We start from the raw sequence: 72,089 nt of genomic DNA, 5'->3' as shown, positions 1-72,089 counted from the left end.
CTTGTATTCTTGTCGTACGGAGTTGTTGATTCTGGTAACTAAACTTCTGTTATTTTATTCTCTCACAAATGGTGAGGACAAGCACTACAGGGCAGGATGGACAGCCACCACTACTACCAGCTAGGGCCGTGAGAGGTCGAGGTCGCGGTAGAGGCTGCAATAGGGGCAGGGGTGCAGTGAAGTACAACAGCTAGGGCAGCACCTGCAGACCCACCAGTCGCTCCAACTCAGGAGCAGGTATTCGATACAGTTGAGCTAGTGGGGCTAGCTCAGGCACCAGCTATACCCATCGTGATTCCAGGCCTTCATGAGGCTTTGGCCCAGATATTTAAAATTTGCACTGGCCTTGCTCAGGTGGTTTCGGCTCAGGCCGCACCTGCCACTTCTCAGGCCGGGGAAGGTACTCATACCCCTGTTGCCCGTACTCCAGAGCAGGTAGTGCCGGGACTTCAGATAACGGGGGCACTACCAGTCCAGCCGGTTGCAGCTGCTCAGGCCCCGGCAGTCTCCGTTATGGCTGATGATGAGCAGAGGAGGCTTGAGAGATTTGGCAGGCTTCGACCTCCATCATTTAGCGTTGCTGAGTCAGAGGATGCTCAGGGTTTTCTGGATAGGTGCGAGTGGATGCTTCGGACAGCGGGTATTCTGGAGACCAGTGGGGTCTCGTTCACTACTTTTTAGTTTTCTGGGGCTACCTTCAGATGGTGGGAGGCTTATGAGAGGCACAGGCCGGTCGGTGCAGCACCACTTACATGGTAGGAGTTCTCCGTTCTCTTCTTGGAGAAGTTCGTGCCGCAGTCTCGCATAGAGGAGCTGCGCAGACAGTTTGAGCAGCTTCGTCAGGATGGCATGTATGTGATACAGTACGAGATAAGATTTTTGGAGCTGGCTCATCACGCAGTTTGGCTGGCTCCCACTGATAGGGAGAGGATTCGGAGGTTCATCGATGGCCTCACATATTAGTTGTGGTTGCTTATGACTAGGGAAAGGGTATCTGGTGCTACTTTTGATGAGGTTGTCGACATTGCTCGGTAGATAGAGGTGGTCCGCAGTCAGGAGAGGGTTGAGATGGAGGCCAAGAGGCCTCGTGGGTCAGGAGGTTTTAGTGGTGTTCTTTCTGGAGGTCAGTTCTACCACGGCAAGGGTCGTCCTTATAGGCATGCTCAGATGGCTCATCCAGTTTACCGTGGTACATCATCCGGTCATGGTTCATACAGTATACATTAGGTCCAGTCATCTCTCAGTGCCCTTCCAGCTCAGAGTTCATCACATGCACCTTTAGTTCAGGGCTCATCGGCACCGGATTCTTCTAGTGGGTATTCTGGTGCTCGGGGCTCCCTCCAGTCCCCACCGCCATTCGCAGGGAGGGGTTGTTTCGAGTGTGGAGATATGGGTCACATCAAGATGTATTATCCCCACCTTACGGGAGGTGCAGCTCAGTAGAGGAGTCAGCCTATGACTTCAGCACCCGTAACTTCACCAACCGCCCAGCGTGCTCGGGGTGGAGCTTAGTCAGCTAGGGGTCTCCCTGTAGGGGGAGGCTGATCAGGTGGTGGTCAGACCCGATTCTATGCTATTCTTGCCAGACCAGATGTTGTTGCTTCAGACGCAGTGATCACAAGTATTGTCTCAGTTTGCCACGGGTTGGCCTCTGTACTATTTGACCCTGGTTCAACTTATTCGTATGTCTCATCATATTTTTCTCATTATCTGGATATGCCATGTGAGTCCTTAGTTTCATCTGTTCATGTCTCTATGCCGGTGGGTGATACTACTATTGTGAACCGTGTATATCGGTCGTGTGTAGTGACCATTGGGAGTCTGGAGACTAGATTTGATCTCTTGTTGCTTAGTATGGTTGATTTTGATGTGATCTTGGGTATGGATTGGTTGTCTCCGTGTCATGTTGTTCTAGATTGTCATGCTAAGACTGTGATGTTGGCGATGCCGGGGTTGCCGAGGATTGAGTGGCGGGGTTCTCCAGATTATGTTCCCAGTAGAGTGATTTCATATTTGAAGGCCCAGTAGATGGTTGGGAAGGGTTGTTTATCTTATTTGGCCTTTGTGAGGGATGTTAGTATTGATGCTCCCACTATTGTTTTTGTTCTGGTGGTGCAGGAGTTTCCGGACGTATTTCCTACAGACTTGCCGGGCATGTCGCCCGATAGGGATATTGACTTCAGTATTGACTTGGTGCCGGGCACTCAGCCTATTTCTATTTCACCATATCTCATGGCACCAGCTGAGTTGAAGGAATTGAAGGAGCAGCTTCAGAAACTCCTTGATAAAGGGTTTATTAGGCCTAGTGTGTCACCTTGGGGTGCACCTGTATTGTTTGTGAAGAAGAAGGATGGTACTATGAGGATGTGCATTAATTATAGGCAGTTGAACAAAGTCACAATCAAGAACAAGTATACTTTTCCGCGTATTGATGATCTGTTTGAACAGCTTCAGGGAGCGAGGGTATTCTCCAAGATTGATTTGAGGTCTAGGTATCACCAGTTGAAGATTCGGGACTCGGATATTCTAAAGACAGCCTTCAGGACCCGTTATGATCATTATGAGTTCCTTGTGATGTCTTTTGGGCTGACCAGCACTCCAGCAGCGTTCATGCATCTGATGAACAATGTGTTTCAGCCTTATCTCTACTCGTTTGTTATAGTGTTCATTGATGATATCCTGGTGTACTCTCATTTCCAGGAGGAGCATGCTCATCATTTGAGGATTGTGTTGCAGCGGTTGAGGGAGGAGAAGCTTTATGCCAAGTTCTCCAAGTGTGAGTTTTGGCTCAGCTCAGTAGCATTCTTGGGACACGTGGTGTCCAGTGAGGGTATTCAGGTGGATCCGAAGAAGATGGAGGCGGTTCTGAGTTAGCCCAGGCCGTCCTCAGCTACAGAGATTCGGATCTTTCTTCGCTTGGCCGGTTATTATTGTCTCTTCATGGAGGGTTTCTCGTCTATTGCATCGCTCTTGACCAAATTGACCCAAAAGGGTGCTCCTTTCAGGTGGTCGGATGAGTGTAAGGAGAGCTTTCAGAAGCTTAAGACTGCCTTGACCACAGCTCCAGTTGTAGTTTTGCCATCAGCTTCAGGCTCTAATACAGTGTATTGTGATGCTTCTCGCATTGGCATTGGGTGTGTGTTGATGCAGGAGGGTAGAATGATCGCTTATGCTTCACGTCAGTTGAAGCCTCACAAGAGAAACTACCATGTTCATGATTTGGAGTTAGCTGTCATCGTTCATGCATTAAAGATTTGGAGGCATTATCTCTACGATGTGTCTTGTGAGGTGTTTACGGATCATCGGAGTCTTCAGCACTTATTCAAACAAAAGGATCTAAATTTGAGGTAGCGGAGATGGTTGGAGCTGCTAAAGGACTGATATCACCATTCTGTATCATCCCGGAAAGGCCAATGTGGTGGTCGATGCCTTGAGTAGAAAGGCGGTGAGTATGGGTAGTCTTGCATTCATTCCCGTTGGGGAGAGACCTCTTGCAGTTGATGTTCAGGCTTTGGCCAACCAGTTTGTGAGATTGGATATTTCCGAGCCCAGTCGGGTTCTAGCTTGTGTGGTTTCTCGGTCTTCCTTATATGATCGCATCAGAGAGCTCCAGTATGATGATCCCCATTTGCTTGTCCTTAAGGACATGGTTTAGCACGGTGATGCCAGAGATGTGACGATTGGGGGTGATGGGGTATTGAGGATGCAGGGTCGGATTTGTTTTAGGAATGTGGGTGGGCTACGTGAGTTAATTCTTGAGGAGGCCCACAGTTCGCGGTATTCCATTCATCCGGGTGCCGCGAAGATGTATCAAGACTTGAGGCAGCACTATTTGTAGAGGATAATGAAGAAGGAAGTAGTGGGGTTTGTAGCTCGGTTCCTTAACTGTCAGCAGGTGAAGTATGAGCATCAGAGATCGGGTGGATTGCTTCAAAGGTTAGAGATTCCAAAGTGGAAGTGGGAGCGAATCACCATGGATTTCGTAGTTAGGCTCCCACGGACATCGAGGAAGTTCGATGCTATTTGGGTGATTGTAGATCGGCTGACCAAGTCCGCGCACTTCATTCCAGTTGGTACTACTTATTCTTCAGAGCGGTTGGCTGAGATTTACATCCGAGAGATCGTCCGCATTCACGGTGTGCTACTGTCCATCATTTCAAATCGAGGCACGCAATTTACATCACAGTCCTGAAGAGTAGTACAGCGAGAGTTAGGCATCCAGGTTGAGTTGAGCACAACATTTCACCCTCAGACAGACAGACAGTCCGAGCGCACTATTCAGATATTGGAGGACATGCTACGTGCTTGCGTCATTGATTTTGGGGGTTCTTGGGATCAGTTTCTGCCACTCCCGGAGTTTGCCTACAACATTAGCTACCAGTTGAGAATTCAAATGGCTCCGTATAAGACTTTGTATGGGAAACGGTGTAGATCTCTAGTGGGTTGGTTCGAGCCGGGGGAGGCTAGGCTATTGGGTACTAACTTGGTTCAGGATGCATTGGACAAGGTTAAATTGATTCAGGAGCGGCTTCGCACGGCGCAGTCAAGACAGAAGAGTTATGCCGACAGGAAGGTCCGTGATGTTGCTTACATAGTTGGGGAGAAAGTTCTGCTGAAGGTTTCACCCATGAAGGGTGTTATGAGATTCGGAAAGAAGGGCAAATTGAGTCCTCGGTTCATTGGGCCTTTTGAGGTACTTCAGAGGATTGGAGAGGTGGCTTATAAGCTTGCCTTGCCACCTAGTTTGTCGAGTGTGCATCTAGTATTTCATGTTTCTATGCTTCGAAAGTATGTTGGCGATCCGTCTCATGTTTTGGATTTTAGCACAGTTCAGTTGGATGGTGATTTGACTTATAATGTGGAGCCGGTGGCCATTTTGGATCGGCAAGTTCGAAAGTTGAGGTCAAAAGATATAGCTTCAGTGAAGTTACAGTGGAGAGGTTAGCCCGTGGAGGACGCTACTTGGGAGACCGAGCGGGAGATGCGGAGCAGATATCCACACCTATTTGAGACTCCAGGTATGTTTCTAGACCCGTTCGAGGACGAACGTTTGTTTAAGAGGGGGAGGATGTAATGACTCGGCCGGTCGTTTTGAGAGTTGTAGCCCTGTTCCCCCATTTACTGCTCCATTTGTGCTATATAGCTGTTATATGACTTATCGAGTTAGTTGGTTCGGGTCCGGAGAGATTTCAGAATGAATTGAAACACTTAATCTCATAATGGAAAGCTTAAGTTGGAAAAGTTGACTGGATGTTGACTTATGTGTAAACGACCTCAGATTTGAATTTTGATGGTTCTGTTAGCTCCGTTAGGTGATTTTGGACTTAGGGGCGCGTCTGGATTGTGATTTGGAGGTCCGAGGTAGAATTAGGCTTGAAATGGCGAAAGTTAGAATTTTGGAAAGTATGACCAGGAGTGGACTTTTTGATATCGGGGTAGGATTCCTATTCTGGAAGGTGGAGTAGGTCCACGGTGTCATTTGTGACTTGTGTGCAAAGTTTGAGGTCAATCGGACGTGGTTTGATAAGTTTTGGCGTCGTTTGTAGAATTTGGAAATTTTAAAGTTCATTAGGCTTGAATTGAGGTGTGATTCGTGTTTTTGATGTTGTTTGAGGTAATTTATAGGCCCGACTAAGTTCGTATGATGTTTTAAGACTTGTTGGTATGTTTGGTTGAGGTCCGGGGGGGCCTCGGATTGATTTCGGGTGGTTAACAGACCAAGGTTTGATGTTGAAGAATTGCTGAAGATTTGCAACTGCTGGTGTAATCGCACCTATGGATTTGGGAACCGCAGATGCGAGCTCGCAGAAGCGAGGAAGGGGCCGCAGAAGCGGTCGAGAAGGAGGTTGGCAGAGGTCGCAGGTGCGAGGTCCTTTCCGCACCAACGTGTCCGCAGATGCGTGTGTTGGATCGCAGAAGAGCATGGGCGCTTGGTGAGGCATCTTCGCAGAAGCGGATGGCCCTTCGCAGGAGCGTGTCCGCAGAAGCGGACTGGGCGTTGCAGAAGCGAAGGCACGCTGGGTAAGTTAATTCCGAAAATGCGGAGATTTCACCGCAAGAACAGGACCGCAGAAGCGGATTTTGGGACCGCATGTGCGGTTTGACTGGGCAGAGCATATAAACATAAGGGTCTGCAATTTTCTTCATTTTCTAACATTTTGTGCTCGGATTTTGGAGATTTTTGAGAGAATTTTCAAGGGGATTCTTGAGGTAAGTTCCTTATGTTCATTGTTCTTCAATAATTATATTTCCCCACTGATTTTCCACCTAGATGGTGTGTTTTTGAGGTGTAATTTAGGGGTTTTAGGTTATGGGTTTGGAGAGTTGATTTTGGGGATTTGAATGACCAATTGGTGTCGGATTTTGATAAATTTGGTATGACTAGACTCGTGAGTGAATGGGCTTTCGGGTTTTGTGACTTTTGTTGGATTTCGAGACATGGGCTCGGGGGGGCGGGTTTGAGCCGATTTCGGATTTTTGAGTTATAACCTCGTAATTCCTTGTAGAATTGATTCCTTTAGCCCGTATTGATTGTATTGTACTGCCTGTGGCTAGATTCGGGTCATTTGGAGGCCGATTTTCGAGGCAAAGGTGTGTTGGAGTAGAGTTTTGCTCGGATTGAGGTAAGTAACACTTCTAAACTTGGTTCTGAGGGTTCGAAACCCCGAACTTATGTGCTATGTGATTGGTATTAAGGTGACGCACATGCCAAGTGGCGGGCGTGCGGACGTGCACCATGAGAATTTTGACCTAGTCGATTTCATGGCACTGTCTAGTGGTTTTATCTTGTAGATATCCATGTTTTCATCATGTGATAAAGTAATTGAGTTGTCATTCATGCTAGATATCATATTTAGGTTTTATGCTGGTACTATTGGGACCCATAGTGGTCGTTTTTTGTTGTTGTCTTATTGATTTTATTGATATTTCGTACCCAATCATATTCATTCATTTTATATCACATCTCAGTCTCTGTTGTTATTTATTGATACATCATATCATTATTTTCGGGCTAGTATCATGACATTGTGAGCCCGTGAGAGAGAGAGACTGAAGAGATTGATGACTGAGTGAGGCCGATGGCCTGATTATGAGTGGCATTTATGGGATCGGACTGCACGCCGCATCGGTTATACTGATTTATGATAGCGATTGGGCTGAAGGAGCCCCTCCGAAGTCTGCACACACCCCCAGTGAGCGCGGTTGATTATAGTGAGGGATGGATCTTCCCTGGACATGGATCTTAGCCGAAGCATTATATACCTGGAGATGGATCTTCTCCACGGGCTGGATTGGCCCTACTCGGTACCGGATGACGGATGGTCAGTGATGTATATATTTTGAGATGGATCTTCCCTGGGTCGTATGGGCCATATATAGTACCGAGTGATTGAGCATTTGAGAGTGTGAGCACATGAGGCTGTCAGCATGGTACATCACATACAGCATGTGCATTGGCATGTAGAAGTAGAGGAGTTATATTCTTCATATCATTGATTTGATCCATTTTTACTGTTTTGAGATATCTATCGAACTTGAAAGCATGTCTACATTTCTGCACTGTTATTTTCTGTATTGAACTGTGCTGGTTGAGTTCGTCACTACTTTCAGTCCACAGTTTGGATTTGTTACTTATTAAGTTTGTTGTACTAACGCTACATCCTGCACCTCGTGTGCAGATCCAGGTGTTTCCGATTATGGTGGCTGCTGATTGAGGAGTCGAGATCTCGGAGACTATCGAGGTAGCTGCATGGTGTTCGTAGGCCTTGACCCTCCTTCATTATCTTTATTTGTATTTCAGTTCTTATTCCTCAGACATTGTAGTAGGCTGTATCGTGGTATAGATGCTCATGTACTCAGTGACACCCCGATTTTTGGGAGAAATTGTATTGCGTTGTGGTTTTATTTCGGTTTTTAAAGGGTTTTCCTTAAGTATTATCTGCTTCCGTTTAATTTTCAAAGCTTTTATTTGGTTGACCTGGTTGAGTAGTTGGCTTGCCTAGTTTCACGATAGGCGCCATCATGACAGTTGGTTTTGGGTCGTGACACTTTTGGTACATCTGGAATGAAAGGAACCATAGATGTTTTGATGGGATCTCAACTTCGATCCATGTAGTCAAAGAAAAATACTTATTGAATTTATTTAGTTGGCTAAATCACGCACATGTAATTAGTTCTGTTCAATTTTTGATTGTGTCTGCTCCCTAGTGATATAATAGTTTTTTGTGTATATGAGCAGATGCCATCTCTCTTAATTGTAATCTTTTGCCTGCATCTGTTGGATGCTTTTAATGAATTCTCCTTACTTCATCAAAAAAAAAAGGGTTCACATTAGGGAGAAGTAGTCCTTCTGTTTCCCATTTATTTTTTTGCAGACGACTCATTTATCTTTTGTAGAGTTGATATGAATAGTGTTGCTACGATTAATAAAATTTTGGACATATATGCAAGATGCTCAGGACAGATAATTAATTTTGAGAAATCTGCATTCTTCTTTAGTAAGAATACTATGGAGGAGGAAAAAGTTACAATATGTTCTTCATTGAATAATATAAGAATGTGTGAAAGGGTGATGTATTTAGGATTGCCTGCTATTGTGGGAAGATCTAAAGAAGAAATGTTGGACTTCCTAACGAATAGAATTTTATCAAAAATAAAGGGTTGGAAAGGAGAGTTTTTAAGTCAAGCAGGGAATGAGGTTTTATTATAATCTGTTTTAGCTGCTATTCCCTTATATGGTATGTCTTGTTTTCAGATACCTGATGCACCATGTAAGGAAATTACTAGTTTATTTTCAAACTTTTGGTGGGGTACGATCGATGAGAAAGATGCATTTTGAAAAGTGGGAAAAACTATGTGAACCAAAATTGAAAGGGGGGTTAGGCTTTTAAGATTTAAAGGCTTTTAATATGGCTCTTTTAGCCAAACTAGCATGGCGAATTCTGACTGAACCGGATTTGTTAGTTTCTCAAGTCCTTAAAGGTAAATATTTTCCTCAGGAATCTTTCTTACGGGCACCGACCAATAGATCTACATATTGGGTATGGAAAAGTATTTTATGGGGGCGAGATCTATTAAGCAGAGGTGTTAGATGGAATGTTTCAAAGGGTAAATCTGTAAGAATATGGAGAGATCCATGGCTACCATGAGATAGCTCCTTTTACCCCTTAAGTATGATGAGTGGTACTGCTGCAAATCTGAAAGTATTAGAACTAATTGATAACAGTACTAACACATGGAATATTCATATTTTGAATACTTTATTGAGCGAAGATGATGTCGAATCTATTTTAACTATTCCAGTTTCTTCCGTTGGGGCAATGATCGACTGATTTGGTATTTTACTAATTCGGGTAAATACGAAGTGAAGTCTGGTTATTATCTTGCGAAATTGCTCCTCACAAATGATAGAAGTTTGGCTAATCGTGCGGAAAGTAGTTCTCGTGTGTTCCCGAAATCCTTTTGGAACCATTTATGGTCTTTAAATATTAAAAGCAAGCTCAAACATTTCTTAAGGAAGTGTGTCTTAAATACATTGCCTGTTAAGAATGTTATTACAAAAAGAATTCACTCTATGGATGACATCTGTCCTATTTGTGGCATGGAATCTGAAACTTTAGAGCACATGTTCTTTAAATGTCCTAGATCAATTAACGTGTGGAAAATGAGTCTGATTCGTTGGCCAAATTTGCATCTGGTCTCTGATTTTGCTACATGGTGGTATAAATTAGTGTTAGACACCAAAAGATTCTCGGAAGTTAATACCTTATTGCAACTGGCAGTGTCTATTTTATGGATGATTTGGAAGGCTAGGAATGATTTTATTTTTAATTCGGTGATATGGAGTGAAAATGATATTTTATCTAAAGCATTATTTGATTTTAATGAATTTACAGTTGCAAAGGAACATGTTAACACTATGAGAGATGCTTCTACTACCACACCTTTACTAACTCTTTCTTCAGAAAAAATATTGCTTTATGTAGATGCAGGTTTGGATCCAAAGACTCGCAAAGCGAGTATTGGAATGGTAGCCTTAAAGGCTAATGGCGACGTGCTTTATGCATATGGTAGTCCAATCTGTTTTGTTGGAAAAGCCATAATAGTTGAAGTGTTGGCAATAAGGAAAGCAATTTAACTGGCGGTGAAGTATGGATGGAAGAATATACATATCTTGTCTAATTCCTTAACAATAGTTCAAATGCTTAATGGAAGCAGAGGTCCTTCATGGGAGGCTAATACTGTTTGCGAAGATATTTCGGCACTTCAGCAACATCTGATTGATGTATATTTTAAGTATCTAGTAGAGGGTTTAATACTTGTAGCCATAAGTTAGCTAAATTTTCTTTCTCACTACTTAGTGAAGTCTCTTGGTTTGACAACTTTCCTGTTTGGATTGTCAACGAGGCTTCATTTGGTTTTGTACCATTGATTGTTGGGTTTGATTAATGCATACTTTGTTTCCCCGGAAAAAAAAAACAATTCAAAAAGATTCCTACCGGTGCAACGTTTGCTGTTTTGATTTCTTCAAGACAATAACTGATAATTATATTATCATCACCTACTCTTAAATGTGAATAGAGACAAAATCGATTAGCTATAATGTACAAATAAAAAAGAGATTTTTGTATATAACGCTACTCGTGAGGCTACAAGCCAACTAAGATTCCACGACAATTTGAAACATAAATCAGAGTGTAGTTGAAGCCCTATAGATGCATCTTCTGCCTATAAAATTTAATGCACATGTAAGCTCTTACATCCCAACCTTAGCAAATACTACTAACACTACTACTTATATAAAACCACCTTCCATTTTTCTTGATTTGCATCTAAATCATCTAACACTAGCTTTCAGTTCTTACCAAAAAAAAAATGGCTTCAAATAATCCAGCATTAGCAGAGCTAAACTTTGTTTTGATACCTTTACTCTCTGCAAGTCGCATAATACCCATGGTTGACATTGCCAAATTTTTAGCACGTCGAGGTGTGACACTTTAGTGTTGACACCTCTTAATGCTGCCCCATTTACTGCAGTAATTGATCGCGCCATGGGTTATGGACTCCTCATTCGGGTACTTGAGCTCCAGTTTCCAGACAAGGAAGCAGGACTTCCAGAGGGATGTGAAAGCCTGAATCTTCTGCCCTCTATGGCTTTTGTAAGAAATTTCTATAATGCAACTGATATGCTACAAAATGAAGCTGAAAATTTACTTGAAGAGATGAAGCCTAAGCCAAGTTGCATTATTTCCGATACGCTTATTGCTTGGACAGCTGATACAAGTGATAAGTTTCAGATTCCAAGAATCCTTTTTGATGGAATTCGTTGCTTCAGTGAAGTGTGTTTGCATAACTTGTACATCATGAAGGATCAAAACAAAATCCCAGACTCGGGTTCTTTTGTTATTCCTGATTTACCAGATAGAATTGAGGTCACTAAAGCTCAGCTGCCAGCAGCATTCCATCCAGGAACCATTTCCATACAAGATATTCGTGACAAAATACGAGCAGCTGAAACAAGATCCTATGGGGTTGTCATCAATACTTTCGAGGAGTTGGAACAAAGGTATGTTGACAATTTCCAAAAACGTAAAGATGGTAGAGTTTGGTGTATTGGACCTTTGTCTCTTTGTAATAATGACAATCTAGAAAAATCTCAGAGAGGGAACAAGGCCTCATTTTACATGAAAAAATAGCTAGATTCTTGGCAGCCTGAATCTGTTGTGTATACATGTCTTGGAAGCCTTGGTCGTATTACAGTTGTACAATTTGTGGAGCTAGCTTTAGTCCTGGAAGCCTCAGGTTATCCATTCATTTTAGTCATAAAAGAAGGGGAAGGACAAGAACTGATAGAGGACTGGATATTGGAAAATGGATTTGAAAAAAGAACAAAAGAAAGAGGGCTTTTGATCCGTGGCTGGGCAGCACAAGTACTAATTCTATAACACCCTGCAATTGATGGGTTCTTGACTCATTGTGGTTGGAATTCGACCCTTGAGGGGATTGCTTCTGGTGTACCTATGATCACATGGCCTTTATTATCAGAGCAATTTTTGAATGAGAAATTCATAGTACATGTCTTGAAGACGGGTGTGAGTGTTGGATGTCAGGAAGTGATTCATTTTGGCGAGGAAGGGAAGTTTGAGGCCCAAGTGAGCAAGGAAGAAATAATCAAAGCCATTAAAATAGTGAAGGACAAGGAGGAAGAAGGAAAAGAGAGCAGAAAAAGAGCCAGAGAACTTGGAGAAATGGCAAAAAGGGCTGTAGAAAGTGCTGGATCTTCTTATCTCAGTTTGGAACTTTTAATCAAAGAAATACAAGAATTCCAACTTAACAGATCATCTTTAAATGAGAATGCACAAGTATGCAATGTACTTCTTTGATTAGAAAATTTTATCTGCAGTGTACTTCTTTGATTAGAAAATCTTGGATGCAATGTACTTCTTTGACTCGAATAGCATTGATAGGTGTCACGACTAAAGTGACTTTCGTGCCTCGCTGCGTTAACAATTTGGCCATGTTCCGAGGCGGACTCAGAATTTGAGAGCACAACGGCAACACCATAATTTTATATATGCAAATTACTAGCAACAGAAGACAACTCTTTGAAAACTTAAATGATTACGGTAATATATCAACACAATACAATTTTAATATTGTCGAATATCATTAATTTGGTACTAATATAATAAAAGTACATCATGCGCTCATACTTGTCTCTAAGCATTTTCATACGCAAAGGGCAAAGGTTTAAACTTTAATGTGTAAAATTTTATATCGAATGTCCTGATGTAATAAGATATGAGTTAAATGTTTAGGTATCACTAATTAGAATTGAGAAAATATATATCTTGCTAATGCATAGAAAATCACAAGCCACTTGTGAATGTCCATATGGAAGGGAAGAATCACATAGGAAATTGTCCAAGTTGTTTTTATTTTACAATCTTCAAAAGGTAAAATTTATTAGTCATTACGTGGATCCGACTGCCCTCCCATTCTTGTAAAGACAATATGTTCTACTTCCCCATCATTTTTAGTTCTTTATACTTCCCCATCATTCTTAGTTCTTTAAGTTACATGTTTAGATTTTTTCTCAGATAAAGCTTTCAAAAAAGAGAAAGTTCTAAGCAGAGGGAGGGAGGGATTTGGAAAAGAATAAAATATAATTGATTATTATGTACTAATAATAAACTAATTTTGAAAAGATAAAAGAAAACAATTAACTAATTTCTAGTAAGGGAGTAGTAGAAAGTCCAAAAAAAAAAAGGAGTGAGGAAAGGACTGGAAAAGGAATAAAATAAATTGACAATTACGTAACAAAAATAAACTAATTCAAAAAAGATTATAGAAACAAAAGTAAACCAATTGACTAGTAAGGGAGTAATAATCATCATATCATATACTATATTATAAGTGGAACCTTCAAAATTAAGGTTGAATTACCAAATTATCCATTAGAAACTGAGTGACCGTTTTGTCCTTCACCCAATAAAAATATTATATTAAATGAATAATGTCAGCTGTATTTTTTAATTATTATTTACATATCAAACTTTTCACATTTCATCTTCTGTAACTCTTGTAACTTATTCCCTCATTAACCAGTGCATTAACCAAACTAATTCAGCCAACCTATTCGTTACTACAAAAATTTGTAGAATGAGGAGTTACACGTAAGTAAATTAATGGAGGTTAATTCTATTAATAAATATATACAAGGGAAAGCTAAAGAACACCAACCAAGAAAAAAATATAAAGGCAACGAAATGATTTTCATTTCTCACAAGCACGCTTTTGGAGGAGCAAATTTTCTTTGATCTTACATTTTCGTTTTCTTTCTTTTTTTCGTTTCCTTTTCTTTCTTTTTCATCCATAAAAATTTGTAGGAAATAAAAGATATTGAGAGCTGGAGAAGTATGTAGATATGATGGATGCTAGAATAGAATAGTTTCAACTCTTACTACTTTCAAACTTCACGGATGATGAAAACCACATGTGATACTAGCAGAGCGAGCTCGTGAGATATATGGGATCTTCTCTGAAAGGTTGATTTTAGGATTGACATTAATTGATGGATTCTTTTTAGTGTGTAAGATTATAATATTTTGAGATGAGAAGACAATATATACTATATTCATATATAACTATTTACGACCAAAAAAATGGTGTTGTTTATGTATTTAGAGGGTGTATCAAATAATATCTTGACCACTTCAATTATTTTCGTCTAACTATTTTTAAAATTTTGTTCCTTGTCATTTCTCTTAAGGTTTAAATATTTACTTTTTATGAGTTTTATCATGACTGTGAATATTACAAATTAGAACGTTGATATTTTTTTTACCAGTCAATGAAAGAAAATAAAAATAATTGAATTTGTTGCAAAAATAAACATGAAAATTTCAAGCGAGAAGTTTCAAAAGCTTCCATAACAAGGAGAACTGAATCTTTCTTTCCTTTTTTCATAGTGTTTACAAATAAATTAAAGCGATTAATATAACTTTTAATTACGTGCATCACTCAGAAAGAAAGTTAAGAAGTTAAAAATATTAAATGATATACAATAATTAACTTTTTGTATGCTATAAAATTTGTTTGAAACTCAAGCACTTTAGAATATACATGCAATATAGGTGATAATTTTTTTTTTTTTACTACAATTAAGTAATGATGGGTGCTGGGTGTACACGTGCGGAGTACGTGTCCGGAAACTAGTAAGTAAAATAAGGGAGTAATAGTAAGTAAAAAAGGATGTGACTTTATTTACTAGTAAGAAAAAGTTGCCAAAAAAACAAATTAGAACAAAAGGTTAAGTTATAGAGTGGGTTTCGAACCCAGGTCGGGTAAGGAACTTGCAGCAGTCCAGTAAAAGCTAAGGGGTCCTCAGTGTACATACAGACATATATAACATATATATACATGATTTTTGTTGAGGCTAACGAGGGTCCGTGACCCCCACAATACCCTATGTAGGTCCGCCCCTAGCCATGTCCAAGATGCAGGTACGATGTAATTTGCAGTAAGTAAAGGTATGAAGAAAAAGTTAAACTCTTCTAATCCTGACTCTAAAACCATTTATGGTAAGCACTGAAAGTTGTATAGTATTAGATGATTCAGTTGTAAATCAAGAAAGATGTCATAAGTAGTGGTAGTATTTGTTATGCTAGTGAAGTAAGAGCTTACAAGGGTAGGGTTTCATCTTCAATTCCATGAATGCTTAAGTCCTTGTAATGTAGCATCACATGTGTAGTTGTTCATTATGACACGTCGGGCCAAGATGCAAGTAATTCAAACGTTGCAACCATGATGACAGCTATACATTTCATTTCATAAGTTGTCTATATCAAGAGTATTTAAGAAAATTTATCTTAGTGTTTTTTGATGATATACTGGTTTTAGGATCATATGGATCACTTAAAGGAGACCTTTAGGTTGTTGATGAAGCACCATCTCTTTGCCAGGAAATCTAAATGTCATTTTGCTACAACAAGTGTGGAGTACCTGGACATTATATCTCTGCCAAGGGGGTCTCTACTGATCCTAAGAAGATCCAGTCAGTACAAGAGTGGCCAACCCCTTCCACTCTCAAGCAATTAAGAGGCTTCTTGGGGTTGGCTAGATATTACAGAAGATTCATCATCAGGGGGCTATGGGCAGATTAGCAAGCCCCTGACTGATCTATTGAGAGAGATAGTTTCAAGTGTGCTAGGAAGGCAACTGCAACTTTTCAGTCATTGAAAAATGCTCTAACCACTGCATCAGTGTTAGCTCTGCCAGATTTCAGTTTGATATTTACAGTCGAAACTGATGCATGTGATGTGGGAATTGGAGTTGTGATAATGAAGAAGTGCCATCCTATTGCATATCTAAGTAAAGGGTTATCTCAACAACACCAAGTTATGTCTGAGAGTTGCTAGCATTGGTAATGGTTGTCACAAGGTGGGGGTAGTATTTAACAGGTAGACATTTCATTTTTAAAACTTACGAGAAAGCCTTAAAATTCCTACTTAAGCAAAAGTTGCACACAGGAGCACAATTGAAGTGGGTGACTAAATTTATGCAGTATGACTTTGAAATTGAATCTAAGAAAGGCAGGGAGAATAAAGTTGCAGATGCTCTGTCCAGGATTCCTGCGGTGGAAATTACTGTTCTCTCACTATCCACTGTGAGAATTGACCTACTACAGGCCATCATGAATAGCTGGAGTACAGATCCAGAGTTACAAGAGTTAATGCATCGATTGGATAATCTCAAAGAAGAAGTGAACGGGTATTCTTTCATTAATCAGCAATTGCGAAAGAATGAGAGACTAGTAGTTGGGTCTGATGCAATGCTTAGGAAGGAGATACTTCAACTTTGGCATGACTCAGTTACTGGTGGTCATTCTGGAATTGACCATACTTACAGGAAGGTTGCTGCTCTGTATTACTGGAGGGGGATAAAGGAAGATATAGAGAACTATGTTAAAAAATGCGATGTGTGCCAAAAAAGCAAGTATGACCACTCTGCATCTCTAGGCCTGTTGCAGCCACTACAAATCCCAGCATTGGCATGGAGTAGCATTAGCATGGATTTCATCGAGGGGTTGCCTAAGGCTAATGGGAAAGAAGCCATTAGTGTGGTGGTGGATAGATTAACAAAGTATGCTCATTTTGTAGCAGCTAAACATCATTATTCTCCAATAGACATTGCCAAGCTATTCATGAAAAATATCTTTAAGCTTCATGGAATGCCTGAAGATATTGCGATGCTATTGCTCTGACTCACCTGCAGATTGGGACATTATTTGATCTTTGCAGAATGGTGGTATAACAACACCTTTCACACATCCACTCAGACCACACCATATGAAAGCCTTTTATGGCCAGCCTCCACCTTTATACTTGCCTTATATGTAAGGAGATTCAGGGGGTACCAGAAGTGGATAGAAGCTTGACGGCAAGGGAGCTCAACGGAGGATGGTCGACCCAGCCAACAAGAAAAGACCAGACAGACAGTTTAATGTTGGAGAGTGGGTATATCTTAAGATTCAACCAGTGTTTTAAAAGGCATGGGCGTAAGGCAAGACGTTTTACATATGCCTCAGCGAGGCGTAAGCCCTATAGGTATTTAATTTTTAATATTTTATAAAATAATATAATGACAGTAAATATTTATAAACATGTAAAATTGCATAAAAATTGAAGAAAACTATAAATATGTGAAATATATATATATACATGCCCCATCCCTACAAAAAACTAGTCAAATAATCTATTATACGCTACTTAGAAGCAATGTTTTAAAAGGCGGGGGCGTGAGGCGGGGCGTTTTACTTGATATGGGGCGAGGCGTAAGCCTGGAGGCGGGGGGGGCGTAAGCCCATGGATCTTTAAAAATTTTAATTTATAAATTAATAAAATAACATAATAACACAAAAATATAAAATATAAATTAAAAGTTAAAAATTAAAAGAAAATTAAAGGAACTCGTAGAAAAAAATATCTAGCATGATTCTTAAGTATAACTAATGCATACAAATCACGTATAACGTCTTTAACTTTCAAATAATTAAAAACTTACAATTTCTTTAAAAAAAATGATCAAACTCCACATTTTACCTTCCTAAAGTAAAAAATTAATAAAATCTTGTTAGTATAAATACAAATTAGTTTAACATATCAAATTAATAAAAGTGTATAACAAGGAGGGACAAATGAACTAAGACACGACCAATAATAAGTGAAGATATAAATTTGCAAGTTAACGGATTATATCATAATTGTAATTTTTTGCTCCTGTTGTTGCCTTTGACGTTATCCATTGCAGTTCAATGGTGATGATGAATGTTTGTATGCCCTCAAATTTAAGCATTATTTTGTTGACCCGTAGGTTCATCACTAATTATGGATCTTTTCATGGAAGAGAGATTAGTGTTTGGAATTGCCACCTTTGATGAAGGAAGAAATGGTTTAACAGAAACTGATGGGCTACCATTATCAAAGAAAGAAGTAGAAACGGTTTGTCAAATATTAATCGGTGGTTTTTCTACAAGTTTTTTTGGTTAATTAATTACGTAAATGGAAAAAATATAGGAGAAAACCCCAAAAATTGGAAGAAAAAAGAAAAGAAAAAGGCATTTGCTAGTCAGTGAGGCACGCCATGTCACTAGACTAATGCCCCTAGATTATATAATTATATAGATTGTTCAAAATACAAAAAGTAAACACACCAAGAGCTTTTGAATTGTGTCAAACGGATTCAACATTTACTGTATAAAAATTATTTTGACTTTTTATATACATTTTAATTTTTCAGCAAAGGAGATTCAGACGAATCACTGTACTGCCCTAGCTCTGTCCCTAAATTGGAATTTCATCGTCTTTATTGTATTATTATTGCACACTATTTATTCTCATTGGTCCATGATCAACAGGGCCTTTTGAAGTTAAGTTGGTCTCTGTAACTCTTTAATCAAACATCACTACACTGGTTTTCAAATAAGGGGTTGCATTTACTTTTAAGTGAATGCCAATATAAAGTCTATAGGGGTAGATTTGGCACTCGACAGGATGTGCAGGGGTACTCATTGTTTCTGGACTTTTCAATTAATAATTTTCATATCTCACGATCAAAAAAAAAAACTCACAATATAGATGTTTCAATGCATCAAATGTCTATCAATTTGTTCGATTGTTACTAAACATAGATTATAGCATATGAAAAGTTTTCTCTCTATCTCTATGAATTTGAATTTAGTGTGACAAGAAAAATAAATCAAACCAAAAAATAAATTTTACTTGTTTTTATATATTTAGCAAACCAACCAGTTCTAAGTAGAAATTTAATCAATTCTAACTGTGAACACCCCTAACATTGGGATTTGCCTTGGAATTGGGACATTTGACCCTTTTCTTTGTCTTTACCGTAGATCTAGGCCCAAATAAATAGTTCACACTACTACCATCGTAAAAGCTTAAGGGATCTTTATACAAATAGCCGATTGATTTTATTGTTAACTTTTTCTAACCGATATACACAAATTACATATTGTTTATACATAGTTATACATGTATTATATGTAGATTATACATATATTATACATTCTCCGGCTAGTTTTAATTTAAATAATTGAGTGAACTGTTATTTAGGTTAATTGTTCAAAGCTTAATGGGGCAGCCTATTTGGATACTCCTATTTAACCTGTCGCGAGTATTTCCAAAAAATATAATTGGAAGGCAGTGTAAGTAACTTCAGACAAAACTGCCTGAATTTTAATTTTTTTGTGTTTTTTTATTTTATTTAAAATAAGTGGTTCTTGAATTTTGATTATGAAAATAAATCAAGCGAGTGTTGTAGAAAAATTGGTAGTTTAAACTTCAGAAAACCCGATAATGAAGGCCAAAATTCGGGTGTCAGTATCAGACGTTTGGCTGTGGCATGCCAAACTTCAGGCGTGATTGTCGAAAAATTGGCCTCAGTAAATCATACTTCATGTGCATATGTTTGAAATTTATGCGCATATGCCAGAAATTTACTTGCACAAGTAATATGTCAAACATCAAGTAAAACTTCGAATATGAATTTTTGCAAACACGGTTGCACATGTCGAAATTTTTTTTTTAAGTGACTAAACTTGCAAAGATTAATAAATCTCGGCTAAATAGGCCTCAAGATGGATGGTCTTGAATTATTGTACGCGCTAGCCCCATGGGCAGAATTTTAAGTTTGACAAGTATTTCCCCTCACTTGCCTCATAGAAATACTTTTAACTTTTGACTTTGAGATTCTGCCCATGGAGTAAGTGGGGGTAAAAAAAATTAAAGGACACCCAAAAAAGTGTCATATTTATGTAATGTTTTGTTAAATGATAAATCGGCTATTTGTGCACTTATCCTAGTAGCATCCTCACATTTGAACCGGAAGAATTAACCTAAATAGCAGCCGACCCAACTGATTAAATAACAAAATATCAGGATAATGTATAATATATGTATAATATGTGTATAACCGTGTATAATCAATGTACAATCTATGTATACTAGTTAGAAAGTAAACTGTGAATCCAGCCGGCTATTTGTGTAAAGATCCTTTTGAACTGCCCACTATCCTCCAGTACTAATTGGGCCCAGAGATGACAATTCCAGTTTCAGCCCAATGAAACACAACCCGTCCAAAACACTAGGGTTTTTGAAGGTTTCGCCCTTTGTATAAAGTGCCAGAGTATCACTATCTTCAAAGCTAGCAACTGGTAGCGACTAACTCGTTCTGCTCGGTGTCCTCGTCGTCGTTGTCGTGGTAAGTCTCAACCCCTGTGTTTAGATCTAAACCCCTTTATCGGTATCAATCATTTGCTAACTTAGGTTCTGCGATATTATGCTTTTGCATATGCAATTTGCTGAATCTTTGAATGATCTCTAATTTTCTCTTTAAGATATACATTTTGACGTAAATGGTTGACTGATTTCTCGTATTCTCTCTAAGATTTTTCTGTGCTTTTGAATACGCACGTTATATGACTTGTGTTGGGCAATGTAGTTTAAGTCATGAAGCATAACAATGTTATTCCGAATGGACACTTCAAGAAGCACTGGCAGAACTATGTGAAGACATGGTTCAATCAGCCAGCACGCAAGACCAGGAGAAGAATTGGTAAATATTTGATAAATTATACTCTACTAATATTGTTTTAACTCAAATAGTTTGCTGACCATCTTCCAATTGCAGCAAGACAAAAGAAGGCTGTCAAGATTTTCCCCAGACCAACTGCTGGAACTCTTCGCCCTATTGTCCATGGTCAGACACTCAAATACAACATGAAAGTTAGGTCTGGTAGAGGATTCTCCCTTGAGGAACTCAAGGTTTGTTAATCGACTTTTTATTGCTTCGTCTTCCTTAAAATTAACTGTGAGATGAGCCTATTCTTTCTGCACATTCAGTGTCAGTTGTTTGATTAATAGCTTTAATCATGCTCTAATAAGAAAGCAATTTGCCTGGGATGGAGTCTATATTTTTTTTGGGGGGGGGGGGGGGACCAATTTATGTCCACCCACTATTAAATTATTTTATTTAAGATTACAAGGGGTATATCAATTGCTTGCTACTAACTAGAATTTTAGCAGTCTGATACACCCCTTTGGTGGTGTCAAGATTGTAGGATTTTCATACTTTCTTCTTTGTGAGCTCATTTACAGTGTATTTTAAAAAGCAAATGAAAACTTAATTATTGGTGAAGCAGTTGGCAAGTTTTTTCGGTGGGCAAGTTTTTTCGGTGCTGATTATTTTTGTCATTCTAATGTTATTTGGGGGTTACACTGACAATTGAGAACGTAATACAGAATTATTTTACTTTGCTGATTCATTCAATTCATGTTTGTCTGATTGTTATGTGAATTGCTTCCAGGCTGCAGGTATCCCTAAGAAACTGGCTCCAACAATTGGTATTGCGGTTGATCATCGTCGCAGGAATCGGTCACTTGAGGGGCTTCAAACTAATGTTCAAAGGTTGAAGACCTACAAGGCCAAATTAGTCGTCTTCCCAAGACGTGCTCGCCAGGTCAAGGTAAGATATGTGGTTTCTGCTAACTGGAAACATAAATGTGTGTATTGCTTCTTCTGAGAGGTGCTTTCTCTCTGTTTGTTTCCTAATTGCTGCAACTCCCTTCAGGCTGGTGATTCTGCCCCCGAGGAATTGGCTACGGCAACTCAAGTCCATGGTGCTTACATGCCTATTGCACGTGAGAAGCCATCAGTTGATCTTGTCAAGGTTACTGAAGAGATGAAGTCGTTCAATGCCTATGGCAAGCTACGTGTGGAGCGGACGAACGAGCGTCACATTGGTGCTAGGATGAAGAGGGCTGCAGAGGCTGAGAAGGAGGAAAAGAAGTAGTGAGGTTTATCTTGGTTGATTTACTTGTCCCATCTTTTTGATTCCTACTTAGTTAATTACAGAATTTGCTTTGAACTTTTTAAATATAGCATTCAATGTCAGCTGAGTGTATCAATTTCAACACTTGTTACTTTGTTGTTGAGATTTTAAGAATGTTTAAAATTATTTTCTTGGTGCTGACCTAATTTGAACAGCAGCATCCTTTGAAAATTTTGGAGTGCAAGGAAGAGTTACCCCTGCCCCCACTGGGTTTATTTAATGGTGAGTGGGAGGAGTGGCGGTAGGTGGTTTGTGTTGATGGCTATATTTTGCTGAATAATGTCCTCGGGCTTGACAGTGAGGTTATCATTTGTAATTTGACCTGATTAATTCGTGAAAGATATGTGATTATTCTGTGAATGTGTAAAGACCGATTACTAGAATGAAGAAACACTGGAAGGTACAAGAGACGATGTTCAAGACCATTAACACCCCAACATTTAAAAGTGCCAAGCTAGTAATAACAAGGACAAAATCTTGATTGATGGGCAAGTTACTTGGTATTTATGCTTGTGGAGTTTAGAAAGGCCAATAGCTGTGGTGCGATATTTTGGTATATAAAATGAGTTTTTGAAGTTATGCGGAAAAATAATTTTTGGAAGTAAAGGTTATGTTTGGACATGCATTTTACCTAGAAAAAAAGTTAAAGCTCTGTGAGTGGAAGAAAAGATTTTCACCCAAAAGTTTGTCCAAACTTAACTTGAAAATCTATTGGGAAAATAACACTATTACATTGCATATTTGCTCTCAAAATAATAATCAATATATATATATATATATATATATATATATATATATGTTATAAATAAAAAATATACAAATTTATACCCTTTTGCGATTATTGAATGTAAATAGTTTTTGTCGCGGGCTTGAAGTGATCTTTGCCTGATATTTTTTTTTTTCTTCAAAAACTGATGACTTTAATGAATAAACAATGTTTTCAAACAACTTTTTTTTTTTTTAAAAGAAAAAAAAATCTATATCCAAATGGAAAATGGAAACTTAATTTGCTGTTGTTTCGTTTCTGCCAGGAGAATAACATTGTTTTTAGAGCCGTAGATTTTGATCCAATATGAACTCGACAATATGGACTTGGATACTGAGTTAACCATAATGCATTTGCTGTTGGGGGCGTCTCGCGTCTGTAGAGTTAAGCCTAGGTTCATTCGAACCCAATAATTAACTCAAATCTTAGCTAGGGTTTAGTTATAGATTCTCAAATTTGTTTTAAAAAAATTAATTTCGGTAAAATTTGATTTGAAGATGAAAATCTGTTTGGATATTGTTTTTCAAACATGTTTCACTTTATTTTTTTGAAAAACATGAAATGTAACTTATACCCATAAGTTCTAAAACTATCAAAAATACCTAATAGTACTAAATAAACAAACTTGTTAATCCTCGATGCCATTCATTATCATTAGCACAAACTATCGTTCCGAACATAGATAAGTTTGGCACAAAATTATTATTTTTATAATAAACTATATAATACACTATCCTAAAACCATAACCTGATATTTTAATATCAACTGCTAATAACACAATTACTAGCCACTATAATTTGTTAAATTGCAATAATATTACAAGATCCACCGGTCCAAAAAAAATTGATAGTAATTAACTGATGGATTAGTTGGGTCATAATAGATGGTGGGTTTTTCTTTATAAAATATAAAAAGTTTGAGTTAATTTTTAAAATTGTTAAAAAATCCAACGGTAATATTTTGGGCCAAAAACAGGTCTAGAACTAGTTTTGGAATTTTGAAATTTTATTTTCAAAATCTGCCAAAACATGAATAAAATCTATAAATAAATATCTTGGCAAAATCTACGGCCAAACAGAGGCTTATATGTGTTCATTAAACAAGTAGAAAAAACTTAAGTTTGAACTCAATAAATCAAATGAGTTACGGTAGAATTTTGAAGTTGAACTCCTAAAGTTAAAATTTTGAAAGTAGCGTGAGAGAAGACAATTAGCGTGGAATGTCATTTACGAAACTTGATTTCCCTATTCTCACAAGAAAAGTCATTTTCTTGATTTCTTTTAAAACACTTGTGTTTTTAGAGAAAACCAACCAAACATGAAAATTATAGAAAATTTCCTCCATACTGAACACACACTCTCAGTGTGAAGAGTTTCATTCATGATAATATGCTATCCAATCAAGATTTTCTTATATTCCTATTAATTCTGTTTTAAAAAAATAAAGAATAACTAACATTTGGAATTGTTCAGTCCTATTATCACTAATTACCAAAAATAAAAAAAGAAGTTCTATTTTGTCTTAGAACATATATTAGCTTATTTGGGTTGTATAAAGTTGTTTTCCTATTTCTTTTATGGCGTATATAAAATTGCAATTCTGTGGAACAGTATTAATTTTGGGTATCGAAATTGCAATTTCTTTTGTCGTTCGAAAACATTTACTCAAGTCCTTAAAGCGTATATTATATTTACGTTACAATGTTTTATTCTATACTTATATATAAGCCACAGTTTGAGGAGCTTGAGGTAAACATGTGTGCTTCAGCTGCTAGCTTAAAAGCAAACCTGCTTAGAAATAGAGGGGGTTTCCGGTATTTCATAAATTATGTGCTTTAAATAATTTGTACCTGATTCTCTTATTGGTGTACGTTCTTTTTGTGGACAAAGCAACCACACTTCGTTGCATACACCATGAACATGTGTAAACAATTTGCTGAACCAGTGGGTCCGCTTTAATTCCCTGTATCATACGTCCAGCTATGTTTTTAAGGCTATTTTGTCCATGTGGGGCCCGTTTTTTAATTTATCATTATACTTCACCATTTTGACACATTCATCTGAGCAATTTCTGTTTAGAGTAAAATGAGCTACTTAGGCTCTTCCTTAAAAGAAACTAAATTAGTCATGATTACTCCATAAAATGTGTAAATTCTAATGGATGGAAAAAGAAATCAAATTCTTTGAGAAGTCTTAATAACTAAGATTAACATTTCAGCAAATAAAATTTATTTCGTCAGCCTCATTATGCAGAAATTTATTGATTAACACCCAAAAAAATTAGTGCAACATCACAACTCCGACGCCAATCTTTTTAGCAGTATTATTATTAAGGGGCCGTCCGTTTAAAATGATTAGGAGAAATCTTTTCAGAATAAAGTTATTCTTAAAATAAGAAAAAATTTGATTGGAAAGATTAGAAAAAATAATTTTCACATAAGTAATGCACTTTTTTTGATTGTATTAGAAAAATATTATTGGATAAACTAATGCAGAGTTTAATTAGTCTGCAATTTTAATTAATATACGTCTTACATTTTGCACAGAATTATATACTTTATCCTTCCTAATTTGTATGACGATATTTGACTGGTTACAACGTTTAAGGAAAAAAAGAAGACCTTTGACAATTGTGGTCTACAATGAGCCAAAAATATTTGTGTCGGCTATAAATCATCTGATCAGGCGTATAATGGACATTCTAAAGTTTAATTATTACTCAATATTGAAAAAAATTAATTGACTAAAAAGAAAAAAGTATCACATAAAATAGGACAGAAGAATATCATTTTAGATGTGATAAAATGTCAAATAAGAATACTAATTTTAGCATTGCAGGATTAAAAAGGACAAACGAATTACTACAAAATCTATATTGTTAGAATACGGGTGTGATGACCCAAAAGGTTATCTTATGTTTTAGAATTCGAATCGGTACTTTTAAGCCTTAAAAATCTTATTTTTACCATCATCGATTTACGTGCGCAGTCCGGACAGGTTTCCGGAAAGCTTTTATGTTGAAAACTAATGAAAATAAGAATTTTTGCCTTAAAAGTTAATTTTAGTTGATTTCGGTCAATATTTTTGGTAAACGGGCCCGGCTCCGTGCTTTGACGGTCTCGGTAGGTCCGTATCGAATTATGGGACCTAGGCGTATGCCCGGAATCGAATTTGGAGGTCCTTAGCTTGAGTTATGAATTTTTGATGAAAATTAAAAGTTTGAAAATTATTTGTTTTTAAGAATTGATTGATATTTGGCATTGTTAGTATCGGGTCCGTATTTTGGTCCCGGTGCCCGGTACAGGTTTATTACGATATTTAAGACATGTTTGTGAAATTTGGTGAGAAACGGAGTTGATTTGACGTGATTCGGACGTCCAGTTGAGAAGTTATGGATTTTAAAGTGTTCTTGAAAATTTCATTTGAATTGGTGCTAAATTTAGAGTTCTAGGTGTTATTTTGGCGATTTGATCGTGCGAGCAAATTCGTATGATGTTTTAAGACTTGTGTACATGTTTGGTTTGGAGCCCCGAGGGCTCGGGTGAGTTTCGGATAGGTCACGGGATGTTTTGGACTTTGAAAATCTAGTTTTTCTACAGAATGTGTGTTCTGGTATGTCCTTCTTCGCATTCGCGAAGGTACTCTTGCGAACGCGAAGAGTAATCAGGTGAGGCTGAGAATCCTTCTTCGCGAACGCGAAGGCGCGGTCACGAACGCGAAGTGATGGGGGATTTACCCTTCGCGAACACGACTTGCTCATCGCGAACGCGAAGCACTTGGGGACCTGGGGGAGGGTTGGTCGTTCTTTCATCGCGAAAGCGAGCAACGTCTCGCGAACACGAAGGCCAGGGGAGCATAACAATCGCGAACGCGAGCAAGGTCTCGCGAATGCGAAGGCTTGGCAGCCAGTACCCTTCGCGAACGCGATACACACTATCGCCTAGTGCATAAAACAGAATCAAACACGGGTTTAAGCCATTTCTTCAATATTTTTCAAGAACCAAACGGGTAGAGGCGATTTTCAAGAGTCATTTTCTTCCCCAAGGTGTTGTTAAGTGATTCTAAACCATTTTCTTTCAATTACCCATTACATTCCTTGAATTATCAACTAAAAATCTAGAGTTTTTATGGTAGAATTAAGGGTTAGGGTAGAAAATAGGAATTTCGGGAATTTGGGGATTTAGACCTCAATTTAAGGTCGGATTCCAAAACTAATTACATATTCGGGCTCGGGGGTGAATGGGTAAAAGGATTTTGGTCTGAACCTCGGGTTTTGACTAAGCAGGTCCGGGGTCGATTTTTCTACTTTTGGAGGAAAATTTGAGAAATTTAATTTATGCAATATAATTGATTCCTTTAGCAATATTTGATATTAATGAGTCATTTTTGAATAGATACGAGTGATTTAGAGGTGAATTCCAAAGGAAAGGCTGTGATTGAGGATTAAGTGGCCTTCGGAGCGAGGTAAGTGTTGTGTCTAATCCTGACTTGAGGGAATTAGGAACCTTAGATTAATTGCTAAGTGAAATTTATGTGAGCGACGTATATGTGAGGTGACGAATACCTATGCGCCGCCAATTTACCTGTTTTTTCATGTTTCTCTATTTTTTTGACATTGTCTCATTCCTATGCCAAATTGCTACGTGTTATACTAATGTTATCCAAATTATCGTTCTTATTATGTTTATGAATTTTCTGGTGATAATTGAGTTTTTATTTCAAGTTGAGATTGATATTATGGAACCAAATGTTGAAGTACAGTTTGTACTTGTTATTCTATCTCCCTGTTGTTATTTATGCATTGCATTATGGTAAGGGAGAGTGTTAATGAACGAAGGGTGATGCCGTGCCATATTGTGAGTGTTAATGCAAGAAGGGTGATGTCGTGCCATATTGTGAGTATTAATGCACGTAGGGTGATGTCGTGCCATATTGTGAGTGTTAATGTACGAAGGGTGATGTCGTGCCATACTGTGAGTGTTAATGCACGAAGGGTGATGTCGTACCATGATATGAGAGTAAAAGCACGAAGGGTGATGCCGTGCCGTTTTTATTAATTTTATGGTGAGATTGAGAGTAAAAGCACGAAGGGTGATGCCGTACATTTTTACTTACTGTATTCACTATTCCTGTTGATTCATGGTATATTGACTGCTCCGGTGATCATTCTGTTGTAGTTCTTTATCTTGTATTCCCCTCAGTATGTTTTTCCCTCCCAACATTTCCTGTTTAGTTCTTCATTCCTGTTATTTGCGTATACACTGTTAAATTGTACATGTTGATTGTAGGTGCCTTGCCTTAGCCTCATCACTACTTCATCGAGGTTAGGCTCAACACTTACCAGTACATGGGGTCGGTTGTACTGATGCTGCACTCTACACTTTCTGTGCAGATTTTGATACCGGCTCTGGTTGATCGAGATTTTGCTATTGGTCCGCTGTCCGGAGACTCAAGGTAGATCTGTCGGTATCCACAGACCTTGAAGTCTCCGTCTATCATTTCTGTTCTACTGTTTCTTTTATTCAGGCAGTTGTATTTTTTTCAGACTATTACTTGTAGTAAATTCTAGAATGCTCGTGAATTGTGACTCCAAATCCGAGAAGTAGTAATTAATACAGTTTTTATGATATTCCGCACTTATTATATTTTATTTTAGTTAATTATTGTTACTTAATGAATGAAAATAAGGAATTAGTTTAATGATTCTCTAACGTTGGCTTGCCTGGAAAGTGAAATGTTAGGCGCCATCACGATCCCGTCGGTGAAAAATTTCGGATCGTGATAACGGGTTAGAGTCGAAATCTTAAAAAGGAAAGGGGAGATCAATATACTTTACAAAAAGGTACTACTAACATTTTTTTTTGAAGATGGAGAAGGGTTGGAGGGGGGAGGGCGTACTACTACTTACATTTATATAAATGAAATTAAGTAAACTAATCAAACGAACATGTTAATAGTACTAGAATGCAAATAGAAACATTATTTTTTAAATAAGAGTAGAAAATAAAATTTACGAGTTGGATGAAATATCCATGAAAGTGCCAAAATATATACTCCATAATAGCATATACATTAATAATTGTTCTTTATATTATAATATAAAAATTGAATTACTATATTTGAATGTATATATATTTTATATTAGTTAAGGAAATAGCAAATTCGATAGTAAATAGCGGGAGAGGTCGATAATAGATAGCTAGAAAAGGAGCTCCATGGGCTCCCTAGAAATTACAAGATATTGGATAGACGGAAAATATTCTAGGTTTGACAAAATCAGTACAAAGAAGGATGCTAAAAAAAAAATTCTTGAATAAGTTATCACAACCTCCACACCTGATCATACCCAATTGAAAAAGATAAAGTTACTGACTAAAAATAATCTAAGAGAGATGCATGTCATAGACTTCAAAGCTATGCTCAAAAGCTGCTCAATGCCCATTACATATAACTTCTAACTTCAGCAGAAATAAAATCTCAAGTTCAAAGGTATGCACTCTATTTTATTGCAAGCTTAAGTTAATTATAACTTTATTATAATATTTATTTGATTAATTGGTCCCAGGGACATGAGACAAAAATATATATGTGAAATAATCTTAGCACAAAAATTTAGAAATCTGATAACATAGAGGCTACCCACCATTTAGGTTGCCCCATACTATTTGATGAATATACTTTAAGGCTCAAAACGCTTATTTTTTTTGAATAATATCAGGATAGTGTTGCCGTTGAGAATTGACGAAGAAATAATTAAACCAAAATATAAATTTAGATACAAATTAATTACTCACATAGCCGTCGGGCCCGGACTTAGCCCGGGCATAACCTGCTAGTAATAGATAGAAGAGGCTTGGAAGCTGTTTACTCGAAAAATCGGAAAACGTTAAATTTGTGTATGGTTCTAAGGATATGTGATACAATTTGATACAAATCGTACAGGGAAATAGAAATATTTGTGTTCTTGCCTATGAGAATGGGAATAGTGAGCAAAAGAATGAATAAGGTAAAATAAAACAAGCATGAAGAGATATCTTTCAATATGAGAAGTAATCTTTTGTTACAATGTATTTTTCTCTTGTCCCTGCTTACAAGGATCCCCCCTTTATAATAGAGGGATCCTACTTCATTTATAATAAAATAAAGCATATAGTGGAGGACCCATGATGATTTGTTTCTTCCTCGATTCCTGCAAAGATTCTCTCTCTTAGTGCGGTTGTAACGACTCTTGTCTGTGAGCTCGACACTGGCTCGGGCTCGTTATTGGGTCGAATCCTCAGTTTTGGCTTGAGTTCGACCTCCGCGGTGGGCGTAGCGCATTTCTGACCTTGAAGCAATGCCTTACGGACCGATTCGGTCACGGGCTCGATAAAAGTATCGAGCCGACTCCTCGATCAGCTTTCGGACTCGAGGCTCGTTTGTACTGCCTTCGGAACTCATCCCAAAATCCCACTCTGATTGCTTACCATTCGAACTCGATCGAACGTAGGAAGACCGAAATCTATTTTGACCGTATACAGAAGCAGCTCGGCGTTGTCTTGCCGGCTTGCCGACCAAGGCCTCTTTCTGTCATTTCATGCGTAACTTTTTTAAGTCATTGATCATTTAAATGTTGTTGTGAGCTTTGATTGGTCCAATAAGTTGATAACTACACTAACTATAGTAGAGTTCGACTGCGACGACTTTTTAGCATTTTGAGACAACCGTATAAACTTTTAGTGGGTCCATCTCTCATTAGGATTGCGGCTGACAATTCCATTTCCATAGCTAATTTTATTTTTTTGTATGTAACTTGCCCATTACCATTATCTACTAGAGCAAAATTTAAAATGTCCCAACCATTGTTATCCTTCATTTGTTCTGCTTTATTTTCACTACATGAAATGATGCATCATACATATAAAAGAGATGATTTTAAACAGTATATATCTATGTCTACTTTTAAAGTTTAGAGCTGTCGTTATCAAACTATTTAAAAATTATCAAGGATTATATTTTTATATCATAAATTGCAATTATATATTATGACAATTGATTTTTATAAATACTCTCTAAGATTAGTGATATATATCATAACTTATAATTATTTTATGTGGTAATTCATTTTTACTTGAAATTGTTTGGCACAAAAGTTATAGTAGATTTAACTTGTGTCAACAAAGACTTTATTTTTCTCAAGAACTAAATCATTTACAGGAAAGGATTTGTCAAATCATCTTCCTGTAATACCTTTTACTATGGTTAACTTGAAAATTTCTATTCTAAAAGCTCTTAATATAGTGGTCGTGTCAAATACTATTTAGTTTAATAAACTACTTGCTAATATTTATGAAGTAGTTAATTTGGTTTAATCAAGTTGAAGAAGAATAATTTGCAAAAGACATATTTTATTTTCCTGGTCATATTCTTTGTTTAGTTTTCTATTACGAAGTTAAATTTTATTTGAAGTTCTTTTTATTTATTCAAAAAAATTTCAAAAAGTTTCTAAAGGTCCGTGAAGAATAAAGAAGGGAGAAAGTAAATAAAGATAGAAATTAATTTTTACTTTACAATTACTAGAAATCAACGTGTATATATTAACTAAGCTTACTTTCTAAATAATTCAAACGTAAATAAAATAAATGGAGCACATAAGGGTATTAAGAGTTCACCGCTTATAACTACGCTCAAGTAAGCAAGATAAAGCTAATGGAGAAAAATAACATTTTAAAATACCAAAGAAATGAGAATCATCCTTGCATATTTGCAAGGTTTATTTTTAAAAAAAATATTCATCGAGCGTCAAATTGAAATAACAAAACTTATTAAAAATATTATAATTAAATTATAGCTATATAAAACAAAAAAAGATAGAACCACGAATGAGTGGGGGTGGGGGATCACAATATTCATTCAAGTATTGTTTTTTTAAGAAAAATTTATTAACAAAATTAAAATTGGATGTCCTTCAAAGAGCTTTGTGTTTATTTTCTCACTTTTGTGCATCTTATCTTTTCTTAATTTTACCTTAATGTTCTAATAAGTTGACAATATAGAAATGCATATTTGCTTCATGATTATTTTTGTACTCTAAGACTAAAAAGAAAAAACTTTGAGCTTTGTTAGTTGAATTTGAAATACACAACTAATTATAATAAATCATAAATTAATGCGCGGGAGTTAAATGAACTTTGATAGAATTCACATTGATAATAAGCACCACAAGTGGTCAATGAAGTGGGTGAGAACCATGAGGTCACAGGTTCAAATTCTGGAGTCAAATGCTAGGTGATTTCTTCCCATCTATACAAGCCTTGGTGAATAGAGTTACCCGGTACATGTTGCTGGTGGGAGTTGACAGGTATCCCGTGGAATTAGTCGAGGTGCGCGCAAGCTGGCTCGGGCACTACGGTTATCAAAAAAAAAAAAGAATTCACATTGATAATCTAGTTATAATAGATAGGAGTATAATATAACATGGTGACACGGCAACAACCTTCTTATGATTGAATTATTCTGACTGACGGTTTTTCTTTTTCTAAATCTCAACTGACGGTTGGTCTTGTTTTTTTTTTGTTTTTCCAACTGAGGGATTTATAAGACGTTTCACTATTATCATGACCAGCGGTTGCTCTTCTTTTAAGAGTTACAATCTCATACAAGATCATTCTCTCTTCTATCTATCTAATATCTAATTTTGCTGCTTTTATGAAAATTGATCCGAAATAACAGCAATTATACGGGTGAAAATGGCGGAGGCCAATGTGGATATTAGATCATTGAGCCAAAACTTCAATGAAACGAGCAAAGCGAGATTGCTGTACAATGGTTCAGAGTATGGATTGGATGTTGAAAATGAAGGATTACGCAATCGAATTAATGAATTTTGCAGTAATGTTAAACAAGGTTTATTCAAGGCAATTGAGATGGGTCGTAAGGATCCTAGGAAAGTCATTTTCGCTGCTAAGATGGGTTCAGCACTTTCCCTCGTTTCGGTTCTCATTTTCTTTAAAGAACCTCTATCCTATATTGGTACATACTCCATTTGGGCCATCCTCACCGTTGTCGTTGTATTCGAGTTCAGCATAGGTATGTTAAAATTTTGTGAATATTCAAATTATTATTATTATTTTAATGGAATGGGCTTGAATAGTGCAGATTGCTTTTGATTGAATTCAGCATAGGTATGTTAAATGCCGTCGTGTTCAAGTAATTTAATATTGGACTGAAATGAGCACAAATAGAACTAAATGATTAGATGATGATTCATATGGCCAACCCTAACAACTTCGGATTCAGGTCCACTTAAATATGGTTGTGTTTCATTATTTAGTTATTGGTATGAAATGAGCATGAGTAGAACAGAATGGTTTTATGTCGATTTAGCATAGGCATGTTATATGTTGTCGTATTCAAATTATTTAGTGTTGGAATGAAATTGGTCCCGATAGAGTGGAATACACACATATAATTCAAAGTGTTTTGGGATTGAGACAAAATTGATGTGGCCCTTTAACTGTTCATTGTTCTTTTACATTTGGACAAGGTGAGTTGCTCTGATGGTAAGCACCCTCCACTTCCAACTAAGAGGTTGTGAGTTCGAGTCACCCCAAGAGCAAGGTGGAGAGTTCTTGGAGGGAAGGATGCCGAGTGTCTATTGGAAACAGCCTCTCTACCCCAGGGTAGGGGTAAGGTCTGCGTACACACTACCCTCCTCAGACCCCACTAGTGGATTATACTGGGTTGTTGTTGTTGTTGTTGTTGTTGTTGTTGTTGTTGTTGTTCTTTTACATTTATCCATTTTGACAAGTTACAGTTATCCATTTCTTTTGGTGGATATTCCTGCTTGATATCCACAATCTAATTGATATATACAAATGCTAGGTGCGACACTTAACAAAGGATTCAACAGGGCTCTGGGGACATTGTCTGCTGCAGGGCTAGCTTTGGGCATTGCCGAATTATCTGTTATGGCTGAAAAATGGCAGGAGGTTGTGATTGTCATCAGCATTTTTATTGCAGGTCTGGTTTGAATTCTAGTATTTTACATCAAGAATATCCTTCAAGTCTTACTATTGCCTTATTCATGATGTACACATTGGGTACAGTTTCATTTGTGAATGAGCATGAACTTCTTTCATCCCATTTTATCTGCTTCTCCTTACTTGCAAGACTATTTTAAGGAATAACTAAGCTGTTGAAATGTCAAACTATTCAATAGCAATTTAAGAGAATAGGTCACGGGTTCGAATCGTGGAAACAGCGTCTTGCAGAAATGCAGGGTAAGACTGCATACAATAGACCCTTCTGGTCCGGCCCTTCCCCGCACCTCGCGCATAGCATGCACCGGGCTACCCTTTTTAGATGTCAAAATTTACTGATAGCTGTCTTGTATTTGGGTTAGACTAAAAGATGAGCTCCGACACCTCTTTCCTTTGAAACCCCCATGGCTTTGATCAATTCTATAATTCCGAGTAAATAATTACTTAATTCACACTCTCTCTTAATAGTGGTTCTGACTTCAATAAAGCCCCTCGACATCCAATGATTAGGCTGGTAGATGGAGTCACCAAGGGGGCAAAAATTGGGAAAAAACCATTTTTCCCTTGGGAGGAGGGAAGGGTTGAGGGATAGGGTTTAGAAAAAGTTAACAAATCCCCTAAAATGGAAAAAAAGAGGAAGAAGAAAGGGAAACAGCGGCTTTTTGTGAAACTCTTCCTTTTTAAAATTTAGTATTGTACAAATCTGAAAAGGCTTTGTTTAGATTCTTAATTTTACAGGCTTTTCTCCTGAAAGTGTAATATAGTACTTAGGCTAGAAGGATTGTGGAAATGTTGGTTATTAGGAGGAAAAAACAGCACGAGTAGAAGTAAATAGAGGGACTTCTTGCTGCTGGGAGTCGAAACGTGGAGAGTAGAGTAGAAAGGAAAAGTAAGTAGAGAAGTCTAAGATTCAGATACAATCTTCTATAACCTCTTTTATTAAGACTACATAACGTACCAGAAGCACCAACAAGAATTACCATCTATATCTTTTCTAATGCATAAGCATTATATGGACAATACTAATCAAAGCAGAAAAGAATAAGCAGCTTAAAATGTAAAATTGAAGGAAGGGTTTACCTGGTTGCTACATGGACAAAATCAAGTAAGAGAATTACTGCATAAGTTTGAGACTAATGCGTATCTGATATTATATTCTTTTACCTTTCACTTCCTCTGTAAAGTAACATCTCTCTTCTCCTGTTATCCTTGGTGAAATATGCATGGCTGGGCATCTGACTTGTGTGCAGCTCTAATCTTATTACTTTTCTCTTTTGATTCAGGATTTTGTGCAACTTATTTGAAATTGTATCCTGCAATGAAGCAATATGAATATGGATTTCGAGTGTTCTTGTTGACATATTGTATTGTGTTGGTATCGGGAACTTCACATTTTTTCCAAGCAGCTGTTTCCCGATTGTTGCTAATTGGGGTTGGTGCTGGCGTCTGTTTACTTATAAACGTTGGCCTCTTCCCCATTTGGGCTGGTGAAGATTTGCACAAATTAGTGGTAAAGAATTTTAAGGGTGTTGCTACTTCTTTGGAAGGTGAGGATTTCCTCTATTCTTATCTTCAATTTGTCTTGGAACATGTTCTTTCCAGGCTATGCTGAACTAACACCAGCGACACGTCTTGTTAGGTTGTGTCAATGGCTATCTGCAATGTCTTGAATATGATAGGATACCATCAAAAATTCTTCTTTACCAGGCCTCTGATGATCCTGTGTATAGTGGATATAGGGCCGCTATGGAGTCCACAAGCCAAGAGGATTCTCTGGTACACTATTCTTCATAGATACTTTATGGTGAATATAAAACTCATAATGGTTCTTTTGAATTATTTTAGGATGGTTTTGGGGGTTGAATTGGACATTCATTTGGGACATATAGATATTGCGCAATTTTCTCTTATTACTAACTTTTAATATTCCTGGTGCAGCTAGGTTTTGCTGTGTGGGAACCCCCTCATGGCCGTTACAGGATGTTCAATTATCCGTGGGCTGAATATGTTAAAGTCAGTGGTGCATTGAGGCATTGCGCTTTCATGGTCATGGCTATGCATAGCTGTATTCTTTCGGAAATACAGGTAAAGCTTCAATCTTCAAACTCCTGCATCAAACTCTCATCCTATTTTATTGCAGATGCTTTTAAAATCATGGACTTGTTGGAACTAGGTGATTCCTTATAACTATTGTCTTACCTTCTCCAAGAAATGAAGTAAAGATCTTATTGAAGTAATTGGATATGATTTACCGAATGGATATAAATTACAACCTGCATATTGATATGCATCCCTTTAGCTATGAAGCAGCTTAGGAATTATGAATAGAGAATTTTAGATAATGTGCCAAGTACTCTCCATATCGAGCTTTTGCAACTCATTTTGGGCCAAAAATAAAATGGGCACTGAGAAATGTTTATAGATCTTCTGCAGATTGTTGAAATTCTCATATGTTAACTAACTTATTTTGGGAGTCACCCTTGGACATTTCTAAAGTATCCAGTGTTTTCAGATTTAAATTTTTACAGAGTCATAGATCGACCATACATTTTTGTGCTATAGTGCTGTCCTTTTTACTGCCAATTGGACCTGCACTGTCCAGTTTTTACTTGACTTACCTGTGTTTGGTGGAGATAGTTAGTTAGTATAAATCCTTTATATATGTAATTAACTTATTATAAGTTCAACCAACCAATTTCAAAAATTGTCCATCAAAATCTTTGCATGTAGGCAATAACTGTGTCATTTTCCAATGTTTATTTGATTCTTATTTTTGGAAACAAGTTATCCTAAAGATGTTAAAATGATTTAATATGTTGCTGTATAAAACGTTTTGCATTTTTAGAGTCTATTTGTTTTAGTGGTGGTTTCTAAAGAAGTATTATAAACAAAAACTCCATATGACAGATTCAGTACAAGTACTTTTGGTACTTAAAAATGCTACTGTCATAAGGAAGCTTCCAAGTTTTGCGTTGTTAGACAACCACAAATGATATATTGGCCAAAGATATAAAAGCAAGTATACTTTGAGATTGGATTCATGTATTTTCAACTGGATAGAGCATATGCTTTATATCTTTGTCTATTTCAATATATATTATTCTGAATAAAGTAAATGGAAAAAAAGGCCAGCTTTCTCATTTTTTTTTTGTTAACGAGATGATTATATATATGTATTAGCAACTAAAGTTAAACAGGTGCATTGTTTTCAGGGGGATATGAATTAACCCCTGAGCTGTGATCAAGAGTATTAATATTACAATCCAAAAACTTCCTAGGAAAAACAGTTCCTAAGATGTATGCCCAAAAAGCTTCATTTGCAAATACCGGAGGAACTTTCATAGTTGCTTTACCAAAAAGGTTTTTGTTTGCACCCTCCTTTTCCATCAGATCAGCTACTTTGTTCATCTCCCTATAGCTGTGCTTCACTACCACGTCTCCTAATCTTAGGATGATTGACCTGCATTCAAAAATAATTGAGTCAAAGGCATGATTACCCAAATTAAGCATTCTTATTACCTCTGTTGAATCTGTGTTGATTTCTAGGGGGACGAATCCTCTTAGCTCTGCAATTTGTAATCCCTGCAGCACTGCAAGTAGTTCAGCTTGGGTGTTTGTGGTGTGAGGCAGACTTCCCATAAATCTCAACACCCAGTTGCCGCTGGAGTTTCTGAAAACTCCTTCCACGCCACCCTTCCCAGGATTCCCTAAAGCAGTCCCGTCAGTGTTGAGCTTGTAATGACCTGTTAGCGGGGAAACCCATTTGACCCAGATGGTCTTCTCTTTTGTGGGTGTTTGGCTAACTGAGATAGTGATATACTCAGTTGCCTTAGCCAATACAATAGAAGTAGGGACACGATCATTTTTGTTGTTGAAGAGGTTGTTATTCCTAGTAATCCACATCTGCTAAAAGCTAAAGAAAAAGAGGTCTTCCCAACTAAGAATGTTGTTGAATGGTTTTCTTTCAAGGGTTGACCAAGTGTTAAACCAGGATCTACTTGTAAAGGTAGGGAGCTGACTTTGGGTTATTGTGGTGCTTTGGGAGGTTAGCTGTTGCCAGAATGATTTTGCATTAGGGCAGTTAAAGAAGATGTGGGCAGAGGTCTCAATAGCAGTAGCGCAGAAGCAGCACATTGGGTTACAATAAACCCCAATTTTGTGGAGACATGCCCCTGTGGGAAGCCTTTCATGGTATAAGAGACATATGAATATTTTGATCTTGTTAGGCACCTTCAATTTCCAAATTCACATGTAGCTATTGTTATCCTCTTCCACCTTCTGGGTATTATTAGCAAGGATGCTATAGGCTGATTTAGTGCTGAAGAGGCCATTGCTAGTTTTGCCCCAGATCATTTTGTCCTCCTTTATGGGATTGGATGGAATGAAGGTAGTTGAGAGGTCTCTGATGTTAGGAGGGATGCTCAAGGATATGGAGGAGGTGTTCCAAGCCCCATTATTATAAATGGTAGCTACTTTGGCTGAATGGTCAGTTTGAGTAAGAGGACCCTCAATCATGTTCCTGATTGATGGGTGGTTGGGGATCCAAGAGTCATAAGCTTACTCTGTCACCTTTGTGCACTACCCATTTTATGGCTTTTCTGCAGGTGTCCCAACCTTTTAGAATACACTGCCATGTAGAGAATTTGGCTTTTTTAGGGGGTGGGCCCACTTACAGTGCTTGGCAATCATGGTCTTTGCCCATAGAGAGGAGTTGTTATGAAAGTGTCTCCACGCAAGTCCCGAGTGAATAGCTTTATTCTTAAACACAGCCTTTTGTATTCCCTAACCCTCCCTGGTTTTTAGGCTTGGCAACAGTGTCCCAGCCTACTAAGTGTATTTTTTTTTTGGTTGGGTGTTGTACCCGATATGAAGTTCCTCTGAATTTTATCAATTTCTTTTGTGGTTTTTTAGGGGAGCTTGATAAATTACATGACATGATCAGGGAGGCTTTTGCTAGGGTAGTTCTCCCAGTCATGTTTAGAAAGCTTGTTTTCCTTCCAGCCAGCTTTGAGTGCATGTTGTCAATGACGAATTGGAAGTCACTATTAACTGACCTTTAATGGAAGATGGGGAATTCCGGATATTTGCCAAAGGTAGATGCGGATTGGATGGATAAGATGGCAGAGTTAGCTTCCATATGGTGGAGTTGGCAGTTGGCAGAGAAGAAGACTCTTGACTTTGTGAGGTTAAGTTTTTGGCCCGAAGCCTAATTAAAAGAGTTTAAAGTATTGATGATTGTGAAGCAATTTTTTGGGTCAGCTCTAACAAATAATGTTAGGTCATCAGCAAAGAACATATGAGAGATCTTTGGTCCAGACCTACTGATGCTGATTGGGCACCACTCCTTAGTCTGAACAGCTTTGTCAATTAGCCTAGAAAGTCTTTCCATACATATGATGAACATATAATGGGATAGAGGATCTCCTTGTCTTATGCCTCTTGATGGTTTGAAATGAGGGGTTTGATCCCCATTAACTAGAATTGAGATGGGGGAGGAGCTTACACAGGACAAGATGAGGTTGATAATGTCAGTGGGGAAGTTGAAATCATGGAGAGTGTCCCTGATAAAAGGACCACTCAATCCTATCAAAAGCCTTTTTCAGGTCAATCTTTAGGATCATGTGAGGTTTCTTGCCTCTCATTTTTCAAAGTGGGTGATGTATTCCTGGACAATAATAACATTATCAGAAGCTCTCCTGTTAGACAGGAAACTGGCTTGACTGGGAGAAGATTGCTCTTTTGATCTCACTGTCTCTGAAGGGTAGAGCCAGATTGTTCGTTTGAATTGTGGATAGTATATGATTCTGTGAGTTTGAATTAGAGGTAAGGATGGGAGACTGGGTGTGTGAAGAGATGTAGAGAGCATTGAAGAATCTGATAATGGATTCTTTGATTTCATGGGGCTCATGTTGCCAGTTACCAACCTCATATTTGAGCGAGAGGATCCTATTTCTCCTCCTTCTATTTAGAGTAGAAGTGTGAAAAATCTGGTATTGGCATCACCATCAGAGAGCTAGTTAATTCTGGATTTCAACTTCCAGAAATCCTCTTCATTTTTTAGGATTGAGTCTAATTCCTCGATTAAGGTGTTTTCTAAATTCAGGAGGAATTGACTAAACTGGTAGTTTGGAGATTTTTGGATACCAGCAATCCTGGCCAACGGTCCCTTCTTTTTGTGGAATATGCTGCCAAAGGGGTGTTTGTTCCAATTGGTGACATTAGTTTTGAACCTTTGGGATGAGGGAAGTAAGGTGGAGTTTGGTGGGAAGGAGTCCTGAATGAGGCTAGTGAAAGCAGGGTGATTGCACCACATGAACTCAAATATGAAAGGCCTTGCATTAACATTTCGGGGGCCATTTTTTTAACTTAACTAGAAGGGGGCAGTGATCAGAGTGGGTCCTAGGTAAGTGGGTTACAGATGCTTCAGGAAATTCATTAATCCAGTAGTTATTAGCAAAACACCTATCAATTCTTTCTAGGATTAGGTTTGTCTTATTCCTATATCTCTTGTTTGTCTAGGTGTATTTACTACCTTTGTAGCCCAGGTCCACTAATCTACACTGGTTAATACAGTTCCAGAATAAGTTGCTTCTGCTTGTGTTAATACACTTTTCACCAAACTTGTCTCTTGCTTTTAAAACTTCATTAAAATCCCCACCCACAAACCAACTACCATTTATCTTATTTAAATTATCTATCAGATTTCCCCAAAGTGTTTTCCTATCCTCTAGATAATTACTTGCATAAATAGCGGAGAATAACCAAGGGGGTTAGAGGGTAGTACCTTGACCATTGCATGGATATCTTGAGGGTGTGACTGATACCTCATCCACCCGGAGGATATTTTCTTTCCACATGATGACGATGCTTCCAGAGTGACCCACGATCACTATGGGACTGTTAGCTTCTTGTAGTATGCCATCTTTGTCTCGAGCAGCACCAACATAGCCGGCTTGTGAAATTTGATCATCTTTGAGCAGTGTCTCCTAAACTCCACATTGTTTTCCCCTCTAACATTCCATATAATAAAGTTCATTAGAGGGTTGTGGTTTGTTTGGGGAGCCACTGCCGGTGCCTTTTCCTTCCCCTGGGTAGGCATCATTTCCTTCCTCCTTGCTATTGGTATATGTGATCTCATCACCGGAGTCAATGGTAGCAGTGGTTTCAGCACTCCCTGGCTCTGATGAGAACCCATGCTCAATCCACATCTGGCAAGTGTTTTGGGGCAGAGTAGTATTAGGGTCTCGTTGTAGCTTTCTCGTGTTCATCAAAGTAGTTGCATATCAAATATGATGGTACAACTGATTTTTAGTTATTTTTTCCTGTTTGCACTTCCTCTGTTCCTACTTCTTGAGGCCCATGATTAAGACTTTAGGCTTCATAGTTCCATATTAATTTTCACATTTTTTTCTTATTGTAGGCAGCGTCTGAATTGAGGCAGGTCTTTTGCAAGGAGATCCAGAGAGTTGGGATTGAAGGAGCTAAAATGATACGACATCTCGGAGACAAAGTAGAAAAGATGGAGAAACTTAGCCCCGGGGACCTTCTTGAAGAAGTTCATGAGGCTGCTGAGGATCTACAAATGTTGATTGACCAAAAATCTTATCTTTTGGTTCATGTGGAGAATTGGGAAAATGCAAATCGACCTAAACAGTTTAAAGATCCTGAACATCTTCAGGAACTAAAGGACAACGAACCTAAACGCTTGGCGGTTAACTCCCTTAGTGAAGCAACTCTCAATTTAAGGTCTGCTCATACATTGAAATACCTGGATACTCGGAATCCAAATGCAAGTATGAATATTTCTGCTTCACAATTATATTCCTCTGGGAATGTGTTCAATCAGATGGTGTGGCCTTCACGACTTTCAATTCTTGGAGATGTGATTATAAATGAACGTGAAGTACGTACATATGAAAGTGCAAGTGCATTGTCGTTGGCGACTTTTACTTCCTTGTTAATTGAGTTTGTTGCAAGACTTCAAAATCTTGTAAATGCATTTCAAGAACTTAGTGAGAAGGCAAAATTTAAGGAACCTGTAGATGCAGAGGAGGCAACTAATTTCTAGAGCTGATTGCTTAACTTCTCATGCTTCAAGGATGAAGGATTAAGTCAATTTTTTTCCTAACGCTAGTCATGAAGATGCTATTAGGCAACAACTCACTTAGATAAATATATACTCGGAATGAAAATTTTCTACGAAGCTGAAGGTACGTTTTACCTAGGAGATGATAACAAAGTAGTAAGATATCTATGAGAAGTCAAGGAAATGGATTTTTAGTTCTGCAGCAAGAGGAGGAATTGCAGTGTTTGAGATCACATAAAACTGACTTGCTCAACTGAAAAAATGAATTTGGGTTGATATGATTATAGTTGTAATTCTGTAAGACAGGATTTTGTAACCTCTTTTTCCAGATGGCAAGGGGAAGAGTTGTTTCACAAATATTTTATGTCCAGTTGGGATAATATTTTGTATCTGGTTAAAGCTGTAAGGCTCTAATGGATTTTAGCGAACATTATCTGGAAAATGAAGCGTTGTTATACATGAAATGCAGATATAGTTATTTGTCTTGTAATGGTTTCACATTGAATTGATTATCTGATATTCACCAGATGATTAGCGTCCTTTTTGGAATTGGAACATCTTAGAGATCCTCAGAGTAACATAAGCAAAAATAATCTGTTTTGCTTTCCAGAATTCCGAGACTCAATTGTTGCCTTATTGACCAAAGGAGGAACCTAGTTGCTCGATATCTCAGCACATAATTGGAAATCTGCTGCTGTTGGTTAGGCTGGAGTCCATCATTCTGGTTGCTTTATTTTTTGTTTGTTTTTTCCTTTCCATTTCTTTGTTTTGTTATTTTTTTTTTTTGTAGGGGATTGGGGAGTCCAAATCTGCATAAAAGCACATAAACAGACCTTAAAACTTGGCCTCAGCTAGTAAGTATGCCCTCCAACTTTGGATTTGCATGAGTAGGAACCTCAACTTGTATAAAGTTGAATACGTAAACACAAATGCTGACATGACACATAAATTTTGGAGGTGTCTAGATGATTATTTTGTAAGTTGGAGCATTCAATTGGCAAAGTGGAGACAAGTAGAGGTGCCTACTTATGCACACCTAAAGTTGGAGGGCGTACTTGCCAGCCGATGCCAAGTTTGGGGGCATGTTTATGTATTATTCCCTGCATAAAATTAGCTCGACTCGCTAAACTACAAGGACAAATTACCAATCGAGCGTATGGAAAGCAAAAAGATGGTAACAAGAGTAATTTAAACAGCAACTTGCGAAGTACTAGTGTTGTTGAGAAAATTCTGAAAAAGAATGATGGGTTTTAAGTAAAAGACTAATTGAGTTTATACCAAACTAGTAAATGCAAAAAATATATTTTCCGTACACTCATTTATTATTTACTAGTAATAGTTAAGTATTATGCATTCTCACTAGAATTTTTAAATATTAAGATTAAATTATTTAATTTAGTATAAATATGGGATAAGAAAAAAATATTTATTGTGATTCTAATAATATAAAACAAAAAGAAATAAGTTACCAAACATAAATACTCCACATTATTCTTTTTGGAGTTTGGACTAGGTACGCAGCGTTTTTATCGCAGAGAAAATTTATTAACAAATCAATGTTTGCTTATTAATCTTTTATCACATTTCATAATTGAACCGATATGAATTAATGTAAACATGGGTGCTAAAAAAAGGGTACACCTATGAAATCCAGAGCATGGGATTAAGCAAAGTGTGGTCGAAGCGATGTGGTCTTGTGTCTTTCCAGGAACGGCAAGTGGTGGTGCTGCTTCCCAACGCTTCTTGCTTTCTCCTCGCAGCACTGCACATTTCACTTATTTCCTCCCATCACTACAACAACTTGAAGGAAAAAGGAGCAATTTCAAGACTTTCCCTTTATCGCATTTCTCAATCAAATGTTCATCCCCGACTCAGGGATCTACTGCAGACGATAGCTTTTTCCAAGAAAACAAAGAATCAAATGTAACTACTCTCTCTCTCACACACACAGACATCCCTTTTTCCTCTATATTCTGATATAATTTTTTTCTTTTTGTGTGATAAGAACCAAGAAAGCAAAGGGTTTTGGAAGAAATGGAAGGTAAAGAACACCCATCTCCTATTTTGGTGAAAATCACTTTGGCATTTGGTTAATTGACTGGGTGTTTGTTTATCAGGAAAACTCAGCGGAGATGAGCGCAAAGTTAGCGAAGCTGGGGCTTGCAGCTGTTCTGGCTTATGGTCTGTTTGATGGTGTCACATACACTAGCTTCTTTGTGCTTGCATTCTTGGGCTATGAGAAGAGTACTGGGAATAATCCTACTGCAAATCTCCAAGCCCTCTTGGGGGTAAGTAATGCTTAGCTACTGATGTTAGTATACCTTATATGAGGTTCCGCAAATCTTAGTAGTCCTGTTGGTTCGGGAAATCTTGGCCGAACCAATAACTCGTTTTAGTTAATGAGTTCGCAATTAAGTATTTATACATATTTATTGGATTTCCTAATACACTTACAGGGTCTAAGTAAAACCTATTAGGTTCATCCGAACTCGTACATAATACTCTATCTTCGCTACTGATTGGCTACCTTAACTTTGACCTTGTTGGTGAGGGTTGTAGGTGTAGAATGTGCCATTATATCTTTCTGGCAAAGGTTTTGAGCTAAAAGTAGTGGATGCATCCGCACCCGATACATTGGCCTGTGGCCACTAGGTCTGAGACACTGGTTTTCATATATGTTAAAAAGCATGGTATGAATGACCTTTGGAAAAGGTAGCTTTAATTTTGGCCTGAAGAAACGGAATGGCCAATTAATAAAAGGAAGAGATGGCCTTAGTTTTTGCTTAAAGGAATGGAGAAATGATTTCCTACCCTTTTTGGTGCAAAGGTTAAAGGGGCTGACCTTATTTTTGACCTAAAGAAAAGGAAGATTCATGACAGCATCATGAAATGCAATAGCAAATTTGTGTTGTTCACATTTTGGATACGGAATGAATGCTTATAAATTAGCATCCTCATTTATAGTAAAGTATCCACTTCAAGTAAAGGATGTAGCATGCCAAATTGTCTTTTCATTGAGCAGCTACTATTGACCTACCATTTATGATTTACCAAATTCGAAAGTTTTGCAGCTTACTTCCCAGTTTGATGTGTGCTATTTCAATTTCCCACTTGTGCATTTTCATTTCTCCTTTGCTCAAAACACACTCTTCATAATGGCAGATTATAATAGCGATGTGGGCGGGAAATAATGTGACTAGGCCATTTAGGGTAGCAGGAGCAGCTGCTTTGGCACCTGCCATTGACAAAGGACTAAGAAGAATCCAAAAATACTTCAACTTTCCAACTCTTGTATATGCTTTTGCTTTAGTAGTGGGTATAGTTGCTGGAGCATGTTTCACCATTATTGGTTTACTCATCCTCTCAAGATGGGGAAAGTTAAATTTAGCTGGATATTTCGTTGTCATCGGTCAATGGTTACTTGTATCATTGAGATAGTTTTGACGCTATCTTTTTTCGTTTATACCGTCTTGTTTCCTCATCATCTCTATCTATATAGAAAGTAGTATACTCATTCCACTTTTAGCTCTTTATACTTCTCTTTTAATTTTTGCTCGTCGAGAATGGTAAGTACTCTCAAATAGCTTTTCTTATTTGTTTATGTTTTGCGGTGCCTGCTTGTGAAAAGTTGGAAACATATCTTCAAGGTATTAGCTAAAGGCCGGTTGATGGCATTAGATTTTAGTTTCTTTGTAAAAAGTAATGCCCAAGAGGTTGATGACAAGAGTGGGTTGCTCTAGTGGTAAGCACCTTTCACTTCCAACCAAGAGGTTGTGAGTTCGAGTCACCCCAAGAACAAGGTGGGGAGTTCTTGGAGGGAAAGAGCTGAGGGTCTATCGGAAACAGCCTCTCTACCCAGGGTAGGGGTAAGGTTTGCGTACACACTACCCTCCCCAGACTCCACTAGTGGGATTATACTGGGTTGTTGTTGTTGTAAAAAGTAATGCCCAAAATGAAAGGTTAACTGAACCACACAATTTCCTGCAATATTCATGTCTATTGTTTCATTTACATTACAGGAATTGCTTTCCTTCTTTTACCTACTTTGTTAATTTTCTGAAGTAAACCTTGTAAATAAATTCTAACTTGAAGACCCAACCTAGTCTTTGTCTCAGAGTTCCTTCTGTATTAGATTTACATTAGTAGAATTTGCTGGCAGTATTCAGAATACATAAATAAGTGCATTCATTCAAATGGGTTTTCTAAACGTATTAACAGGATTTAAGTTCTTTATATCTAGTTGAAGTTTTGCAGAGGAGTTATATATCCCATGGCAGATGTCAGATATCATACATAGGCAAGCTAACCAGACAAAGCCTATACCATGTGATGTCCAACACTGCTATACAGAGACAAACAAAGTACCTATATCCTAACCATGCTTACTTTCGATCCATAATCAAATCTTTTTCTTGATTAAGGCATGGTTATCTGTACCTCAAAACACACCTTAGAAAAGGAAATTGTAGTTCCATTGAATGAAAGGAAATAACAATCTGAGTATGAAAAGAATACTAGACGACTACAGAAGAAAAATGGCTGATCGAGGAATTATTGATTCTAAACTTTCTATCACTACACCCTTTTCAACCATCTCAAATAGCACACTAGCCATAAGAGAAAACAACAACACCAAGCCTAGTAATTTTCCACAAGTGGGGTTTAGGGAGGGTATGATGTACGCAACCTTACCCCTACCTTGGAAGGGCAGAGAGGTTGTTTCCGACAGACCTCGGCTGGAGAACGGATGAAAAAAGTAATGGCAACAAGTAGGAATAACAACAAGATAAAAATAAGATCGAAGCCAAGAAAGCAGTGAAACTCTAGGTATAGCAATCTATGAATAAAAGTATATCGTACTAACACTAATGCTAGCAAACTGAGTAAGACAAAGAGAAACGCTCGACTACCTACTAGCTTTCTACCCTAATCTTCGATCTCCACACCCTTCTATCTAGGGCCATGTCCTCAGTCAGCTTTAGCTGCGCCATGTCCGGCCTGATTACCTCTCCCCAAGACTTCTTAGGCCTACCTCTACCCTTCCTAATACCCACTAAGGCTAACCTCTCGCACCTTCTAACTGGGGCTTCTATGCTTCTCCTCTTAACATGCCAGAACCATCTCAATCTCGCCTCCCGCATCTTATCCTCCATAGGGGCCACTCAGTGGCGGATCCAGAATTTTCATCAAGGGGTGTCAAAATTTAAATAATTAGATACATCGAAAAGTCAAGGGAATTCAACGTATAGTAAATATACATAAAATAAAAAAAATTATCTAGCAAAATAGTGTAATTTTCCGGCGAAGGGATGTTGCTTGACACCCCTTGCTTCAATGTAGCTCCGCCACTGGGGCCACTCCAACCTCATCCCGAATAACTTCATATATTCCTAATCTTATCTAACCTGATATGCCCACACATCCACCTTAACATCCTCATTTAAGCTACTTTTATCTTCTAGACATGAGAGTCTTTGACTGGCCAACACTCTGCTCCATATAGCATAGTTGGTCTAACTACTACCTACTAGCCATAAGAGAAAGAGGTGTCGACTACGGCCACTTATCCACTGAGCTGTCCGAAAGAAGCAAGCAAAGAATTAGTTCGCCGGTGCTACCAAAAAGTCCCATGCTTATGTTACTGTTATTATTGATTGTTTGATTATCTTGTACCACGAGGACCCCAGTTGTGCTTCTGCTAGTCGATGACCTGATTTTGGAAGCAGTCGTCTTCCTTTCTATTCCTCGGTAAGCTGATTCATAGGAGCATTGTTTTTTTTTGGGGGGGGGGGGGGAGGGGATGATATTTGATTGATAAAAAGCATCTCTTTTGTCTCTCCTAACTGAACTCACCAAAAAAGTAATGGAAAAAGTTGAATTGAGCACAGCAAGAGGGCATCTGAAATGGCATTCCCGTCTCTGCCTCTAAATAAAGAATTATAGGGGAAATCCGCCTGCTTGAAAATTTTGCATTTATATAGTCTATATATATATATACAATATTTTGCAGGGTACTTACAAAGAATAAGTTGACAATCCATCATGCATTATATAAGGAGCTAAGGCAATGTATCCTACTCCTACATGTATTTACCTTTGGCTGTTAATGTATAGTTCCTCCCACCATACAGAGAATGCTTTTTTTTCTTCCCCTTAGTCCATTGTGACTTTTGACAATAGTCGTGGATAATATTTAAGGTACTAAATGAAAGGGTAAGATTTTTATTTATTTATTTACGCTACTAATATGCTTCCATTACCATACTTTTCTATTAAGAAGAAATACGAACGCTCAGTCATTTGTTAGTGGACACAAGTGGTTCAGTTCCAGTTATCTATAATCTGGGGTTGTCCAATAAATAACCTTCAGCCACGTGCTAAGCACCCTTCCAAGATATCAAACTTTTTGCCTTGAACAACTTCAAAAACTAGAGTACATTTCAGGATGGTACATAAAAAAATGAACTTAACCTTTCTTAGGCAAGTGGCCATATGGGAATCTATGAAGGAATATATTGTTCATCATATCCAAATTCCATATGACGTTTTTCTTTTTCTATATATATCAACGAGTGTCACTCAGAAACCATACAGGCACCTTCCCCTTGCGGTAAGTTTCATCGGCCACTTGCAAAAGTAATTAAGATCTGATCTTTGTTATAGTGTTTAAATCATTTCACACATTATATGTCATGCATAGCCTTTCCTTTTCATTCGTGTAGAAATTAAAGTCTTCAAAATTAATGTCTTAGTAAGTAGTACAACTGGAAGTGGCCACTCACTTATTTTTTGCTGCACTCCTGCACATAGGTAAAAAGCTTTGATAGCTAATTAATTGGTGAAAACTGAAAACATCCACTCATGGGTCAGCAGAGTTGACTGGACTACAATGTGAGTTTCACCAGCAGTGTGAAATGATTTCACTTGTTACAATCATCAATCATCAGAGATAGCTAGCAGCCTTTCCAATGCAATGCAGTTCTTGGAGCCCATCTTCTACTGTAAGATACAAAAATTCTATAACAAGTTAATGATAACACTCTAGTTTATATACATTGCTATATTCCAATGCATAATGGTCTGCTTCTGCAGAATAATCTCTTGTTGAAAGACACAGAGGATTATGATGCAGAAATGCTGGAGAGCTCAAGCTACAGAGCTATAACCAACAAACACTACATTAAGGTGATCAATTGGAACTCTCTACACATGCTTACAGAATGTTTACAGTTGATAAATGTCGAGTCTATAGTTAACCTCTATTCTTGTTATTGATATTCAGCTCCATTTCTAATGGTGACCTCATTCTTTTCCTATCATAGTTGGACTTGCATCACATGAAGGGATGGCTAAAAAGCAAATCTCCATTTTGCTTCTTTAGATCATCACATCAAGAGAAGAAAGAGAAACTCCGGTTACAAACTGCAAAATTACATGCTCTACTTTCTCTCACACAGCTTGCTTCAGCAATTTCTGGCTTTGCCAGCAATAGCAGCTCCGGAATTCTAGACTCACAGCAAATGAATTGGAGCCACAATATGGCTAGTGTAGTTGCTTCTGCTGCAGCTCTGATGACAACAGTATGTGCCGAGGCAGCTGAATCTCTGGGAGCAGGAAGAGCTCAGGTTGCATCTGCAGTCAATTCTGGCCTGGCCATCCAAACTCCTATGGATATGATCGCAGTGACAGCAACAACAGCCACATGTAATGCTTTCTACAGTATTGCTTACAACTGATAACACCCTATATCTAATTTTCTTAGCAATTATCAATGAACAGATCATTGCTTGTTACCAGGTTTACGAGGAGCTGCAATTCTTAAATCAAGAGCCTTGGATGATCCCTCTCCTAGGATCCCAGAGATGCTCACTGCAGGCGCCCGAATACGGATAATAATGCCCTCAGGTAAGAATCGTATTTCCTGAAACCTTCAAAACATAGAATCAGGAGATGTTTTTTCACTCCATTTCCTACCTGCCTAAATATGATACTTTTGAGTTATTGTTATAACACGACAGGACATAAAGAGGACAAATGGGTGACCCTACACCAGAAGCAAAACCAGCTCATACTGAGCCTCAAAAGGAAGTACTTTGGAGCTTTAACAACTTCAAAAGAATGTAAACTATCTATTTCGTTTCTTTCATTGCGTCATTGTTGCTTCAAAACATGATGGTTCTCACACCTATATTTGGACAGTATCCTCCTAATAAAAGTAAAGAAGCTCCTAAGACTAACAAATTACCCTTATGCAGACAAGCTTATCAACATAATAAGAGAATGTTTTGAGGCTCAAGACCAGTACTTTGTTAGCTTGAAGACGAACAATGGCATCATCAAGCTTCTCTTCAAAGATGAAATGCAATTAAGCATCTGGATATCTACCATTTCCAGTGTCTTAACATCCTCTTGAGAAAGAGGTCAATGTTGTACAAAGCATTTGACAAGTCTAATAACATTCTTGAAATCATGCTCAACCTCATACATCAAAAGTAGATGTTGCAACTTCCCGTCCCACAGTGTAATTATGTAAAACACAAGTTTTACACAAACCCGCAGTTGAAAAAAGGAATAAATGCACTGAAGTAGAGAAAGAGTTCAAAGTCACAAATGTTTGACAAATATCCAGTAGAAAGCATCTTTCGTTTTTCCCTGGGCAATGTTTCTATGAGCAATGAAATGGACCAAAACCCATAAACGTGAATATCAGATCAGGCTTATATGACACTTGGAATATGAGATCTCAAGTCAGGCTTATATCATTTAATCAAACTTCACGTAAGCCTCTGACTCCTATTCCAAAAGACAATTTTAATTGTGGGATTAACCATGAAATGCTTGATATGCAATGTTATGAAAGAAAATGAAGCTGGGCTTGAGATAGATGTTGGGCCAGCTGAGAATGCAAGTATTGGGCCAGTCTGGAAAAGCAAGAGAACTAACAAGACCTCCCCAAAGGTTATTAGTCTACGTTTGGGTCCCTCGTTGAGGGAATTAGTCAAGAGAAAACTACCCTCTATAGTTCCTCAAAATTTTAATAGCCCATATTTTTTTTCACTGACACGAAATGGCCCTTCGGCCCAAACTTATTGCATCTAATAGCCCGAAATATCTATTTTGTATATTTTTTGTATAGTGATAGCTTGTTTTGTATATTTTTTGTATATTGACAATCTATTTTGTATAGAGACAGTCTATTTTGTATATTTTTTGTATAGTAACAGTCTATTTAGTATATATTTTGTATAGTGACAGTCTATTTAGTATATATTTTGTATAGTAACAGTCTATTTTGTATATATTTTGTATAGTGACAGTCTATTGTATATAAATTGTATAATGATAGTCTACTTAGTATATTTTTGGATAGTGATAGTCTATTTTGTATAGTGACATTCTATTTAGTATATTTTTTGTATAATGACAGTTTATTTTTGTATATGTTTTGTATAATGACAGTCTACTGTATAGTGACAATCTATTTTGTATAATTTTTATATAGTGACAATTTATTTTGTATATATTTTGTAATATACTAAGATTCAAATCTATTTTCACCGAAAAAAATACATAAATATCCATGAAAATATATACTAATGGTGGGCTTGAAATTATGATTCCTATCAAAATCAACTAATGACATACATGTGGAAATGAAAATTTATTTGGTGAAAACCAAAAGATTTCCCTAGCAAAGAAAGTTAGCCTAGAAAAAAATGAGGCTATAACAGAGAGCTTGAGATTTTTATTCAATGGGTGGTTGCCCCTCTCTTTAGCCAATGATTTTCCTTTTCCACTTTTAAAACAAAATCAACAGCCCTTGAATTCCTGGAAATACGTACTAATAACAAATGAATTGATTTGTTCCTTCAGTTTGGTTTGGAGTTGCTCTTGCTCTGTTAAATCGTTATATTATGCTTATTGCATTAATTGGTAAATCTCTTGTAATTAGATCAAAACTGTTCCATTATTGATTTCATAATCCAACGTAAAAAACAAAAGAAGTAAAAAAAAAGTCCAAATAAAAATCAATAAAACGCGCATGCAGAGGACGAAATCTGAAATCTATCCAATATCATTTCGCAATGCTGCATGACTAAAAATTCCAGAAAAACATCCATATGATTATATAGTATGGATTTACGTTAAAACTAAAGTAAAGATTAGACCAAATATATAAAATGCTACAGTTAAAAATGAGGGATTTTCAATAGATTGTAAGCAGAGAAACTGAGAAAGAAGCAGAAACTAGTACTTTTGGGCTAGCCACTAAAATTATTTTTGGGCTATAAAATGTGTATTATAATTTTGGGCTACCGGATATTATAGGTTTGGCCCGAGTGGCTATAAATGATATTTGCTCATTAGTTAAATAGCAGAGTACGAGCATTATGTAGGCAGGCTGAATATTGTAGATAACTTCCTCTCTCTCCCACGTCTATTTCTCTCTGTGGCTCTATCTTTCCCCCTACTTTCTTTCTGATACTATCCTTGTTATGTTAATATCTATCTTCTTATTCTCTAATTCTATGTACTGAGTTTCCGTTAATGAAAGATCAATTCACAATTCCTATTTGTAAGTGTGTTGTTTGAGAAGTTTATTACATTGGTGCTTTCATTGATTTGGACTTCAGGGCTCTCTACTCTTTTACTATTATAAATTATCACCCCGACGCCATCCAAGGACTGATGATGGCGATGATGGACAATAACAATCATATGCTGAGAATTCTCAGCAACATTGAGAACAAGTTGTCTGCCTCTTCCACGACGATCCCCGAAGCTTCTGCACATCGGAATATGGTTGTGTCTTTGGAAAATAAGTGTGAACAGAAGGAGATATCAGCAACAGAGATTGGTTCTGATTTAGATAATGGACGCTCCAACCCTGCGGATAATTTTGAAGTACTCATTGAGATGGTGGAAACCAAAATTGGCGAGGTGGAAAGTTCAAAAAGCTATGCCTGCAAGGTGTTGGCTGAAATACCCGATAGGAAGATTGACATAAAAAATGATTCAGTGAAGAATCATTCAGCCAAGCTTGAAACCCAGGTGGACGAAATGTTTCAAATAGTTTGCGTAGTCAAGAGTGATTACAATAACCACGTCATATTTGATAATCCACTAGTGCTGCCAATTGTGCCTTCTGCTTGCAGTCCCGCCCAACGTTTTCACAGAGGCATATTTGATTACTTAAGTGGACATAATCATGCTAAACTTATCTTCGCTTAGCATCAATTACCACCTGCTCAATTCAAATTAGTGTTTCCATTTTATCCTAATTCTAATTTACTTACCACATCCCTTAGTGTCATAAAGTATTGTGTATTTTACGCTGCTTCAGGCGACTTAGAGCTTGATAAGTTCATAACTTCAACCTTGTGGAATTCTTGCAATTGTGTCGACACTGGACATGGATTTACGAATGATTCAAGTTGCATATATCATCATATTAGTCATTTATTTACATCAGATACCCATAAACTATTTGAGGGAACTGCATAACGAAGTAGGTGTTTAGTTGCATGATTATATGATCGTGACTGTGTAGGTCGAGTTCAATCGGGTGTTGAAAGCAGTGATACATTTCAAAGTCTTTTTTGTACATCATACCAGATATTAGGAGATTCTCATTTAGGCATGCTTGTGGACACGACACCCATGTTGTTATGCTTTTTGGTGCTGCGACGATTCTTCAGGAACAATATGATGAATTATAGGGTACTACACTTTTGGTTTTTCAGCCAGCCGATGCGGGAGGTGAAGCAAAGAAAATTCTTGATTTCGGGATGCTTAAGAATAGTGATGCACTTGAGGTCACTGTTTACTGTGCAATGGCTGCTCCGAATGACACTGAAATTATTGTTATGGTGACTACACCAGGCAGGCCATCAAAGGGCGAATCTAATGGTCTTGATGCTACTTTAGACAACATCCACACTTACGCCAATAATCTGATAAATCATGTGTTACTCAACATGAAATGTCCTATGCATCCCGAGCAGGTTATAAGTGTGTTCAATTTACTAATGCTAACAATGTCCATTGAGAGCCAAACAAAACAAGGTAGCAAGTTATTGATAGCATGTGCAGTACTCTATTCAAGCTCTTTCAAAGATATCTTTAATTGCAGAGGCTGTGAGGAATACAAAGACATACCATTTAGTACCTATGTAACGGACTCTATCTTCGACCTTTGTGTTATACCCCATGTTTTCGTACGTAAGAGTACGTCGTAAGTCAATTGATGTAAGCTCAGAAATAAAATTATCTTTGAAAAGTCTATAAAGTAAGTTAATCATGTTACCGTGGAGGTTATAAATCTTTAAGATCATGGATAACAAGTACCAAGAGGGTTGGAAAGCTTAAAAGCTAAACGAAAAATAAGTTTCGTCTAAAGTTGATAATTTTGGAATGTTATAACATGCACTTTGGGGTGAGACTAGGGTTCTTAACGTGATAAGGAGGTTATGTTATGAGTTATTTTAGCCTTATGATAGTCGTGTGTTACGTTTTGAAGTCAAGCGAGTTGTGGAACAAAAGTTGGCAAAGGTCATCATAAGTTACATTCATAAATGTGCTGAACATTAGGTCAAATATAGCAGAGCTTTTCTCCCAACAAACTTGGAATTATGGGATTATACACATAGAAAATTGAATATCTACGAGTCTAGTTTCTAACGCAATAAACCGTTTATCGATACGATATCAGAGTAGAGAGATATTTGCAGTTTCGCGAGACTGCAGAGACTGCATAGGTGACAAGTAAGTATGTCACTGAAGCTTTTTGAGCACTCTATTTCATGTGTTATATGAGGTCTTTTTGGGACATATTGTATACCAAATTGAAGGTCTTGGAATATAGTTTCTAATGCTTTTAACCGTTTAGTCATACAGCATTCAGATAAAAATATAAAAGCATCGAAAGATGGGCTAATGCTAGGGTGCCAAGCTAGCACCTTTTTGACTTTTCAAAAGTTGATATATAGGTCTTAGGTTGTCTTTATCTTCATTTTTCCACATAACACGACCAAAGAACACCCACAAATATATCCTTAAGCACTCTTCTAGGTTTTCAAAGAAGATTAATGAAACACCCCGAAAAATTTCGAAGTACTTAAGTGTAAAGCCCGGTAAAGTTTGCAAAGAACCATGATCATCTTCCTAATTTTGATTCAATTTGTTATATTTCTAAAATAGATTGAAGTTGCTAAGAATTCCGGAATATTTTAGAGTGTAAGAAAGCTTAAGTGAGGTATGTTGGCTAAACTCTTCTTTTAGAATTGAATCCCACGTTATTCATGTAAATTATGCAAGTCCCGAGTGATTCATTATCAAATTGGCTATTCCGAGTAAGATTGGGTTGAAAGATATATATTCAAAAAGCATCCCAAATGCTCTATTCATGTTATGTTACCAATTGAGGATGTGCTAAAATATGGACTGTGCATTAATAATGTTTCGACTTTAAGTCAAGTTCAAATGAAGGCTATTATGCCAAATTTTGTGAAATATCTCTATGTGCATTAGACTTTAAATTGCTCACATGTGTACTACATACTTTGATTTGAATTGTGTTTATTGTTGATGATGAGGATGATATTTGAAATTGATAATGTGAGCATGAAATACTGAATATGGCCAGCGTGCCAAGAATGATCTTATAATTATGGCCACTAGTGCCAATGAAATGAAAAGATGTGAAAGTATTATGAAATGTGATGATTGATATAAAAAGGTTGATGTCTCAAATAAATCGGGTCGTGATCGGACACTGCCGCACACATGGTGGTGATTGTGCTGGAAATTGTAATTGAAATGATAATTATGGTTGATGTCCCTAATGGATAGCCTAGACGATCGGGTCGTGATCGGACTCTGTGTTAAAGACGGTGGTATTGATATTGAGAGAAATTGTGGTTGATGCCTCTAATGAGATGGCCTAGCTGATCGGGTCGTGATCAGACTCCGTGCTGAGAGTACGGTGGTATTGGTTTTGTGAATAATGGTATTGTGAATAATAGTATTGTGGACAATGGTATATCGATACTAAAAATCTCCCAATGTGAGATATGGAAATTAATTTGAACATTGTCTTGATCCTAAATTGAGGTTTGATGTTGATTAAGTCTTTCATTGATATTATGATAATCTTATTTGTATTATTTGTCATTCTATTGAGAGGGTGTTTAGTTATACATACTAGTGCTATTCGACGGTACTAACGTCCCTTTTGCTGGGGGCGCTGCATCTTTAAATGGATGCATGTGGCTCCACAACAGGAGATATTGATCAGTGATAGCAGTGCACCTTCTTCCCAGCTGACTTGGTGAGCCCTACTTCATTCCGGGGTCATAAATCTTTTGTACTTTGTATATTCAGTTGAGGTATAGCCGGGGCCTTGTTGCCGGCATTATCATTATACTCTTCTTTATCTATAGAGGCTCCGTAGACATAATGTGGGTTGTGTATTGGTGCTGAGAAAAGACAAACTATGTTATGTTGTGGATGTATTACTTGTCCATTTGAGACTTTAAAAATGATGAAATAATTGGAAATGAATTGGTATTGTAGACATGAACACATTTTTGTCTAATTAATGATAATATGTATTATTTCTATTCATGGATGATTTTGGATAGAATGAAATCTAACAGGCTTGCTCGGTCGGGTTCACTCGATTGTGCGCCGGTCGCACTCCTCGGTTTTGGGGCGTGACAATTAACATCTCGGGTACGAAACCAAGAAGCGATAACATTAGAATGATTCCTACGACGTAAGTATCGCTATATCGCCTCTCTTTTTCTTTGTAGTTTAAGCTTTGGAAGGTACTTCATAGTTAAGAAAACATATAATTTCTGTATTTAATCTTTTAAATATCTAGGAATGTTGATAAATTCATTTTCTAATAGTTAGAACTCACGGGACGGTGATCAGAAGCCGTGAGTTCGATTTATTTTACTTTTAGTGGACTGTTTTGTAGTCCACTCGTGTTGGCCTATTGTTCTGCTAATTTATGGAGTTTGGAAGGATGAATGGCGTGGAGAAATGCCACACGTGGTAGGGTAGTAGGCTGGTCGCTTGTCGTTGCAATTTCAGGCTAATTGATAACTTGTTGATTGGGTGTGTTATGGTATATTTGGGGGATTTGTTGTATTGAAGGTCCTGAATTGTAGTTGGATTATTTTAAAATTGCTGATTGTATTGTGTTTGTATCTCGCCTATAGTAGGCTTGAGGGAGCAGTAAAATCAGGGAAAATGCTGCCCGTTTTATTTTAGAATCGAGTTATCGTTTGAGATACGTGATATACTAGCGTCATCTAAGTTGTACCTGTATTTCTTTGTTATAGGGTTGGCGCGCTAGTTGTCATAAGCTTGCTATTGAGTTGCATTGACGGATTGAGGTATGTTAAGGTTATCCCTTCTTTCCTTTTGGCATGATCCATATGATACAACGAAACGAGCAAGCACAAAACTTTCATAAATGATTCTATTCTTAGAAGTACTAGGGTTGCCTATGTTCTTGATTCCCCATGTGTCCTACTATCATATGGTCTGTTCATGTTCATGGGTCTCATGACATTCCAAGAGATGATATAATGGGATACTCTCAGAGGCTTGATGATGTTATGTACGCATATACCTATGGATGATATGACATTTATATGCACATGCATGATATTATAAATGTTTCATGATTCACAGAGCTATTCAGACTTACAGGTTGAGTCCTTTACTCCATGTTTCTTTTATGTCTTTTATATACTGCTTTTCATGCATTACATACTCGGTACTTTATTTGTACTGACATACCTTTTGCCCGGGGACACTGCGTTTCATGCCCGCAGGTCCCGATAGATAGGTTGACAGTTCTCCTAGTAGGCTATCAGCTCAGCGAAAGGTGTTGGTGCACTCCACTTGCTCCGGAGTTGCTTGTTTGGTTAGTATGATTTGGACATGTATTGATTGGTATGGCGGGGCCTTGTCCCGACTTTTATGACGTTTATGTACTCTTAGAGGCTTGTAGACAGATATCATGTATATGGATACTTGTATGGCCTTGTCGGCCTATGTTTTGAGGATACAAATGATCATGTTGGCCTTAGAGGCCCGTATGTCACATGTATAAGTTTCTATATCATGTTGGGTCGTCCTATGTCTAGTATTCTCTTATGTTTTTATTCCTCTTATATCATGACGTCCCTTCTGGCCCATTTATCCATGATGGTGTGATAAAAAGATACGTTATATTGGTACTCGGTTGAGTAAGGCACTGGGTGCCCGTCGTGGCCCTTTGGTTTGGGTCATGACAAAAGTGGTATCAGAGCAATTCTGTCATAGGGAGTCTACAAGCTGTGTCTAGTAGAGTCTTGTTTATGGGTGTGTTGTGCACTACACTTATAAGCAGGAGGCTACAGGGCATTTAGGATTGTTACTCTTTCTTCTTACTCTAGATCGTGTGATAGAGCTCAGTTGTAAGAATTCAAATTTCTAAATTTTATTTTTATTCGTAATATAACGATACCTACATCCATAAAGACAATGGGTAAGAGATTGAATGTGGTTGTGAAAAAGTTGAGTCGGAGGAACTCGATTTTGCAACATGCTTATGAGAGTAAATGTGAGGTCTTGAGCAGATCATGTGAGTACTAAGACGTGTAAGCTTCTTGATAAGGAGACCTAAGCCATGAATATATATCCACTCATATGGTAAAAAGCAACGAGAAAATCAGAAGGTAGGCACAAGTTTCAACAAGTAAAAGAAGCAAGGTGAAGAAGGATACGAGGTACCCAGTTAGTGAAGATTATCAGTATTTACAATTCAAGCAGATAAATATAAGCATTCTAAGTTCCTTTCAACAGTAACGGAGATATATACACTTGGCCACACCCATCTCAGTTATGCCCTATGAGAGCTAATTGATATAGTTTAAGAGAAGGATGGGATATCAGGATCCAGTTGGGGTTAGACTAACCCAAAATGGTGGATAGATTGTTAATATTAGCTGACATTTTCGAAGGATATTGCAAACGTGGTAATAATTCTCCTTGTGAGACACCTCGTTGGTGCACTCTAGAATAGTACATTTAGATATGAAATACTAGAATGTCTAAAAAGAATTTAGAAGATTGGCACTGGAATCCTAGAAGGGATAAATATTTACCTTAGTATGACTCTCGTCCCTAGTAAAGAGAGAATGTTAGGCGACCCAAATAGCTAGTGAGATGGTGCAAGGGGAGCTAAAATCAAAAGAATATTTTGTTGAAGTTTTCAGAATAAGGTGATAGAAAAAAATATTAGCAGGAGAGTAAGAATAGAGTAAACGAAGCATTATGAGTAAGATGTGATAAATGAGTGATAACGGTAAATCAAAATATGACACGATGACAGAGTCTATAGTCAAGTGAAGGAAAATATAAGAGGTGACAGGCCTTGAAATAATAAAAGAGTATAAGCCATAAAGTCATGTCCTCATTTTGAGAAATAAGTTGGAGACTCCAACACGATTACCAAAAGGAAAAGTTAGACCCCCGGAGTAAAAGAAATCGGTATGGGCCAGTGAACAAGATAAACTGAACATGAATTAGGGACCAAATGATTTGGTAATGGTCGGCATCGTGAGAATTTCAGAGATCGTGTTCAATAATAATAGAATGGACAACAACAGTATAACCTTTAAAGGTCATTCAGGAAGACGCTTCCCTAAAGAAAGCACTGTGAGCAGAGTTAAGCTTAAAGGACTAGGCTTGCCAGTTACACTAGGTGTCACCCTTGTGCATAAGGAATTCAGTTATCCCTGGTACAGAAGGGTTACTGTAAGGCGAGTAAGGGTCATTGATGATGTGAAAAGATGTCAAAGATGAAGACGTAAAATATCTATAGGTAGATCGCTGTAGCACTAAAGCTTAATACTTCCCTGAATGGGGGAAAGATGGTGTGATGTGGTATTAAATCAGAGTTAAGTGGTTCAAGTAACTATGGAATGGTAAAGGAAGAATATGGTAAAAAGGCGAAAGGGAAGAGGTTGCATTTATCCAGCTCCTATAGATATGTCGCGACTCTAAAACATTATGCAAGCACGATACCGAGGAGAGGCAGTAAGAGTTCCCGGTCAGGATGTTATTGATAAATAAGTGCGAATGGACACTTGATACATCAGAAGCTAGTGCGAGGGGTAAGTTAAGACAAATGACATAACCCAAGAGAGATTACGCATAATATAGATATGAGAATGGACCAACGAGTAGTTAGTAGTTGATTCAGGAAGAGCCTAGTTATGGCTAGATAAGAGGATACAGATAAATCAGTAGATCATGCAAGATAAACGTAGTGAACCCCAACATAGTGAATTCAGTCTCGCAGATATGGCATCATGATCCTTGAGAAATATTCAGATAGGAGTTGGGTAGTTAAAAGTACCGTATAAATGTTACAGAAATAAAAGAAAGTGCAACTGGGGAGACAGTCAAAAATTTCAGTTTATAAGTAACCTATGAGCACGAGGGCATGGAGGTAAGTAACTAAGGATAATTATAGGCGAGTAAGAACATCAAAAACAATTCTGTCGGGTATACAATATAATAAGCTCGTAGATTTACAAGAGTCAGAGGGTCTTCCCTAAGTACTACCACGAAAGACTAGCCGAGAAAATAAGGAAGAAGGCTTCAACATAAGCACAGTGACCTAAAGAGGAAATGATCTTGTAACAACAGTCTCACTACAATATTGTTATACACTCCATAAGAAAGTGGCACCTATCGTGGCTAATGAGCAGAAAAAAATCAAAGGTGATGTTTGAGATTATATGAGTTACAGGAAATTCCAGTATTCGTGGGCAATAAGATAAGCCAAGTATTCATGCAACAAGTGACAGAATGACCAGGAAAAGTTATTGCTTACATTTAAAGATAGATAAGAAGGCACGAAAGGAAATCTATGGTGCTAGCAAGTTAAAGAAAGGTTGGGAGTAGTATGAATAAATATGCGTAGGTCGCAAGATAAAGTATCGTAGAGCGACAAGGTTTTAGGTAGATAGGAGTGAGGATAAGAAAATGTGAGTGACAAAGTGACAAGAATAGGTAAGGCCTCGGGATTAAGCCCATCAAAACAAGAAAGCTGATGGTTTTTGTAAGTTATAGAAAGCTCAGTATAGCATGAATGAACTCAGAGGAGTCTAAGACTATGAGCATTTAGAAGAGATGAAATACTGCCCTGGTAGTAGAATAAGGGTGTAATTGTGATTGATAAGAGGATGACGTTTAGGCCTTTGATTGAGTAATTATTTAAAGAAAAGGGATTTCATGAGTTGCACGAGATTAAAATATCCCCATAAGATGAATCACGTTACGATGCCATGAATACAGTTATTGAAGTATAATATTTTCCCTAGGTGGATCAGGCAAATCACTTCAGATGTTCCCCAATGAGACGTGAGCCCTAGTGACAATGTATTACATAAGAGGTTTCAAGTTATCAGTGGTAGATTATGGATCAACATTAAGGTGAATCAACAATGGATGAATAAAAGTTACAAAGTATGAGATGAGATTAGGCTGTCATTCTTAAGATGAACAGTAATGAAGAAGAACTAAATCACTTAGATTTATACATATAAGACTTAGTGAGAGAGTAACTTGGAGTTGGGTAGAAGACCCCAGTAATAATAAATCAAAGTAAGAGTTATGGTATAGTATGACCTACCTAGTTGTAGTAAAGCCATAACCATAGATAACTGAGGCTATGAAACAAGATATATCAATAGTCGTAAGTTCGACAAAGTATCGAGTGAAGAACTTCAGTACACCTATAGATGCCCAGAGGAACAACTTGCCATAGTTCTGTATATGTTCACAAAGTGAGGCCTAGAGATTGGCTAAAATCTGGAGGTAAAATGAGAGAAGAGTCGCATAGGCGCACATACAAGGACAAAGTCGTACAGGCTGCACGACAGGAGGTGGTAACCGTTACGAGATTGGAAGAATGTCGACAACAAGTCGTGGGGTGAGAAAGAGGCCTGAATGGGAGAATGCCCTGGCCGTTGGATTTGTTCACAAAACAATTGCCTAAATGGCAAGGACAGTATTAAAGTATTTGGAAGAGCTATGAGTTATAAGATTGATAAGCGCATTAGTCAACATTCGAGGGCGAATGTTCCAAAGGGGGGAATGATGTTACACCCTATGTTTTTGTACATAAGAGTATGTTGTAAGTCAATTGATGTAAGCTCAGAAATGAAATCATCTTTTGAAAAGTCTATAAAGTAAGTTAATCATGTTACCGTGGAGGTTACAAATCTTTAAGATCATGGATAACAAGTACCAAGTGGGTTGGAAAGCTTAGAAGCTAAATGAAAAATAAGTTTCGTCGAAAGTTGATAAGTTTGGAATGTTATAACATGCACTTTGGGGCGAGACTAGGGTCCTTAACATGATAAGGAGGTTATTTTATGAGTTATTTTAGCCTTATGATAGTCGTGTGTTATGGTTTGACGTCAAGCGAGTTTTGGAACAAAAGTTAGCAAAGGTCATCACAAGTTATATTCATACATGTGCTGAAAATTAGGTCAAATGTAGCGGAGATTTTCTCCCAACAAACATGGAATTACGGGATTATCCACATACAAAATTGAATAGCTACGAGTCTAGTTTCTAACGCATTAAACCGTTCATCGATACGATATCGGAGTAGAGAGATATTTGCAATTTTGCGAGACTGCGGAGACTGTATAGGTGATAAGTAGGTGTATCACTGAAGCTTTTTGAGCAATACATTTCGTGTGTTATATGAGGTATTTTTGGGACCTATTATATACCAAATTGAAGGTCTTGGAATGTAGTTTCCAACACTCTTAACCATTTATTCATACGACATCCGTATAAAAATATATAAGCAACAGAAGATGGGCCAATGCTAGGGTGCCAAGCTAGCACCTCTTTGTGTTTTCAAAAGTTGATATATATAGGTCTTAGGTCGTCTTTATATTCATTTTTCCATAGAAAACGACCAGAGAACACCCATAAACATATCCTTAAGCTCTATTCTAGGTTTCAAAGAAGATTAACATCCCAGGTACGAAATCAAGAAGCGATAACATTAGAACGATCCCTACGGCGCAAGTATCGCTATATCGCCTCTCTTTTTCTTTGTAGTTTGGGTTTTGGAAGGTACTTCATAGTTAAGAAAACATATACTTTCTGTATTTAAGCTTTTAAATATTTAGAAAGGTTGATAAATTCGTTTCCTAATAGTTGGAACTCACGGGACGGTGATCGGAAGTCGTGAGTTCGATTTATTTCACTTTTAGTGGACTATTTTGTAGTCCACTCGTGTTGGCCTATTGTTCTGCTGATTTATGGAGTTTTGAAGGATGAAGGGCGTGGAGAAATGCCACATATGGTAGGGTAGTAGTCTGGTCACTTGTCGTTGCAATTTCAGGCTAATTGATAACTTGTTGATTGGGTGTGTTATGGTATATTTGGGGGTTTTGTTGTATTGAAGGTCCCAAATTTTAGTTGGATTGTTTTTAAGTTGCTGATTGTATTGTGTTTGTATCTCACCTATAGTAGGCTTGAGGGAGCAATAAAATCAGGGGAAATACTGTCCGTTTTATTTTTGAATCGAGTTATCGTTTGAGATACGTGATATACTAGTGCCATCTAAATTGTACATGTATTTCTTTGTTATAGGGTTGGCGCGCTAGTTGGCATAAGTTTGTTGTTGTGTTCCATTAACGGCTTGAGGTATGTTAAGGCTATCCCTTCTTTTCTTTTGGCATGATCCACATGATACAATGAAACGAGCAAGCACACAACTTTCATAAATAATTCTATTCTTAGAAGTACTAGGGTTGTCTATGTTGTTGATTTCCCATGTGTCCTACTATCATATCGTCTGTTCATGGGTCTCATGGCATTTCGAGAGATGTTATTGACTTAATTCATTATGCACTGCATTCATTTATACATGTATGGGGTTATATACACGTATAGTATATGTATATGGGGTATGGGGAAAGGTTATGGCGTTATATACGTACCACCACCTGATCAGCTAGTATACGTTGATGATTTCGCCCACAAGGGCCGAGATGATATAATGGGATGCCCTCAGAGGCTTGATGATGTTATGTATGCATATACCTATGGATGATATGACATTTATATGCACTTGCATGACATTATAAATGTTTCATGATTCACAGAGCTATTCAGACTTACAGGTTGAGTCCTTTACTCCATGTTTCTTTCATGTCTTTTATATACTGCTTTTCATGCCTTACATACTCGGTACTTTATTCGTATTGACGTCCCTTTTGCCCGGGGATGCTGTGTTTCATGCCCGCAGGTCCCGATAGACAGGTTGACAGTCCTCCTAGTAGGCTATTAGCTCAGCAAAAGGTGTTGGTACACTCCACTTGCTCCGGAGTTGCATGTTTGGTTAGTATGATTTGGACATGTATTAATTGGTAGGCGGGGTCCTGTCCCGACCTTTATGATGTTTATGTACTCTTAGAGGCTTGTAGACAGATGTCATATATATGGATACTTGTATGGCCTTGACGGCCTATGTTTTGAGTATACAAATGATCATGTCAGCCTTAGAGGCCCGTATGTCACATGTATAAGTTTCTATATCATGTTGGGTCATCTTATGTCTAGTATTCCCTTATGTTTTTATTCCGATTATCTCATGACGTCCCTTCTGGCCTATTTACCCATGATGGTGTGATAAGAAAGATATGTTATGTTGGTACTCGGTTGAGTAAGGCACCGGGTGTTCGTCGCGACTCTCCGGTTTGGGTCGTGACACTTTGCCCCAATGATCCAGGACCACATACTAAAGTTTTGCTGGACATTGTGGACATAAGAACATTACAATTGAGATGGTTGTGGTATCAAATTAGTCTTGTGAACCTAGAACTTACATTAGCTTCTACTACCATACTTGAAAACATACTGTATGGAAGGCTTGAGGTAACATGGATTGAAGTTAAGATAGCTGCGTCTGCTGCCATTGTGTTGGGAAAATTTTTGTTTTTCTTCGGGTGCTTCAATAAAGGACAATGCCTAATTAATGTTTACATGCTTGTTGATGCAACAACTATATTGTGTGACATATATCGTTTTGGCTAGAGAGAAAACTTGGTTATTGAGACAATTGTTGGTGAGCACACTACTGACACTATTCTTGACTCGAACCTTGAGGACAAGGTTCTTATTGAGGACGGGGGTAATGTTATGAAAAATAATGAAGCTGGATTGAGATAGATGTTGGGCCAACTGAGAATGCAAGTATTGGTCCAGTCTGGAAAAGCAAGAGAACAACAAGGCCTCCCTAAAGACTATTAGTCTACGTTTGGGACCCTAGTTGAGTGAATTAGTTAAACAGCATAGTACATGCATTATGTAGGCAGGCTGAATATTGTAGATAACTTCCTCTGTCTCCCACGTCTATTTCTCTCTGTGGCTCTGTCTCTCCCCCTACTTTCTTTCTAATACTATCCTTGTTATGTTAATGTCTATCTTCTTATTCTCTAATTCTATGTACTGAGTTTTCATTAATGAAAGATCAATTCACAATTCCTATTTGTAAATGTGTTTTTTGAGAATTTAATTATATTGGTGCTTTCATTGATTTGTACTCCATGACTCTCTACTCTTCTACTATTATCAATTATTATCTCGACGTCATCCATGGACTGATGTTGGCGATGATGGGCAATAACAATCGTATACTGAGAATTCTCGGCAACATTGAGAACAAGTTGTCTGCCTCTTCCCTGACGATCACTGAAGCTTCTGCGTATCGGAATATGGTTGTGTCTTTGGAAAATAAGTGTGAACATAAGGAGATATCAGCAGCAGAGATTGGTTCTGATTTAGATAATAGACGCTCCAACCCTATGGATAATTTTGAAGTACTCATTGAGATGGTAGAAACCGAAATTGGCGAGGTGGAAAGTTCAAAAAGCTATGCCTGCAAGGTGTTTGCTGAAATACCCGATAGGAAGATTGACATAAAAAATGATTCAGTGAAGAATCATTCGGCCAAGCCTGAAACCCAGGTATTTTACGAAATGTTTCAAACAGTTTGCGTAGTCAAGTATGATTACAGTAACCACGTCATATTTGATAATCCATTAGTGCTGTCAATTGTGCCTTCTGTTTGCAGTCACGCCCAACGTTTTCACATAGGTATATTTAATTACTTAAGTGGATATGATCACGCTAAACTTATCTTTGCTTTGCATCAATTACCACTTGCTCAATTCAAATTTGTGTTTCCATTTGATCCTAGTTCTAATTTACTTACCACATCCCTTAGTGTCATAAAGTATTGTGTATTTTGCGCTGTTTCAGGCGACTTAGAGCTTGATAAGTTCATAACTTCAACCTTGTGGAATTCTTGCAATTGGGTCGACACTAGACACGGATTTACGAATGTTTCAAGTTGTACATATCATCATATTAGTCCTTTAATTACATCATATGCCCATAAACTGTTTGAGGGAATTGCGCAACGAAGCTGGTGTTTAGTTGCACGATTATATGATTGTGACTGTGTAGGTCGAGTTCAATTGGGTGTTAAAAGCAGTGATACATTTCAAAGTCTTTTTTGTACATCATACCAGCTACTAGGAGAGTCTCTAGAATTCTCATTTAGGCATGCTTGTGGACACGACACCCATGTTTCTATGCTTCTCGGAGCTACGACGATTTTTCAGGCACAATATGATGAGTTACAGGGGACTACACTTTTGGGTTTTCATCCAGCCAATGCGGGAGGTGAAGTAAAGAAAATGCTTGATTTCGGGATGCTTAAGAATAGTGATGCACTTGAGGTCACTGTTTACTGTGCAATGGCTGCTCCGAATGACACTAAAATTATTGTTATGGTGACTACACTAGGCAAGCCATCAAAGGGCGAATCTAATGGTCTTGATGCTACTTTAGACAACATCCACACTTACGCCAACAATCTGATAAATCATATGTTACTCAATATGAAACATCCTATGCTTCCCGAGAAGGTTATAAGTGTGCTCAATTTACTAATATAACGATGTCCATTGGGAGCCAAACAAAACAAGGTAGCAAGTCGTTGATAGTATGTGCAGTACTCCATTCAAGCTCATTCACAGATATCTTTGATTACAGCGGCTTTGAGGAACACAAAGACATACCATTTGGTACCTATGTAATAGACTCTATCTTCGACCTTTGCCCTTATGATCCAGGACCACATGCTAAAGTTTTGCTGGACATTGTTGACATAAGGACATTACAATTGAGATGGTTGTGGTATCAAATTGGTCTTGTGAACCTAGAACTTGCATTAGCTTCTACAACCATACTTGAGAACATACTGTATGGAAGGCTTGAGGTAACATGGAATGAAGTTAAGATAGTTGCATCTGCTGCCATTGTGTTGGAAATTTTTTTGTTTTTCTTCGGGTGCTTCAATGAAGGACATTGCCTAATTATTGTTTACATGCTTGTTGATGCAACAATCTATATTGTGTGACATATATCTTTTTGGCGAGAGAGAATACTTGGTTATTGAGACAATTGTTGGTGAGTATACTACTGACAGTGTTCTTGACTCGAACCTTGAGGACAAGGTTCTTATTGAGGACGGGGGTAATGTTATGAAAAAAAATGAAGCTGATCTTGAGATAGATGTTGGGCCAGCTAAGAATGGAAGTATTGGACTAGTCTGGAAAAGCAAGAGAACAACAAGGCCTCCCCAAAGACTATTAGTCTACGTTTGGGACCCTGGTTGAGGGAATTAGTTAAATAGCAGAGTACGAACATTATGTAGGCAGGCTGAATATTGTAGATAACTTCCTCTCTCTCTGGTCTCTCTCTCCCACGTCTATTTCTCTCTCTGGCTCTGTCTCTCTCCCTACTTTCTTTATGTTACTATCCTTGTTATATTAATGTCTATCTTCTTATTCTCTAATTGTATGTACTGAGTTTCCATTAATGAAAGAACAATTCACAATTCCTATTTGTAAGTGTGTGTTTTGAGAAGTTCATTACATACAACACATAGCATATCTATCAAAATTTATAAAGACAACACTATGAAAAATTTCCCTGATTATTGCCAAAAGCCCAATAAGAACCCACCTTGTAGAGACATCAGAAGCTCAAAGAGCCATTGTGTAACATGATTTATAAACCATGATTTCGGCAAACGGGATAAATTAGAGTCTGTTTCTGAATAAGACAAATTTCTAGATATCATTAATATTTTGGAAAAAGCTCTCAATTTAGCAACTCAACTCTTCATATTAGATTTAGAGGAAACTTATGTGTTCAGAATTCTATTTATTTAAAGTTAGTGGATTCTAAATTACCTTGTACATATTGAATGAAATTTTTAGACAAATACAAGGTTTGGACCAAAACCAGAAGGTTCGATCAAACCTGTAACCATATTCTAGCTCGTAGATTTGTGTGAACCATTTCATGACTTTCGTCCATCATGTATGAATTTAATTTAATTTTACTTCTTTAAATAAAGACACTTTCTTCATTATTTTTCAGGTGGGATGACTCAACGGAGCGCTTAAATTAGGTACTCCTGTGACGGTCGGTTAGTAATTATATGTAGTTTGGCAGTATAGCAAACTCCTAATATTTCATTATCAGTAAGCGTTCGAGCAATTTGAATTATTATAAGTGAGTTCATATAGAATATCTTTTACAAGATTGATTTATTTACTTTCTCTATAGATAATGTAACAATTTCCGAAATCATGTTACATTATTGTAGAGTTCTGATATATTCTTTATGGTTTATAAACTATTAAAAGGTATTAACATAAATCATTGAATTTCTTGTTCCTGCTGGATCTGATATTATAACAAAAGGTCCGGTTTTTTTGGTCATTGAGTATTTGTTTTGTATTAGAAGTAGTAATCCTATGACATAATTTCCTAATACAAAGCAATAAGACAGTGGAGTCGATACAAAGTACGACTGGACATTATGCTATTCTACCCAATCAGTTTTTGTCTTTTTAAAGTAAGTTTTTCAACTTTTATTGGCTAGAATTTTCTGATCTTTAAACAATACCTTAGCTTCTTCTTCCTCAAAACATTTAAATTGTCCTTATGTACCCAACTTCATCGAACCAAGGCCGAAAATTGAGAATATGATTTGTTTACCGACTTTTGTTCTCAAATCTCGTGTCTTGTATTTGCTGCTGCTACTATACCTACTAAAGACAATCAGATGGCTGACACAGCGAAAACCTCCACAACAGAAAAAATGCAATAAACAAGGAAGGCCAAGTCAAAATGCTATCTAAAGTAACCATAGTACAGTCGTCTTCCCTTTGAATAGAAATAACTCCGACAAGGCAGAGTAGATATAATTAATATATTGTTAAGATAAATAAACACGTTCAATTCAATAAAAATGGTATTCCAGCGCACTAAGTTCCCGCTATGCGTGAGATTTGAGGAAGGTTCGGACCACAAAGATCTATTATACATAGTCTTACCATGCATTTTTGCAAGATGCTGTTTTCACGGCTCGAACTCCTGACTTCCTGATCACATGTTAGCACCTTTATCAGAATGAACACGTTCAATTCAATAAAAAAAAATATTTTTTCGATTCATTTTTGTTCCTAAGACACAATACTTAAAAATATAGATTCTTGTAAGCATCACACTGATAACAAATGCTCTTTCAGCTATCACCTACTCTAACCTTACCAAACTAAGAATGCATCAGGTGAGACAAGGAGATCAATGTGATCAATGCCTTGGATTCATTGAGTGATAGATTTTTCAGAACCACATTTAAGGCACGACTTTAGTAATATATGAAGGCACAAGATTAAGGACCTTATGCTTCCATGAATTAAGAAGTAGCATTCAACACATCAAAAGAGATGTTGGAGCAAGAACTGGTACAAATGTTGATTTATTACGATTAATGCGGTTGTTTATACAATTATACTTTAGTTTCTTTTAAGCCCTTCTTAAAAAGTTACTCATTGAATTACTTACGGAACCTGAAATTGTATAGGGTGAAGTTGGTTTATATTAAATGCTCAAATGATTACATGACACGTGGAACCGGAGGCAGACAGGAGATGAAGGGAGTGAAAACCAAGACCGAGGATAGAAGCTTCGGTTGATACCGGGCAGATTCTGAAGGGAACACAGTCAACAGAAGCAAATGAATGTTTGTCACGAGATGGCATTTAATGAAAAATATTCCTCCGTATTAAATATGCAGTTGTTGCAGAGAATTTTGGCATTCATGGTCTGCCATTACATATTCATCAATGGCCCTTATTATTGTCATTTAAGAGAGGTTTGATTCTAGGATCTTGTTCCCTAGGTATAGCTATAAATAGAGAATTCAACAACCATTGTAACACATGAGATCTCTGGCAAAACTTATGCTACATTTTACTATCAAGCCAAATAATACAGCTTTATCTTTTGTCTAGTATTGTTCTTGTCGCTGTCTTCGGAAGCCTTGCTCCCGGAACTAGGCTTGTTATTTCTTTCGATTTCAACGCTAAGTCTTACTTTTCATTTAATTTGTTTATTATTTTGAGATCAAATCAGTTCGCTTGTCTATAAACTACGTAACAAATTCAACTATACCGTTTTATGGGTAAATAGTTTGGCGCCCACCGTAGGGCTTAGACAGCTACGTAATTGAGTTGATCCTTGCATCTATTTCTAACTTGTTTGATTCTTTGTTTCATAGCAAAATTGAAAAAATGGCAGCTAATGATGTCAACGTCACACACAACGTTGAGGCACACGAAAATATGCCTCAACATGAGGATTCAAGCAGTGACACCCACAATGAGGGGGACGTAGCAACTCTAGATCATGGGGGGCAATGTTCCCGACATGTGCGGGAGACGACTCTTGATGACGTTGAGGGGAGCACGTTGGGGAAACGGTTAGGATCTTGAGAGAGCAGCAAAAGGCCATCATGGGCCACCTCTCAAGGTAAGACCAAGTCATGACAAAACTAAAACAGGCGTTATCAGGCGCTTCCAACAACGCGAATGGAAGAGGCTATGTTCCTCCCAGTGCTCCCGCAAATCAAACAGCTCAAAGAGTTGATAACAACACCCCGAAGAGTGAGGTCAGCTTCGACAGAACCGTGCGGGGGGGGGGGGGGGAGGGGGAGGAGTGGGGGATCGGCAGCGAAACCGGTAACAATGACGACAGTGATCCCTTCAAAAAAGAACTCATGAGATTCATGAGGGAAATGAACGAGCGGATGGATCAAAACGCGAAAGAGTTCTAATAAGTGGGGATTTTAACTACTTATTTGTGCCTTTTGACTTTTGTTTTAGTTCAAAAATATTTAAAGGTATTTCCGAAAACTGATGAAATATGCTTACTTGCAGGAGTATTGAAAAATGAGCAATTACGATAAAATCAAACTCAAGAGGAGTGCTTTTGAACAAGGACAAAAATAAAGCACAAAAAAACTACAGTGCAGACTGCGGAATTCTGTGTGTGGCTGCAGAACATGAAGAAGAATTAACAGAGCTGCAATGTAAGGTGCGGACCGCACAATAATTATGCGACCGCAGAAGTCAAGGTTCAGAGAGTTCCAACTCCAAGCCCAGCAAGAACTGTGGACCGCACTATAATTGTGCTGCCGCAGAAATCAAATGTGTTGCCGCACCCAGAATTGTGCGGTCCGCAGAACTCAAGAGATACGACCGCAATGCAGAATTGTGCGGCCGCAGATCCAACTCTTGTCAGGAGCTGAAGCAAAGTGCGGACCACACACAGAATTATGCGGCCGCAGAACCTCCGAAAGGGTAATTTTGTCCGAAAATTCTAGCTTTGTATAAATAGACTACTTTCCTAAAATTATGTCAAGTGTTGAATACCAAAAAGTCTGTAGCCATTTTTCTTTACTCTTTTAGGAAACTTTAGTTTATATTATTGATTTTACATTGGATTTTCATCTATTTATCTTTCAATATGAGTTTTAGCATCTTTTCTTCTTTATTTTCTTCATTACGCACTATGAGTAGCTAAATTTCTAGCTAGGGTTGTGACCCAACCCTAGTGTGGGAACCTAATGGGTGTTTGATTTAGGGCTTATTTATGGTTGGGTGTGTATTATTTAGCCTAGTTCTTGCTATAATTATAGAATTAATGGTTGCAAACATTGGTTCAAGCCTATTTAACTTGGTCTATACTTGAGAAAGAGAGACTTAGTCTAGGAAAACTTGGCTAACAAGAGTTTGGGATGAAATCAAGAGATTGATAGTCCCAATTAAAGGGTTGAACCTA

The 72,089-nt window shown here is 37.6% G+C and overlaps 3 protein-coding genes and 1 pseudogene across 5 annotated transcripts; all 4 read left to right on the top strand.

The window, feature by feature from the left end:
* Positions 1–10,665: 10,665 nt before the first annotated feature.
* Positions 10,666–12,424, top strand: LOC108947733 (UDP-glycosyltransferase 73C4-like; annotated as a pseudogene).
* A 7,719-nt stretch (positions 12,425–20,143) lies between these two features.
* Positions 20,144–22,036, top strand: LOC104111337 (large ribosomal subunit protein eL13z). The gene is made up of 5 exons (XM_009621015.4): positions 20,144–20,280; positions 20,521–20,634; positions 20,710–20,843; positions 21,386–21,544; positions 21,650–22,036. Exons 2-5 carry the CDS (start codon positions 20,529–20,531, stop codon positions 21,869–21,871), a joined length of 621 nt encoding a protein of 206 aa, XP_009619310.1. The 5' UTR covers positions 20,144–20,280; positions 20,521–20,528; the 3' UTR covers positions 21,872–22,036.
* A 10,221-nt stretch (positions 22,037–32,257) lies between these two features.
* Positions 32,258–42,309, top strand: LOC104111338 (aluminum-activated malate transporter 4-like). Its single transcript, XM_009621016.4, has 6 exons — positions 32,258–32,744; positions 33,540–33,677; positions 34,981–35,244; positions 35,337–35,473; positions 35,636–35,782; positions 41,118–42,309. Exons 1-6 carry the CDS (start codon positions 32,405–32,407, stop codon positions 41,763–41,765), a joined length of 1,674 nt encoding a protein of 557 aa, XP_009619311.1. The 5' UTR covers positions 32,258–32,404; the 3' UTR covers positions 41,766–42,309.
* Positions 42,310–43,083: 774 nt separating this feature from the next.
* On the top strand, positions 43,084–50,394 carry LOC104111340 (VAN3-binding protein-like). Of its 3 annotated transcripts, none has more exons than XM_009621018.4 (7): positions 43,937–44,071; positions 48,594–48,784; positions 48,876–48,968; positions 49,106–49,487; positions 49,581–49,688; positions 49,802–49,903; positions 50,039–50,394. In XM_009621018.4, the coding sequence occupies exons 2-7, from the start codon at positions 48,752–48,754 to the stop codon at positions 50,194–50,196; spliced, it is 876 nt and encodes a 291-aa protein (XP_009619313.1). In that variant the 5' UTR covers positions 43,937–44,071; positions 48,594–48,751; the 3' UTR covers positions 50,197–50,394. The 3 variants fall into 3 exon arrangements, with proteins under 3 accessions (XP_009619314.1, XP_009619313.1, XP_009619312.1); XM_009621017.4 differs by having other exon boundaries at positions 49,563–49,688; XM_009621019.4 differs by lacking the exons at positions 48,594–48,784; positions 48,876–48,968; positions 49,106–49,487; ... (1 more) ...; positions 49,802–49,903; positions 50,039–50,394 and adding exons at positions 43,084–43,706; positions 43,789–43,824; positions 44,946–46,595 and having other exon boundaries at positions 43,901–44,071.
* The last annotated feature ends 21,695 nt before the right edge of the window (positions 50,395–72,089 follow it).

The sequence above is a fragment of the Nicotiana tomentosiformis genome, chromosome 6 (genome assembly GCF_000390325.3).
Source record: "Nicotiana tomentosiformis chromosome 6, ASM39032v3, whole genome shotgun sequence".
In the NCBI taxonomy this organism is placed as follows: domain Eukaryota; kingdom Viridiplantae; phylum Streptophyta; class Magnoliopsida; order Solanales; family Solanaceae; genus Nicotiana; species Nicotiana tomentosiformis.
The sequence above is the reverse complement of the archived record's forward strand: the minus strand, read 5'-3'. Positions and strand labels throughout refer to the sequence as shown.

What these genes read in the sequence shown, in the direction of transcription:
- LOC104111337 (XM_009621015.4), top strand. Translation starts at nt 20,529, where the DNA reads ATGAAGCATAACAATGTTATTCCGAATGGACACTTCAAGAAGCACTGG. An exon ending in CAAGACCAGGAGAAGAATTG is followed by an intron (nt 20,635 to 20,709) that starts GTAAATATTTGA and finishes TTCCAATTGCAG; the next exon opens with CAAGACAAAAGAAGGCTGTC. An exon ending in GACGTGCTCGCCAGGTCAAG is followed by an intron (nt 21,545 to 21,649) that starts GTAAGATATGTG and finishes AACTCCCTTCAG; the next exon opens with GCTGGTGATTCTGCCCCCGA.
- LOC104111340 (XM_009621017.4), top strand. Translation starts at nt 48,752, where the DNA reads ATGCAATGCAGTTCTTGGAGCCCATCTTCTACT. An exon ending in CCAACAAACACTACATTAAG is followed by an intron (nt 48,969 to 49,105) that starts GTGATCAATTGG and finishes TTCCTATCATAG; the next exon opens with TTGGACTTGCATCACATGAA. An exon ending in TTTAACAACTTCAAAAGAAT is followed by an intron (nt 49,904 to 50,038) that starts GTAAACTATCTA and finishes ACCCTTATGCAG; the next exon opens with ACAAGCTTATCAACATAATA.
- LOC104111338 (XM_009621016.4), top strand. Translation starts at nt 32,405, where the DNA reads ATGGCGGAGGCCAATGTGGATATTAGATCATTGAGCCAAAACTTCAAT. An exon ending in TGTATTCGAGTTCAGCATAG is followed by an intron (nt 32,745 to 33,539) that starts GTATGTTAAAAT and finishes TACAAATGCTAG; the next exon opens with GTGCGACACTTAACAAAGGA. An exon ending in CAAGCCAAGAGGATTCTCTG is followed by an intron (nt 35,474 to 35,635) that starts GTACACTATTCT and finishes TTCCTGGTGCAG; the next exon opens with CTAGGTTTTGCTGTGTGGGA.